Source organism: Stomoxys calcitrans, chromosome 1, assembly GCF_963082655.1.
Source record: "Stomoxys calcitrans chromosome 1, idStoCalc2.1, whole genome shotgun sequence".
In the NCBI taxonomy this organism is placed as follows: Eukaryota; Metazoa; Arthropoda; class Insecta; order Diptera; family Muscidae; genus Stomoxys; species Stomoxys calcitrans.
The window spans coordinates 101,770,577-101,842,665 of NC_081552.1; the positions used below are offsets into that span (position 1 = coordinate 101,770,577).

At 38.8% G+C, this 72,089-nt stretch overlaps 1 protein-coding gene and 1 long non-coding RNA gene across 2 annotated transcripts; both read left to right on the forward strand.

Moving 5' to 3' along the window:
- The first annotated feature begins 6,289 nt into the window (after nt 1–6,289).
- LOC106092366 (uncharacterized) lies at nt 6,290–11,055 on the forward strand. The gene is made up of 3 exons (XR_001222144.2): nt 6,290–6,501; nt 6,574–6,688; nt 9,503–11,055. It is a non-coding gene; the product is annotated as an uncharacterized LOC106092366 (long non-coding RNA).
- Nucleotides 11,056–22,290: 11,235 nt separating this feature from the next.
- Nucleotides 22,291–22,794, forward strand: LOC131996699 (uncharacterized). Its single transcript, XM_059366441.1, has one exon. The coding sequence runs from the start codon at nt 22,291–22,293 to the stop codon at nt 22,792–22,794; it is 504 nt and encodes a 167-aa protein (XP_059222424.1).
- Nucleotides 22,795–72,089: the final 49,295 nt, after the last annotated feature.

Consider the following 72,089-nt stretch of genomic DNA (forward strand, 5'->3'; position numbering starts at 1 on the left):
TTCTGGGGGATTTCAATGCACATCACTCGTCATGGCATTCTCCCCTAGGCAACGACCAGCGTGGCATAGCTTTGGCAGAGCAGATAGATAGCTCCACGTTTTGCACGGTGAATGAGGATGCCCCCACTAGGATTACGAGGAGGTGCAGCAGCTCGCCAGACATCTCAATCGCATCCCCTGATCTCCTGAGTGACGTATCCTGGCAAGCCGTCATCTCTTTGGGGTCAGACCACCTCCCCATAATCCTCACCATCGACCGACCACCCGACTTCATAACCTCTGAGCGCCGAACGTTCATCAACTATAAGAAGGCCAATTGGACTGGCTTCAGAGAGTATACCAATCGCCGCTTCAATGAACTGCCACCCCCCTCTGATGTGCTTGTGGCCGAGAGGAAATTCCGAGACATCATCAACGCAGCATCCGCTCGCTTTATACCAGCCGGTCGAATACCGCAAGTGCGACCCAATTTCCCGGCGCAAGCAGTGGTACTCGCAGACGAGCGTGATGGGATTCGTGCTATGGACCCCGCTAACCCCAGAATCAGCGAGCTGAATCTGGAAATAAACAGGGTAGTCAACGAACATAAGCGGAATTTGTGGCTGGAACACTTGGAGCAATGTAACTTAGGCACCGGTGCAGGCAAATTGTGGGCCACTGTTAAGTCTCTCTCGAACCCCGGTAGACGGGACTACAGGACCTCAGTCACTTTTGGCGAGTTAACCGTGACTGATCCGAAGAGATGCGCCAGGTTGTTCAACCGTCAATTTATCGTGCATCCCGAGAGAGACAGGGCAAGGAGGAGAGCCATTCGCCGTATTCGTGGTCTCCGAGCCGATGAACAGCCATCACAATTTACCGTGGGCGAAGTTACGAATGTCATTCGTGGCGCCAAATCTTCCAAGGCGTTGGGCCCCGACGGAATCTCTACATTGATGCTGAAGAATCTGGATTTACCTGGAGTTGAGTACCTTACCACTGTCCTTAACCTGTCATTGAACACTCTTATAGTTCCCGATGTCTGGAAAATGGGCAGAGTGATCCCGCTACTGAAGCCTGGTAAAGACCCGAGTTTGGGGGAGTCGTACAGACCGATCTCCCTTCTCTCACCAGTGGCTAAGACGCTCGAGGCATTACTCCTCCCGAGCCTCGTAGGAGAATTTCCATTCGCCGAGCATCAACACGGATTTCGGAGACTGCACAGCACAACAACAGCTTTGCATGCCATCACCACACACATTTGCCGTGGCTTCAATCAACCCAGGCCATGTGATAGGACGGTCCTCGTGGCATTGGACCTATCGAAGGCATTCGACACGGTCAGCCATGCCAAATTATTTGAGGACATCGCCAACACGTCCCTCCAGCCAGGCCTTAAACGTTGGGTCGCGAATTATCTGTGTGGCCGCCAGTCATTTGTGGAATTTAGGGATAAGAAGTCAAAACACCGTAGAGTGAAACAGGGAGTTCCCCAAGGCGGGGTGATATCTCCGGCTCTGTTTAACCTCTACCTTTCCTCCATTCCACCTCCTCCAGACGGCATAGAGATCGTATCATATGCGGACGACTGTACGATCTTGGCATCAGGCCCCCCACCCATTGATGACATCTGCGATAGGTTGAACGTCTACCTCAACGAGCTTGCCTCATATTTCGCTGCAAGAAATCTGAAGATATCCGCCACCAAATCTTCAGCCACACTGTTCACTACAAATACGCGTGAGATGAATTCTGAGCTGACTGTGATGGTCGATGGAGAATTGATTCCGACCATCAAGTGTCCCAAAATACTTGGCGTCACATTTGACAGCTCCTACACTTTCTCCCCACATGCCACAGCAATCTGCAATAAAGTCAAAAGTAGAAACAAGGTCCTCAAGTCACTCGCTGGCAGCACTTGGGGTGCAGACAAAGAAACCTTGTTGACCACGTACAAAGCAATTGGCCGGTCTGTGGTAAGTTATGCAGCGCCAGTGTGGTCACGTCAGCTTTGTGACACGCAGTGGAATAATATTCAGATCTGTCAGAATGCCGCCCTCCGAACTGCGACGGGCTGCCTCCTTAGTTCTCATGTGGACCACCTCCACCAGGAGACAAAGATCCTACCAGTGCGAAGACATAACTACATGCTGTCTAAGCAATACCTTTTGGGCTGTTATCGCAGAAATCATCCAAATCATCATCTTGTGGATAGATACCCACCGCCCAGAAGCCTTAAGGTAGATCTACATGATCTAGAGCGTGAGGTCCAGCGCTACAAGAGAGAACCTCTAGATCAAGCGGCATATCAAGCGGGTCTGAACAACATTCATGCAGACACGGTAGCAGACGCGTTAACTGGCTACCTGGTGAATGTAGTCCTTGGAGTACGACCGCCACCCATTGCACCCGAAGAAATCGACCTCCCCCGGCAAACCAGAGTGATTCTGGCTCAATTACGTTCCGGCAGATGCAGCCGCCTCAATTCCCACAGAGCTAGGATTGATGCCGACGTGCAAGATGTATGTCCCGACTGTAACCAGGGACCGCACGATACACGTCACCTGTTTAACTGCCCGGCCAGACCCACTCGACTCAGACCCAGATCCCTGTGGACGCACCCCATCTTAGTCGCGGAGTTCCTGGGTCTTGACACTCAACAGAATCAAGCAGACGAAATATAGTACACAATAAACTGCTACAACAACAACAACAACAACGAGGACGCCGAAGGCGACGACGACTACGCTTGTGACCCACTTCTGGCTATGTTCGCACAGCACCTTGCGACATAGCCAGTATGACTATACTCCCGTAGCGAAGTTAGGCCAGAGCAAGAACGGAAATGTACCCACTCCAAGCACCGGTTACACCTCACCGACACCGACCGATGATGAAGGCGGTTCTGGCAAACCGAACAGAACCAGGGTCCGGGGTTCTTTTCAATCCCGGCACGGACCAGAAGCGTACGGAGAAGGCACTCCGGGATGTGCCTCTCCCATGACGAAAAAAGACGAACACGTACACTGAGGCAGCCCTTGCCGATGAGGTTTCCATTGGGTCAATCCGGTGCGTACAACCGGCTGCCATTAGATTGTACCAGTCGTAGATTTCTGCAAAATCAACTTTCTTTTGTTTCTTTATTTCTTTGCGAAATGCCGTTGAACGAAAAGCCGTTGAAAAAAGACGAACACGTACACTGAGGCAGCCCTTGCCGATGTGGATTCCATCGGGTCAATCCGGTGCGTATTGTATTTCGTGCTAGTGTTAGAGTCCATATGTATACTCCGCATAGCTAATTTTAGCCAAATTCGACAAAACTTGGAGTTCCAAATGCAACATTGCAATGTTAAATCGGACGATCGGTTTACATTAAAGGACTTAAAAGGTGTGATTTGTGTGAACCGTTAAGTTGTCATGTTACGCTCTGCTTACGTAATTACAAGACAGTAAAAAGCGGATACCACTGTATATGATGGGCTAAAATACATGGGTCAATCGACCCATACGGTGAATGGAGACATGGCTATATGATGCTCAACAATACACCAATCAATCGTTGGAAATTACCATCTCGCATAGACATGTTGGTAATGTCCACGAACACAGTTGGATAGAACCGAAAAACTCTAGTAAAAAAATATGGCGTGTGAGAACGGGTAGAGTTATCATGTGTTGTATTAATAAGCAGCGATCAATGAAAGAAAATCGAAAAAAAAAATAAATGTGGCGTGTGAGAAAGGTTATAGATATCACTTTGTGAAATTTGGAACGGTTAGAGCTGAGGTGTTAACGAGATCGTGTGAAAAATTTCACAGCCCTAGGTTATCCGGCGCCTTTTGGTAGGTCCCTAAATTTTATTTATGGTCTGATTTTCAAAAAAAAAAAATACGAAGTAAAACGAATAGAGATATCTTAGTAAATCTTTTGAGTATTGCAAATAAAAGTGTCCTTAAAAAAATAAACATAAACTCTGCCCGATTTTTTTCCCAAAAATCCAAAAAAATTGTTGCATGGGTTTAGGGGACATATGAAGTAGAAAACGTACCCAATAAGGGGACCTGGGCTTTCGAAATTTTGAACTCGAGGGGTTTTTCCAATTTTTTAATAATTGCCTATTTCGAAGTATATAGCACCCATTTAAGTCAACATATCAATATATTCTCTTCACCAACAAAAAAGAAAAAAATAAGGTATTAAAACAAGTTTCTTCAATAAAGTCTAATCAATGAAAATACTTTTTTTGACCAAAAATGGAAAAATACACTTTTTTTTTACATTTTTCGACTTCCAAACTGTATAATATTTAACCGAGGCTGAACTAATAATTGGTGAATTGCGAATACATTTTGCACATAAACAGGTGAAGACTTCAGCTATAACCACGTTAAATTTCATGAAGATATATTTATCCGTTCGAAAATGGCAGACTTATTTCCAATTTTTTTTATTTATCTCACTGTGCGTCACTACGGGAGTATAGTTACACTGAATCACACAACATAGACAACAGTGTGTCACAAGCGTCTTCGTCGTCGCTTTTTGCGCCTCGTTGTTGGATTATATGACCCACCGACCTCTCTCGTTCGGCAATATACGCGATAGTAGTACCCCAGCCCCAATAATGCCGGGCCAGTGCCGGGAAGTGTCTCTTTTTTGCAAGTGAATTGCAATTGTCTGCGAGGCAATATCGACGTGTTAGTGATAGTGAATATAATGAATCGGAAGAACGTATTGGTTGCACCGATCCAGGAAACAAAGCTGAGCAAGACGTGCAGCCTGCACAGTTTTCACGGATACAATGCGCTACGTAAGGATCGCTTAAGGAGTGAAGGACGGGGATTGGCCTTCGTGATACACCATTCCATGCAGTATAGACCCATTTCGCCTGCGCCTGGCCCCTAGCGACCCCTAGCGAGTGCAAGAGGATAGCAGTCAGGTGCTGTACTGCCGAGATAGAGCTATACGAGGGTTGCCTTTTATACTTCGGGATTGGACAACCCTTGCGTTGCAATCTGCCAACTGACACCTCTATCGTAAAGCTTGACATTTTTGAGGTTATACGTACTCAGAACGTTTTGACATACGAGCGCTATTTACGCATAGATGACCCTAATTCAATTTTTGGCGATGAAGCTCCATCAAGGACCAGTGTTTCAAGATGAGCCAAATCCAACAAAAGTTGCTCGCTGACGAAGCACTTCCAAGCAATAGATCGCCTGTTTTTTCAGAAAAACTGAACATGTTGCAATCGTACCACTAGAACAGCGCCGAAAAGTCAATTCTGAGTGGTACACAACCATATGGATCACTCTTCACGTAGCAGCCGTTCTCTTTATACCAGCCGGCCCAATTCCCCGGCGCAGGCAGTGGTACTGGCATACGAGCGCGAATCTGAATCAGGGTAGTCAACATAAGCGGAATTTGTGGCTGGAACACTTGGAGCAATGTAATTTAGGTACCGGTTAAGGTAAGCTGTGGTCTACTGTTAAGCCACTCTCGAACCCCGGCAGACGGGATGAGAGGACCTCAGACAATTTTGGCGACGTAAATGTAACTTATCCGAAAAAGGTTGTTTAACCGTCAATTTATTGTGTATCCGGAGAGGGACAGGGCTAGGAGGAGAGTCATTTGTCGTTTCCGTGGTCTCCGAGCTGATGGACAGCCATCACAATTTATCGTGGACGAAGTTATGAATGCCATCCGTGGCTCCAAATCATCCAAGGCGTTGGGCACAGACGGAAAATCGACGTTGATGCCGAAGAATCTGGATCAACCTGGAGTTGAGTACCTTAGAACTGTCATCTTTGAAAACTTGTCCAGTCGTGGTCCAATGATTTGTGCTAGTATTCTCGTTGACCGCTTGTCGCTGGCTGGAATGATGGCGTATGCGTGGCTAGTGCTCGCCGGATGGGGTGGTTCTATGCGCAAGCGTATCACCTTAGCAGGAACAAAAAGTTTTACATGCCAGGCTTTCTATATGTAAAAGAAAAGGCATGTTTGGCGCGAACATGAAACTACTGAACTAGAAAGAAAGGAAGACTTCTCGCCAGTCGTACTGGCGAAGATTATGCCCTCCCTCTGGAGTCGGAGCTCCACCATAGCCTCTTCAATTTTGTTGCCCCGTACCTACCTCTTCATTTTAGCCCCTTCCTATTCCCTTCCCGCCAAAGGTCTACATGATCTTAATCAAAGCCCTCATCTTCATTTAACGTTACAAACATTCCAATCGCGTTTCTTTATTTCATAAAATAAGACAAGGTAAGTAAAAGTGGTATTACAAAAAAAATAAAATAAAAGCGTATCTGTAATTAGTTTTCTTAGTCATTAGTCTTAGAATTATTTCATGTCTTCTTTTGATTTCCTTCTGTTTTAGGCTTTAGACTACGCCCAAAAGGACGGCATTTTTAGGGTACTAGCCTGGAATAATAATTGTTATGGAGATCTCCTACCTGGCTAGAGAGAGCTCTATCTATTAGGGAAGGGTAGATACCATAAAATACTGTCGATGGTACAATCAAAGTAAGTATCCTATAAAAAAATACCTACCTTTTCCCAAAACTAATTTCTCTTTAATTTTTTTTTTATTTTTAGACAATCTGTACGCCCTTCTGTCCAAACGTTTGGGACAGCCGACATCTGGAGCACTGCGGTCTGCGAGTGCGTTTTGAAGGATGTCCCACGATGGTGAAGAGGCGGAAAGCCGTAGGTGAGCAAGCTGAGCAGGGTTTTGTCTTTCACTTTTAGTTTTCGCTTTAAAATTAGTTCGTAAGGTGTTTAATATTAATCAGCCCAATTCTGAAAACTCCCAGGGAATTAATTTCTGCCTCGAATAAGATCCTCCTATTCTGATTAAAGGGGTAGAGGACATTTTTGGGAGAGGGAATTTCGAATTTTCGAAAACAGCTGTTTTGTTTCAGCTGTTTGATTTTGGCCAAACATTTGACTATTATTTTCTGTAAAAAGAACATAAAAAAGAAAAAACAAGTAAAAGCGTGCTAAGTTCGGCCAGGCCGAATCTTACATACCCTCCACCATGGATCGCATTTGCCGAGTTCTTCTCCCGGCATCTCTCCTTAGGCAAAAAAGGGTATAAGAAAAGATTTGCTCTGCTATTATTATATTACTACATGTTGGAGACCTGTATAAAATGTCAGCCAATTCGAATAAGAATTGCGCCCTTTGGGGGCTCAAGAAGTAAAATAGAGAGATCGATTTATATGGGATCTGTATCGGGCTATATTCAGATCATAATAAACACGTATGTTGATGGTCATGAGAGGATTCGTAGTACATAATTTCAGGCAAATCGGATAATAATTGCGATCTCTAGAGGCTCAAGAAGTCAAGATCCCAGATCGGTTTATATGGCAGCTATATCAGCTTATGAACCGATTTGTACTATACTTGGCACAGTTGTTGGATATCATAACAAAACACGTCGTGCAAAATTTCATTCCAATCGGATAAGAATTGCGCACTCTAGAGGCTCAAGAAGTCAAGACCCAAGATCGGTTTATATGGCAGCTATATCAGGTTATGGACCGATTTGAACCATACTCGGCAACGTTGTTGGATATCATAACAAAACACGTCGTGCAAAATTTCATTCCAATCGGATAAGAATTGCGCACTCTAGAAGCTCAAGAAGTCAAGACCCAAGATCGGTTGATATGGCAGGTATATTAGGTTATGGGCCGATTTGAATTATACTTGGCATAGCTGTTGGATATCATAACAAAACACGTCGTGCAAAATTTCATTTCAATCGGATAAGAATTACGCACTCTATAGGCTCAAGAAGTCAAGACCCAAGATCGGTTTATATGGCAGCTATATCAAAACATGGACCGATATGGCCCATTTACAATACCAACCGACCTACACTAATAAGAAGTATTTGTGCAAAATTTCAAGCGGCTAGCTATACTCCTTCGGAAGTTAGCGTGCTTTCGACAGACAGACGGACGGACGGACATGGCTAGGTCGACATAAAATGTCGCGACGATCATGAATATATATACTTTATGGGGTCTCAGACGAATATTTCGAGTAGTTACAAACAGAATGACGATATTAGTATACCCCCCATCTTATGGTGGAGGGTATAATAAGCAAAAAGAAATTATAAAGGTTGCTAAAAAAGTTTACAAATATGTTTAGTGTTGCTTTTGTAAAGTTAGTTTTAAGTTTCTCATTTTAATAGTGCACAATTATGGAATACAGCTTGTTACCATATTTATGTGTTGTGACAACAACTTTCCGTCTTCATCCAACAATCGTTGGCTAAATTTGAGCGGTCTTGTGGAAAGATAAATAGATTAAGTGTGTCGTCTTGTCCCTGGTTGCATGCGGGCCACACATTCTGCATGTTGGCGTTTTCCCTTGCCAAAAGGAGTTAAGGTGGCTGAATCGTAATATATAGATTCGCTTCTTCTTCGTCGTCATAAATGCTGTGTTGGTCTATCTGATGCGCCGCTTTATCTAAAGGTCTACTTTTATGGAGCTAGAACTTGAAGATCTAATCAACATTTCCGGGCGGCGGCCGCTTTTCTTTGTGGTTGGGACGGCTGCTGGACATAGTGCTGCCGGAAAGCGACTTATGTATTTATTCTTACACCTGTGGAGTAAATGCTGCCAAATGTGGCGCCAAGTATCTTTGAATAATTGCCCACGAACATTCCATTAAGAAACAGGCAGAAGACTTCTTGCACATCATTGAGTGGCTCCCGAATCTACTTTAAGCTCAATGATAAGGTACCTCCTTTAAGTATCCGACTCGAAACGGAGAGCCAATAAAATTGAGAAACTTAAACAAATCTTCTATGATGGGTACATGACATTTAAATCGGGAGAACCTAACAAATTTGTACTTGATTTTGATGAAAAAGTGAAAAATAATTTTCATACATTTTAAATTGTTCAGAAAAACATTAAAATTCACAATTTTTTATCCTAGCTCCCATTTATTTGTTTGGGGAAATTTTTCCCATGTTTTACCGTCTCATTCTCCCTTATATATCGATTCAGAATAGCTACTTTTTTCCCTGGGAGATATTTCCCTTTTTCGAAGTTTGTTTAGAATAAGGCAAAAGGGATAAGGGAATAAACTCCCAGTAAATTGTTATTCAGAATAGGGGAAAAGGGAGTAAGGAATAAACTCCCAGGGAATTGTTATTCAGAATAGGACTGAATAGCTTCAATTCAAGTCATTGTTTTTAATAATAGTTTATAAATCAGTCTTTAATGCAGGATTATAATTCAGTTTCTATTTCTTCAAGGTAAGCTATTCTGGTAGCTTCTCAGCGTAGCTTTTTATGTAGTCTCTAAGGTTATTTAGTAATTTAGTTTTTAAGTTTTTAGTTCTAGTACTTCATTTTGTTCATCGTTCTTAAAAGTTTTAGTGTGTACATTTTTTTTGTTTAATAAAGAAGTTCGAAATTTTTTTTTTAATTCTAAAAATTCAATTTATTTTTTTATATTTTGCATCCTTTTTAAAACGAAGTGTTTTTTTCACTCTAAGGTTTCCTTTGGGTCATCATACGCTAGCTATGCAGTGATCGCAACAATACAAAACAACAACACCAACAATACACGCCATTGGCTGTACTTTGCTTATAAATTTTCTGCTTGCTAGGCTCACTTTTAGTTGTCTTCTCGGCTCACCTTCAGCTTGCTGCACGTTCAAGATCGAAAAGACATATTCTCTTTTCGGGCCAGTTGCCTGCCATGTCATTTGTCCCATCATTGCGCTCTTCCCAGCCAGAATTTCCTCTGATGGGCATGACAATGCAAAACCAACTGTCCTACTGCCATCCCAACAGGGGTTGTGGTTCATGCCTAAGCAGCTAACTACGTTCGGCAATTGTCCGCTAGATAGCGCTTCGAGGGACACTAAGGCACATGAGATAAACTCTTATAGTACCCAATGCCTGAAAGATAGGCATCCCGCTACTAAAGCCTAGGACCCGAGTAAGGAAAATCATACAGACCGATCTCCCTTCTATCACCAGTAGCCAAGATGCTTGAGGGACAACTCCTCCCGAGCCTCATTGGAGAATTTCCATTCGCCGACCATTCACCGCATACATTTGCCATGGCTTTAATCCGCTCAGGCCATGTGATAGGACGGTCCTTGTGGCATTGGACCTATCGATGGTATTCGACACGGTCAGTCATGCCAAACTATTTGAGGACATCGCCAATACGTCGCTCCAGCCAGGCCTGAAACGCTGGGTCGCGAATTATTTATATGGTCGCCAGTCATTTGTGAAATTTAAGGATTAGAAGTCGATGAACCGTGGAGTGAAACAGGGAGTTCCCCGTAAGGCGCAGTGATATCTTCGGCACTGTTTAAACCTACATATCATCCATTCCACTCCCTATAGACGGCTTAGAGATCGTATCATATGCCACCAAATTGTTTCCTACAGATAAGCGTCACGTGAATAATGAGCGGAAAAAGATAGTCCATGGAGAAACGATTTCGACCATTAGGTGTCCCAAAATACTTAATGCCACATTTGACAGCTCCAACACATTCTTCCCACATGCCGCAGCAATTTGCGATAAAGTCAAAAGTAGAAACAAGGTCCTCAAGTCACTTGCTGGCAGCACTTGGGGTGTTGACAAAGAAACCTTGTTGACCACGTACAAAGCAATTGACCGGTCTGTGGTAAGTTATGCAGCGCCAACGTGTACTGGTCAGCTCTATGCCGCGAGTTACATATGCAAACACCTTCCAACCTGATAAATTCGAATACAATTAATAAAGCCACACAGTAAACAACCCAAATACCATTTCCGGTATAAAACATTACCCAATAATTTCAATCAGACCATAAACAATTCCTTTCTTAGTTGGAATTGTCAGCATATTTTCAATCAGCCCATAAGCAATTCCTACTAATTTAAATCAGCTCATAATATTTTCTAACTGACTTTAGCCAAATAATCAAAATTGCAAGTTAATTCACCTTAGCTAAGTAAGCATTATTTTAAGAATGCAAAGCGATATTTGAAAATCAAATAAAGACAAAGGGCAGTCATGTTTTGGCTCTGATTTCGAGCAATACATTTGTTAAGTTCTTTCTTTAAAAACGCTTTGGCGACGGGGGCATATTTAGTGGCGCAATCAGTAGGATGCTCAAGGATGGATTCTGTGATACGTACCTCGTAACATTTTATCTACAATCAACAACAACGAAACCAAGAAGGAAGCAGTAAGAAGCATATTTTATCGGACTATAGAAGGACCAGCAAAGAATGTAATCATCAATATTGCAGAACCAGACAACTGGCAGTTAATTAAGGAAACGCTAAAATTAAGATTTAGACCAGACGTGGAACCCCACCAGCTTTACAGGAAAGTGGCTTATCTCAAAGTTAATTCAGTGAGTGAACTTATGATAGAAATTCAAGATATAAAATATAAATTTATATTGATTTAAGTAACATGGACAGTATAAAAGTGAATACGATTAAAGAAATGCCACAAGGAGTCTTACTAGAAAAAATTTATAAAGAGGGAAAATTAAATAATATTTTAAAAACAATGACAAATAGAAGATTTGAGATTGGTTGTATTAGACCAGAATATTGAAAAATTAGATCTACTAAACATTTAAAAAAATTTAATAGCAGTTCTTATAAAAATAAAAATCAAGGAAACAAGTACAATCAAGTGAATAGAGAATAAGGAAATAATTACAACCATAACAGACAATACAACCATAACAACTTTAACAGAAATCATAATAGTAACACCTATAATAATCATAATAATTATAACAGAAAATTTAACGGACAACCTAACAGACAGGAAATAAAAATAATTCAGCTATTAGCACAGGTAGGACACCCAGGGCCAAATTTCGGTCAATTTCGCAGGAATCCACCTTGGCAAGACCACACTGAACCAATGGAAATTGATAATATAGAAACAAATAATTCTCCAACATCCCCAAAAGCAAGTCCTGATAACGACTTATCGAAATGATAAAATTAACAATAATGAATAATGAATATGTAGCCTTGATAGATAAAGAAGCAAGTATGAGCATAATTGATGAAGTCATAAATGCCTTTAAAAAATATAAGTTGCAACGCGTAATTCAATTAAGCACCATTCATGGAACAGGATAAATAAGATATGAGGTATTTACAGACATACCAGATCAATTTAATACTGAAGAAGGACAAATTACAGGATGAAGATATAACTTTATAATAGGTATAGATTTAATCAATTCCTTTAATACAATAATTGATATGGTCGACAGTAAAATTTCGTTCAACAATCGAACAACAAACTTTATTATAAATCCATATAAGAATCTTCAGATTTGCACATTAGAAGTGTCTGACTTTGACTGGAATAGAATAATACTAGGACATTTAAATACAGAAGAATTGGAAGAAGTTATGAAAATTATAAACAAATGCAAAAATTTATTCTTTAAAGAAGGAGATAAATTAACCAGCACCATGGACATAAAAAATGAAAATAGAACAACAACACAAGGACAAATTAAAGCTAAAATGGACAGATATCCACCAGAACATGAAGAGGAAGTTAGAAGACAAACAAAGAGCAAGGTATAATCAGGAAAAGTAGTTCAAGATATGCAAGTCCATTAATTGTAGTACCAAAGAAAATCGATAACTCTGGAGAAAGAAAATACAGAATTTTAATTGACAATCGAAATCTATATGAAATAACGATTGACTATAGTTTCCCATTACGAAATATTAATTCAATTTTAGATAAACTAGGAAGAGCACAACATTTTACAACTCTTGATTTGGCAAAGAGATATCATCAAATATTAATAAGAGAAGAAGATAGGGAAAAAAGCCTTTTTAACACCTCATGGACTATATGAATTCATTAGAATGGCGTTTGGATTGAAAAATGCTCCAGCAACATTTCAACGACTGATGAATGAAACTTTACGTGATTTCATAAATAAAACTTGTGTAGTATATCTAGATGACATTCTTATATTCAGCACCTCACTTAAAGAACATGTAACGCGATAACAGATATTTTCAAAACTTTAGAAAAAGCTAATTTAAAAATTCAAATAGACAAGTGTAATTTCATGAAAAGGGAAACGGAATTTTTAGAACATATTTGAACAAAGGATGGACTGAAGCTTAATCCAAATAAAATAAAAGTCATTCAAGATTTAGAATTGCCAAGAACAGAAAAACAAATTAGGAGCTTTTTAGGATTAACTGGTTGATATCGAAAATTTTTTAAAGATTATGCAAAAGTTGCACAACCTATTACAAAATACTTGAAAAAGGGAACAAAAATTAATACTGAAGATCCAACATATATTGAAGCTTTGGAAAACTAACACTGCTGATAAGTTCACACCCAATCTTGAAATATCCAAACTTTGATAAAAAATTTACACTTACTGCGGATGCAATTGGCGCTGTGCTTTCTCAAGAAGAACACACAATTTGTTTTGTTTCAAGGACATTGAATAATCATGAAAGAAATTACTCAACAACGGATAAAGAATTCTTAGCTATATTATGGAGTGTAAACTATTTAAGACCATACCTATATGGAAGAAAATTTCAATTATTAACCGATCATCAACCAATTAAATTTTACATTCTAAATAAAAAGGAAAGGACATCTCTCCAAGACAACAAAGATGGTTGCTTAAATAAGGAGAATATGATTTTAATATAGAATTTATCAAGAAAATCAAGTAGCAGATTTTTTAAGTAGACTTGAACAAAGTAAAGACAATAATAATGAAGAAGATAAGAAAACATTAACTCATTCACATGAAGAACTAGACCAAAAAACATTTGAAAATACCATTTATGCAATAGAAGATGATAATTTAATGTTAGCAACAGTTCATTCAGACGAAGAAGACTTACAAAATCATTTTTTTTATAAAAGAGAAAATAGGTAATAAATATAAGACCCAAATAATTATTACTAATAACAAAACGGAAGAATTTAAAACATTACATAGAAAAAAGATCATTTTTGTAGTCGAATCAGACTTAAAAAATGGGAAACATATTTAGGAAGTATATAACAAAAGGAAACGTAGGCATTTATTCAGAACTATCAGATCATAATTACAATAAAGTTCAGGAAAAGTTAATGGAAATGTTTTCTAATAATACTAAGTTAAAATACTAAGTTCCGCATAAACTTGCAAAACTTATTCATCGGCGTCAACTCTTCTGGGCCAAGAAAATAAATGAACTAATGTTGGAAAACAATATGGAGCATCTTGACTACAACTCAAGTCATACTTGGATTCAAAATAGTGAGCGTTTACTAAAAAACCTGCGATCAAAATACATTGATGGCTATAGGGCGAAAGCAAATGAAACGAGAAGGTTATATGGTAAACTTGATGCATCTGTAGGTCATTTATATCTGAACAACTGTTATACCCAAGACGAAATAACGTGCATATTTAAAGCCAGAAGCAACATGATAAAACTGAATGAAACCCGCTTCCCTCAGAACTCAAATCCTCGATGTTCAATGTGTAATACAAACGAAAATGAAAGTTTGCACCACTTTTTATGTAAATGTCCCGCTTTAAGGGAATTTCGAATTCAATACTTCCAAAAGGTTTCGCTTGATAAGAATGATCTAATTTGCATTTTAAATGGTCTCAAAATAGATTGGAAATCCTTAGCTAACTTTATAAAAATCTGTGTTCAATACAGAGAACAATTGTTACACGAGTTCAACTTCTAAACTATGAAAATCTATCACAGAATTATAACATTTGAACAATAGACTAACGGGCGTAGGCCAATGTCATAAGAAATATCAATATGCAACCAAATTCAATTTATAAATTATTAAATGAATGAAATAAAGAATGCTACTACTAAGTTAAAATTTACAAAATGTATTTACAATAAGTATGTACAAAGTACAAATGTATTTTTTTCCAAAAAAGCTGAAGCAAAACAGCTGTTTTCGAGAATTCGAAATTCCCTCTCCCAAAAATTTCCTCTCCCCATTCAATCAGAATAGGAGGATTTTATTCGAGGCAGAAATTAATTCCCTGGGAGTTTATTCCCAGGCAGTTTTCAGAATTGGGCTGTAAATGAACAAATACATATAAACAATCATTTTAACTTAGCAATAGAACAAATAAAAAAAATTGTAGAAAGCGATAGAAAAGAAATTTAAATACTATAACAAAAATGGAAAATCAAGAATACCAACAACATATGTTCTTACAACAAATAACAAAAATTCAATTGGTGAAAAGCAAAATAGAACAAATACAAGATAACGTAGTTTCAGCCAAATATGTAATAGTGCACCCAAATATTCTAACAAATAATTAAATCACCAAATATAATATTGATTTTAACAAACTAAAATATTTAAAACAAGAAATAACAATTTTTAATAATACTTATTTAATATTAGGAATAAAAATTCCAAAAATGTTTACGCATGTTAAAATAAGAACAATTGTACCATTACCAAATAATGAACAAAAAGAAGAAGAAGTTTTTACATATAAAAATAAAACTATAAAATTTGAAGAAAATAAACATTTTAGACAACTAAAAACCAGCACTCACTGTGTAATAACATAAAACTGTAAACTAATAACTAGCAAAGAATTGGAAATTATATCATTAGACGAAAAAATAAAATTAATTAAGAATTCAGTAAATTTATTTGTAAACAATACATGTAATAAAAATGATACTAGTTTGAATGGAAATAACTAACTTCAACTTAATAATTGTTTAATAAAAATTAATGATTACTACTTTTCTAAATCAATTGAAAAAGTCGAAGAAAACATGAGCTTACGATATGATGACATACACAATTTTACAGAGAAGCTAACATTTGACCAATATATTTCGAATTTGAAGAATCATAATAAAATCATTTATGTATGTAATATATTTGTCATATTTACAATAATATAAATTATTTTCATATGGAGAACACAATTAAGTCACTTTAAACTAAATTTGAATAATCGAATTCAGGAGAATTCTGATCTAAAGGGGAGGGTAGTTATGCAAACACCACCAGCAATTAATAAAGCCAGACAGTAAACAACCCAAATACCATTTCCGGTATAAAACATTTCCCAATAATTTCAATTAGACCATAAACAATTCCAACTAAATAAATCTGCATATTTTCAATCAGCCCATAAACAATTCCTACTAATTTAAATCAGCTTATAATATTTTCCAACTGATTTTAGCCAAATAATCAAAATTGCAAGTTGATTCACTTTAGCTAAGTAAGCGTTATGTTAAGAATGTAAAGCGATGTTTGAAAATTAAATAAATACAAAGGACAGTCATGTTTTGACTCTGATTTCGAGCAGTACATTTGTTAAGTTCTTTTTTTAAAAACGCTTTGTCGACGGAGGCATATTTTAGTCGCGCGGTGAAATTATATTAGGTTAGGTTAGGTGAAAAAGAGGGTGCGGATATTAACCCGCCCATTCCACTATGGGCATACGCCTAAGCCAGCAATCGGCTAAATTCTAAAATGTAGCCTCAAAAAAGAAAATGTAGGTAAAAAATTCCTTGTTACTTACAACATCCTTAATTGTTTTCCATACCACGTCCCTAAGTTGGTTCATGTCTGGTATCGTGTCCCCAGCTAAGTGCCGATGTCTTTTAGCCGCGAATACCGGTCAATGACATAGGAAATGCTTCTACTTCTCATCGTCTGCCCCACATGCCCTATACATGATATCACTTGCCGCACCGATTTTACATAAGTGAGTTCGTAGTACTATGTGTCCCGTTATGATACCAATAGCTATACTGACCTCCTTCTTACTTCCTTTCAGTAATAGCCTCGTCCTCTCACGATTCGGATCTCCATAGGATTTTCGCCTACCGACTGTTTCGCTGTCCCACAGTGTTATATGCGCCTTCACTGCCAAATCGTCTGCCCTTTCATTCCCTTTTACTCCGTTATGGCCCTGCACCTAATCAATGCGGATTGTGCCATCCTCAGAGAAGGCGTTACCTTCTTACACTGCAAGACTGTTCGTGACCTTACCATCGTGGTTGTTATTGCCTTATGACCCGTTTACTATTCGTAAAGATGTTCACACTTGACGTCGTCGCGTTAGCACCACACCACGTCACGCATTCCGTGATCACCCGAATCTTCGCCTTCAGGATCGTATTATGGTCAGGCAGTTCCTGGGTTCTCAACCCCCAGGCCCACTCTGTTCTCTAGCTTTAATCCATCCGTGTAACATGATCTTCCAGATGGCAATACTAGGGTTCCACCAGTCCAATACTGTGCCGCAAAAGTGCCTCGCACTCGACCTCAAGTGTCGTCTCAGGTATCCGGTCGGAAACCTCTTCCCTTCCTTCCAGGTTTCCTATCATCGCCCCGATTATAACGTGGTGGTATAAGCTGCTCCCATCGTCAATATATTCTCCCATCGCCTTAAGTGTCATAGCCGCAGTGGCTGACTCACACTTAATCCGTATGTCAATGGGTTGGATATCTAGAATAGTCTCCAGTGCCTTAGTGAGCGTGGTCCTCATCGCTCCGCCTAGGCCAAGACAACAATTTCTCTGAACCCGTTGTATGGTCCTTATGTTGCAATTTTTATCCATAGCAGTCCACCAAAGAACTTAGGCGTAAGTAAGTATTGGTCTCATCACGCTCCTGTAGAGCCATTGGGCTATTCTCGTATTCAGGCCCCATTTCAAGGCTACAGTCCCCGTACATAGTGCCTAACATCTGTGAGCCTCCCCAGTACTCTGCTGAATGTGACACTTCCAATTAAGTTTCCTATCTGAGATCACTCTTAAGTACTTGACCTTGTTAGATATCGAAATCGTTCTATTGAGGAAACGTGGTGTGCAAAATTGGCCCACCATCGTCTTCGTCGTGAACAGGCATATTTCTTCTCTGGGTTAACATTGGTCTAGCCCAGTCATATGCCATATGGAAGACCCTTTCGGCCTTTCTGCATGTATTATATTCAGATCTGCCAGAATCCCGCGCTACGAACTTCGACGGGCTGTCTCCTCAGTTCTCATGTGGACATCCTCCATCAGGAGGTAAAGATCCTACCCATACGAAGACATATGTACATGCTGTGTAAACAATTCCTTCTGGGCTGCTATCGCGGAGGTCAATCCAAACCATCTTCTTGTGGTTTGGAAGAAGCCTCAAGGTGGATCTTCATGATCTAGCGCGAGAGGTTCAGCGCTACAAGAAAGAACCTCTAGATCAAGCAGGTCTGGACAACATTCATTCTGACACGGTAGCAGATGCAATGAAAAGCTACCGGGTGAAGGTCGTCCATGGAAAATGACCGCCTCCCATTACACCTGATGAGATTGACCTCCCCCTGCAAACCAGAGCACTACGATTCGGCAGATTCAGCCGCCTTAACTCCTACAGAGCAAGGATTGATGCTGACGTAAAAGATGTATGTCCCGATTGTGACCAGGAACCACACGTCACCTGTTAGACTGGACGCACCCCATCTTAGTCGCAAAGTTCGTGGCTCTGGATACTCAACAGAATCAAGCAGACGAAAGTTAGAACACAACACGCTGCTACAACAACAACAACATCTAAAGCAGGCTTTGCACATACGTACTACCAGTGGAGCTCGAGGAAATGACGCTCGAGGACACCGTAGAAAAGTTTGAAACAACTTTTCGGCAAGGCGGAAACACAAGTCGCTCAAAGATACAAGTGCCTGCAGTTAACAAAAGCAGATGATGAAGATTTTCGTGAATACGCCGGCAAAGTAAATCTACAATGTGAGCTATTCAAAATGAACGAATTGAAAATCAATCAATTTAAGTGTTTAGTCTTTGTGCTCAGATTGATTTCAGCAAAGGACAACGCCGTCCGAACGCCGGGCAAGAAATTCTAACTGAAAAAAAATTAATATAAATGAAGTATCAACCACCAGAAATGTACAGTTTTAAAACCTTCGGAAGTTCTTCACCCTGAAGATAAACTACTAGCCCGTTCGTTAACAAATCCAATATGAATTTCAACGTGGCACAGCACCGGAAAACTAAAAGCCTTCACAACTCAAGACAGCGCCTACGATGCAAACACCAACAAGATTAATCTACTGACCAAGTTCGAATGCAACGTGAATGCAAAATACGTCCTTAAATTGTTATATCACAGATATAGAGATATAGAAAAGCCATACATCATGGGAATCGACTGGATCCAATCTTTCAACCTTTGGGACATACCGAAATCATCCTGGCGTCATCAAATTAAATTCGACGATGACATCGCAGCTGTAAAAAGTAACTACCAGATAGTTTTCGATAATAGTTCCCTAGGTCTGAGTACGAAGACAATGGTTCATATTCAGTTGCTGCCAGATAATGTATATTCCAAAAGACCCATTCCCTATGCAGCAAGGACAGAAATCGAAGCGGAACTCCAAAGACTTGAGGCATCAGTTATAATTTCCCAAGTCAATTCATCAAGATACGCAGCACCATCTGCAAGCGTAATGTGAAAATTTGTATTTGTGCAGATTACTCTACTGTACACAATTCTATAGTAGACATTTTGTCAGACTTTCACAAATGCCTAATATTCAGTCACTTGGATTTGTCACTTGCTTATCTGCAAGTTAAAGTTGATTACGACATCAAGGAACGGCTGACTATAAACACGCATAAGAGTTTATACAAATTCAATCGTCTGACTCCTGGCATAAATCTGCTCCTGGTGCGTTTCAAAGAATTACTGATGAAATTTGTTCTGGCATCGAAGGTACCAAGGCGTTCATCGGCAAAATCATGATTGCAAGCAAGTCTTTGGCTGAGCATAAGGCTAGTTTACACCAGATATTGTAAAGAATACAAGATTTTAGATTCAGGCTCAAATTTGAAAAATGGAAATTTTTTCAAAAAGAAATAATTTGAGACATGTTATCAACATAGAAGGCACTCGAACTGATTCAAAGAAATCAGTACAATTTAAAATCTTAAGTATCCAGAAAATGTCGCTGAAGCAAGATCATTCGTATGTTGATCAACTACTACAGCAAGTTTGTCAACAACATGCGACGTCTTCGATTGATGATTGGTTTAAAAAGGATCTCGACTCCTTAGTGTCAGAAATCGTTGGATGACATCAAGTCAATTTTAACTTCGGATTTGCTTTTAACACACTACAACCAGAGTGGGTATCCAATGGGTAACCATTTATGTGGCAGCACATGCCGTTGCTATCAATATTTGATTCAAAGAAGGGAATTCCAATTTACACAGTCAACCGTTTTCAACGCTGGGCTCTTATTTTATTGGTGTATGACTTAGAAATTAAGTACACCAACATCGAGCATTTTTGTCACGCTGACGTAACATCTCAACTTATCAGGAGTCACGAAAAACCTTCAGATCAAGAAAAAAACTAGTACAAAATATGCCGTGTGACAGGTAGAGATATGTCTTTAAAATTTGATCGTGTGCAAAATTTCAAAGCCTGAGGTTGTCCAGGCGCCTGTTGGCAGGCCCCTTAAGTTGGCTACCTTTGTATTTCGAAGAATTGTTGAGGCTGCCAAATCTTCTTCAAATTTCACTTAAAACGCATCTACAATATTTTCTCTTTACAAGAAAAGAAAACATATTAATACTTTCAATAAAGACTAATTAATAAAAATGCTTTTTTGACCAAAAAATGCAAAAAATACACCTTTTTCACATTTTTTGACTTACAAACTGTATAACTTTTAACTGAATAATAAGATGTGGACATTTGTTGCTACAAAGTTGTTGCATATTTTGTCACAAATCTAAATCATGCAAGTTAATGACAAGTATTTTGCAAATATTTTGCAATTCACCAAAGCACAAATGCTTTAGTAAATTGCAAAATACGAAATCAATTTCGGCTAAAATAATTAAAACTCATATATCACCGAAACCAGTGGAGATATTGTACACCTCAAGCGGACTTTTTGTATGAAGCGCCAAAAAATTTTCGAAAAAGAGAGGTGACCCATTTGCTATCGAGGAGGACTTTCGTAGAGCTGGTTCAAATTTACCACTCACTTTCAAAGCCATAGTCAATGTAACCAACGGCGACAAAATCCAAACTGTAATGAAATACATGTACAACGGCTGGCCTGGTTGTAGCAATAATACAATACTACTGCTTCAATAATACAATACTACAATAGAAGGGATTCATTATCAATTCTCGACGGATGTATTCTGTTCAACAATCGTGTTGTAATTCCAGACAAGTAAAAAAACAAAGTTATAAGTACTGAGGACACGAAGTTCAATTCTGGCTACTTAGCATACGCGAATAATATAAAGGCAAATAAGAGCTACTGGGTCACCGGAGAAATCATAAAGAAAGTAGGAAATGTTAATTACAATGCTCTTATACAAGATGGTTGTACGGTGAACCAATAGACGCAGCATACCATTTCTCGCAGCATACAGTATTTTTGCTCATACCAGTTTTCATGCGTTCCTATGATATGCAAATACTGCCCACGCAATAACAATAACAACAACAAATGACTGCTGTTTGCTATGCAGTATTTTTATTGCCTATACAAAACATACTCATAGCAATAATTAACTGTAACAAACTTAATTATGATGTTTCTGTTGTCTACTTTGTCTGCAGCATAAGACATTCTGCTGCCCTTTAGTTTTTTTAGTCGTCGCCTAGCTGTTTTTGAATGAAGAATTTTTTCTTTGAATTGAACTTGAAGTAGAGCCACAATCGTTTGTTTTATTTAATAATTTTGGAAAGGGTCTGCAAAAAAGCTTGTAGATTGGATCATTGGTGACCCCGACGTGATATATTGTACTTGGATATCACAAAACTTTCGGTTCAATATCAAATCGGATATTTCTTTCCAAAATTATAATTTTCGTCGAGCAAAGATTTTGGTTTTTTTATGTTGATTGCTAAACCATGTCTCATAATGAGGAAGCTCCGCCAACAGATCGTCGAAGCAATGAAGCATCAAAATTTCAGCTTTATAAGAAACGGATTGGAGTCCTGCATAGGCAATTAACTGTCTTAAATATTTCGCTGACAGCAAATCTTTTGGGTGAGATGGACGAGTCTGACATTGCTGTTCCACTTGGGTATGTTGATGGGTTGTATAATACATTTGAGGAAGCCCAATTGTCTATGCTGGAATGTGATTTGGGCGACTTTGATTCTGATTTTGTCTCTAGTTTTGTCAACATATTTTTCGAAGTCAAGGCTAAACTCTCCAGAGAATCCAGGATAACAAACGAAAGCGACCAGGTTTATCACACACCTCAATGGTACGTCAGTTTTCATTGGACGAAACCACGCCACAACGCAAAATACGCTTGCCGGAATTAAAGATTCCCCAATTTAATGGATCGTACACGGACTGGCCAGGATTCATAGCAATGTTCACCACGGTAATAGACAATGATGTTGATCTCAGTAAAATTGAAAAATTTCAGCACCTTCGAGTGAGTGTAACAGGTGCAGCGTTGGACACGATTTCCTCTTTGGATCCCACTGAAGAAAACTACGATAAAGCCCTCGAACTTTTTCGCAACAGGTTTGACAACAAGCTTCTCAATTTTCAAGCTCACGTATGCGAAATTTTTAATTTAAAATGTGCCGATAAAGGTTCTGCTGTTAACCTACGCCAACTTAGTGATAAGTTAAATTCACATATGCGAGCCCTACAATCTATATGCAAGCAAGAAGAAATTGCAGACGGCTTCTTGGTTTACCTGGTGACTTCAAAATTGGATTCGAAGTCTCAATCGAAATGGGAAGAAGACTAACAAAGTAATAAACTGCCTACGTGGTTGTCCCTGTCGTCGTTTTTGGAACGTAGATGCAGAATGCTTGAAAATTTGGAAAATGCAATGGGCGTAAGTACTCCCAAGGCGAACAAAAAATGGAGCTCTTCAGGCCGCAATGCGCTTGTAGCATCTACGGTCCCTAATCCAACATGTGTTTTTTGTGACGCCCAAGGTCATTACATTACCAGTTGTGCCAGTTTTGAAAATCTGCCTCCGACTGTAAGGTTTAAGGAAGCAAAAAGGTTCCAATTGTGTTTAAACTGCCTGAAGAAAGGTCATATGTTGAAAAAGTCTAAGGCTTCTCGCTGTCGAATGTGCTCATCAACACACCACAGTATGATGCATATATTGGGTTGGTACCTAAATGTAAAAATTTCCAAAACTCTTCTAATCATCCAATTAAATTTGCCATGGTGTACTTAAGTTTCAAAATTCAGAGCTCTATCTCAATTTACAAAGAAAGTACCATATATTGGGTTGCCTAAAAAGTAATTGCGGATTTTTCATATAGTCGGCGTTGACAAATTTTTTCAACGACTTGTGACTCTGTAATTGCATTCTTTCTTCTGTCAGTTATCAGCTGTTACTTTTAGCTTGCTTTAAAAAAAAATGCGCGAAATTTTGTTTACATTTGTTTGGGTACCACATGTATTGAAAGAAATTCATTTAACAAACCGAATCAACGCTTGTGCACCTTAAACGCAATGAATTCGATCCGTTTTTAAAACGAATCATAACTGGAGATGAAAAATGGATTGTTTACAACAACGTTAGTCGAAAACGATCATGGTCCAAGCATGGTGAACCAGCTCAAACCACTTCAAAGGCTGATATCCACCAAAAGAAGATTATGCTGTCTGTTTGGTGGGATTGGAAGGGTGTGGTATATTTTGAGCTGCTTCCAAGGAACCAAACGATTTATTCGGATGTTTACTGTCAACAATTGGACAAATTGAATACAGCCATCAAGGAGAAGCGACCAGAATTGGTCAATTGTAAAGGTGCCATATTTCACCAGGACAACGCTGGACCGCACACATCTTTGGTCACTCGCCAAAAACTGAGTGAGCTTGGCTGGGAACTTTTGATGCATCCACCATATAGCCCTGACCTTGCATTATCAGACTACCATTTATTTCGATCTTTGCAGAACTCCTTAAATGGCAAAACCTTTCGGCAATGATGAGGCTATAAAATCGCACTTGGTTCAGTTTTTTGCAGATAAAGGCCAGAAGTTCTATGAGCGTGGAATGCTTAATTTGCCAGGAAGATGACAAAAGGTTATCGAACAAAATGGCAATAATATATTTGATTAAAGTTCATTCTAAGTTTTATTAAAAATGCATTTACTTTCTTTTAAAAAATCCGCAATTACTTTTTAGACAACCCAATAGAAAATGTGGCTAATGAAACATCGGAGAGTGCAGTGACTCAACAGACGGAATCAAACACTTCGCGATCTGCTCTTGTATCATCATTACCGTGTGCAACCGTCGAGTCCCATTCTAGCACGAACATTTTGTTAGCAACGGCCATCATTTTAATCAAAGGTCAACATGGTGAGCTCATACCTTATCGTGCCTTATTGGATTCAGCATCACAACTGAATTTTATTACAAGTCGTGCTGCAAATCAATTGCGACTAAAACTGAATGAGTCTGCGGTAACCGTTTTTGGCATAGGCAATGGAAACTTCGTGGCAGATACTTCAGTAGATCTTACCATCCAGTCACGTCATCGAGACTACACAACTTCATTTTCTGCTCTTGTTGTACCCACTATCACCGATTATCAACCCGTTTCTGTTGCCAACATGAATAACTCAGGCATACCCCCAAATTTAAAACTAGCTGATCCTAACTTCGATGGCCAGCGACGCATCGATATTTTAATAGGTGCTGGGCTATTTTTCGATCTCTTATGCGTTGGGAAAATTAAGCTGAGCGGCAATTATCCAATATTGCAGAAAACGTTGTTGGGCTGGGTAGCATCAGGTGGAGTTTCTAGTTCGTCAAAGGTATGTTTGTTAGCTGCAGCGTGCAAATGCGTGCAAATTCACATATGCGAGCCCTACAATCTATATGCAAGCAAGAAGAAATTGCAGACGGCTTCTTGGTTTACCTGGTGACTTCAAAATTGGATTCGAAGTCTCAATCGAAATGGGAAGAAGACTAACAAAGTAATAAACTGCCTACGTGGTTGTCCCTGTCGTCGTTTTTGGAACGTAGATGCAGAATGCTTGAAAATTTGGAAAATGCAATGGGCGTAAGTACTCCCAAGGCGAACAAAAAATGGAGCTCTTCAGGCCGCAATGCGCTTGTAGCAGCTACGGTCCCTAATCCAACATGTGTTTTTTGTGACGCCCAAGGTCATTACATTACCAGTTGTGCCAGTTTTGAAAATCTGCCTCCGACTGTAAGGTTTAAGGAAGCAAAAAGGTTCCAATTGTGTTAAAACTGCCTGAAGAAAGGTCATATGTTGAAAAAGTCTAAGGCTTCTCGCTGTCGAATGTGCTCATCAACACACCACAGTATGATGCATATATTGGGTTGGTACCTAAATGTAAAAATTTCCAAAACTCTTCTAATCATCCAATTAAATTTGCCATGGTGTACTTAAGTTTCAAAATTCAGAGCTCTATCTCAATTTACAAAGAAAGTACCATATATTGGGTTGCCTAAAAAGTAATTGCGGATTTTTCATATAGTCGGCGTTGACAAATTTTTTCAACGACTTGTGACTCTGTAATTGCATTCTTTCTTCTGTCAGTTATCAGCTGTTACTTTTAGCTTGCTTTAAAAAAAAATGCACGAAATTTTGTTTACATTTGTTTGGGTACCACATGTATTGAAAGAAATTCATTTAACAAACCGAATCAACGCTTGTGCACCTTAAACGCAATGAATTCAATCCGTTTTTAAAACGAATCATAACTGGAGATGAAAAATGGATTGTTTACAACAACGTTAGTCGAAAACGATCATGGTCCAAGCATGGTGAACCAGCTCAAACCACTTCAAAGGCTGATATCCACCAAAAGAAGATTATGCTGTCTGTTTGGTGGGATTGGAAGGGTGTGGTATATTTTGAGCTGCTTCCAAGGAACCAAACGATTTATTCGGATGTTTACTGTCAACAATTGGACAAATTGAATACAGCCATCAAGGAGAAGCGACCAGAATTGGTCAATTGTAAAGGTGCCATATTTCACCAGGACAACGCTGGACCGCACACATCTTTGGTCACTCGCCAAAAACTGAGTGAGCTTGGCTGGGAACTTTTGATGCATCCACCATATAGCCCTGACCTTGCATTATCAGACTACCATTTATTTCGATCTTTGCAGAACTCCTTAAATGGCAAAACTTTCGGCAATGATGAGGCTATAAAATCGCACTTGGTTCAGTTTTTTGCAGATAAAGGCCAGAAGTTCTATGAGCGTGGAATGCTTAATTTGCCAGGAAGATGACAAAAGGTTATCGAACAAAATGGCAATAATATATTTGATTAAAGTTCATTCTAAGTTTTATTAAAAATGCATTTACTTTCTTTTAAAAAATCCGCAATTACTTTTTAGACAACCCAATAGAAAATGTGGCTAATGAAACATCGGAGAGTGCAGTGACTCAACAGACGGAATCAAACACTTCGCGATCTGCTCTTGTATCATCATTACCGTGTGCAACCGTCGAGTCCCATTCTAGCACGAACATTTTGTTAGCAACGGCCATCATTTTAATCAAAGGTCAACATGGTGAGCTCATACCTTATCGTGCCTTATTGGATTCAGCATCACAACTGAATTTTATTACAAGTCGTGCTGCAAATCAATTGCGACTAAAACTGAATGAGTCTGCGGTAACCGTTTTTGGCATAGGCAATGGAAACTTCGTGGCAGATACTTCAGTAGATCTTACCATCCAGTCACGTCATCGAGACTACACAACTTCATTTTCTGCTCTTGTTGTACCCACTATCACCGATTATCAACCCGTTTCTGTTGCCAACATGAATAACTCAGGCATACCCCCAAATTTAAAACTAGCTGATCCTAACTTCGATGGCCAGCGACGCATCGATATTTTAATAGGTGCTGGGCTATTTTTCGATCTCTTATGCGTTGGGAAAATTAAGCTGAGCGGCAATTATCCAATATTGCAGAAAACGTTGTTGGGCTGGGTAGCATCAGGTGGAGTTTCTAGTTCGTCAAAGGTATGTTTGTTAGCTGCAGCGTGCAAATGCGTTGAAAATGAGAGTCTGACAGAAGTAGTTCAAAGTTTTTGGCAAGTAGAAAATAATTTCTTAGATATCTCTTCAAATGATGATGATTTTTGCGAGCGTCATTTTAGAGAAAACACCATTCGTCTTCAATCGGGAGAATATTCTGTGCTACTGCCTAAAAAGCAGAATTGGAATGATCTTGGAGATTCATATGAGCAGGCCCTACGTCGTTTTAAAGTGCTTGAGAGAAAACTAGACAAACAACCGGAGTTAAAGCTGCAGTATGTAAATTTTATGAAGGAGTACTCGAAGTTAAATCATATGTCTATGGTCGCATCTCTTCCGAAGCACACACAAACATACTTTCTACCTCACATTGCGTACGAAAAGAAGACAGCACAACAAAAAAGCTGCGTGTTGTGTTTGGTGGTTCAGCAAAAGCAACCACTGGTTTATCATTAAATGATATACTTTATGCTGGACCAACAATTCAACCAAAATTGTTTGACTCTCTTTTGCGTTTTCGATTTTTGAAGGTAGCTCTAAGCGGGGATATTTGCAAGATGTATCGTTGTGTGAAAATGTCTTATCCCGATGACTACCTACAATGCGTGCTGTGGAGAAACGGTACATCTGAAAAAATCCAAACATTTAAATTAGATACTGTGACATATGGCGCCAAACCCGCAGCATTTTTAGCAATTCGAGCTCTGCACCAACTTGCATACGATGAGGAAAAGTCATATCCATTTGGTGCTAAAATAGTAAGGCGTGATTTTTATGTTGATGACCTTCTGACTGGCGGTAGCTCTGTAGAAGAAGTTTTGGAGATTAAACGGCAAGTGACTGATCTCCTGAATTTGGCCAATTTCAAAATAAGAAAGTGGTGTTCAAATGTACCAGAGGTATTGAAAGGTGTTTCAGCTGTGGATTGCGAACAATTTTTAAAATTTCACGATGGGACAGATATTACCAAGACATTAAGCCTGATGTGGGTCCCGAAAGCAGATGTTTTAATTTTCACCTTTTGTCCTGCTTTTGAAAAAGGTTCTGTTACTAAGCGCACTGTTTTGTCATGCATTGCAAGGCTGTATGATCCATTAGGCTTAATAGGTCCGGTGATTTCAAAGGCGAAGGTAATAATGCAAAGTTTATGGAAACGATACCATCTTAAAAGGGGAGATGTTAGGGTAACCCTTATTGTCACACTTGAATGTGGCATCAACAAGCAGCTTGAGAATGTGGCAACGCATATAAGTGATGCGCAGAAGACCGCTCATACACACACACTGTAGTCTTTTTAGTTTTGCTCATTCTTGTACTATAAGTAGTAGCGAACACACGCAAATTAATGGAATAAAATATCTTTAGTTTTAAACTGTCTTTTATTACAACGTAAAAGCATAATACATATCTTTTTCAAATTTCACTTAAAACGCTAGATGCGTATGTAAATATGTCCTCTTCACAAAAAAAAGAGAAAATATAAGGTATTTAAGCAATTTTTTTCAATAAAGACTAATCAATGAAAATACTATTTTTGACCAAAAATGCAAAAAATACCGTTTTTCACATTTTTTGAATTCCAAACTGTATAACTTTTAACTAAATTATCAAATATTGACACTTCTGCCGCAAAGTCGTTGTAAATATTGTCACGAATCCAAATCATGCATAAAAAGGAAATCGAGCCACAAATGCCTTCGTCAATTGGTCTCGGTCAAAATTGTAGAAAAGTCGAATATCCCCCAAACCATTGGAGATATTGTAGACCTCAAGCGGACTTTTTTGTAGGGATTTTTGAGCACTGTCCAGCAAAAAAAAATGGAAATCGGATTACAAACCGGATTACAAGATTTGGCATCCGAAATAGCGTGGTGACTAACTTTAAGGGCCTTCCAAAAGCCGCCCGGACAACCTAGGGCCTCGCTAACACCTCAGATCTAACCCCTCGAAATTTCAAAGAGATATCTTTAGCCGTTCCCACACGGCATATTTTTTACAAGTTTGTTTTTGTGATTTTCTCCCGCTGTGCGGTAGGTGATAAGTAATATGGGCATATGCGAGAGAGCTAAGCAAAGAAACGATTGCATGAAGTTATAAATCTCAGCGTTGCCACTACAATAAAATTTTCCGACCAAAATTGTTCAAAAAACCACAAAGTTTCTTCACAGCCGACCAAAAATGTAAACTAAATCAAAATACTCGCAACATTCTTGTAACTGTTATTATTTATTTAATGATATACGATAATATAACCGGCCACCCCGAACTTTGGATACCACATGTATTAGTATTTGTGAACAAAATAAGTTTTTTGACCGAAATTATTCATTTTGGGGAAATAGCAAAATGGAGTAAAAATGCTCAAAACCTCAAATGAGCAGATCGACATATGTCAGCTATATTTATATATAGTCCGATATTAACCACATTCTATCGGAATATCTGGGGTACTTTTGCAATTCATTGTTCCAAATTAAGGCTGGTACTGTTTTCGTTTTTCACCGTTCAAACCTCATGTTTTTCGCGATTATTTTTTTCAAACACTACACATATATCAAAGATATTAACATTTTACCATAAGTAATAAGGGAATGTCCTACTGAATGAAATCAGCGAGTTTTTTGCTAAAATCTATTATCTAAAAAAAGTAATCGGCGAAAAATATCGCGGAAAGTGAATGAAGTACCAGCCTTTACAGCGAAGTGCGGTTGTTATGGGCTTAAGAACCTTAATCGGTAGATCGGTCTATATGGCAACTTTATTCAAATATATTCCGGTTTGGCCCAATCTCGAACTTAACTTGCGTTTGGAAACGAATATGGTTCTGTTCCAAATTTCAGTCAAATATCTTAATTCTTGACGGATGGACATAGTTAAATCGTCTTAGAATTTTACGACGATCACGAATATAGGGTCGAAATGGATATTTCCATATGTATTGAACAAAACGACTAAATGGATATACCCCCTATCCTATGACTTTGGGTATAAAAATACAATTCCGACAAAAATTTACCAAAATCGAAATGGGCCGGATGGTCGGCCAAACTAAATAATCCAAAAAGTGCAAACCCTAAAAATTGAAAGTAAACAAAATTTGATACAAAAAGCCCAGAATTGCAACGCTGTAATTCAGTGGGGCACAAAATAAAATAAGACCGTATATGTAAGATGATCTCTTAAAATTTTTATACTTCTCTCTACAAGTAAAATTTAGTTTATTCAACTAAAACTTTAACGTTTGTATACCCGACACCGAATTATGGGGGTATATTTGTTTTGTCATTCCGTTTGCAACACATCGAAGTATCCATTTGCGACCATATAATGTATATAATCCTGAACGTTGTAAAAATCTAAGGCGATCCAGCCATGTCCGTCCATCTGTTTGTTGAAATCACCCTACAGTCTTTTAAAATAGAGATATTGAGCACAGGCAGGTTAAGTTCGAAAATTGGCTATATCGCCTATTTTTTTGCACAGTAGTTCCAACAATTATATATAGCAGATTTAATTATATCTGCTCCCATATCCAAATATATCTACTTCCAGATATAGTTATGTATAGCATCAGATATAATTATATATGGCAGATCCAATCGAATCTAATTAGATCCAATTTTATCTTATCCCAGATGTATTTGGATCTGACCATATCAATTTTTTTTACACGGGTGGTCAGATTCAAATATATCTGGGATAAGATAAAGTTGGATCTAATAAGATCCAAATGGATCTGCCATATATAATTATATCTGATGCTATATATAACTATATCTGGTAGTAGATAAATTTGAATATGGGTATAGATACAATTATATCTCCTATATATAATTTTTGGAACTATTGTGCAAATAAAGAACAGTATGATCGAGCAATGTTTAATTGAATGTCATCTGTTTTATAATCTATGCTTTGTTCTTTATTAGGCTTTATTTGTTAGTGTATATTTTATGTTATGTCATTTGTTGTCGTACTGTTGGTTTTCAGTTTCTTTAAATAAAACTCACGCCACTTGTTTGTTATACTTGATTAAACGAAGTCACACTTGTTTTACTCCAATTTAATTTACAACAAAGATTATGGGCCCAGAATTGCGTAAGGGACCCATTGCTTAATCTGTTAAAAAGAGGTTATAACTTTCGAATAATAGTTAGTCTATATCAAGGTTCAATTAATTGTAAAATCGGAGCCTCAAATTAATATCTGTAGATTTGAAAATAAATTTTTAAAAATTTAGTTAAAATTTTCAATTCGACAATCTGCAACCTGAAAATAATGCATCATAGCCTGTGCAGATGCGGAATCTTCTGATTACTCAGGACTACTGGGATCTAGTGGAATCGTTCTGAATGTTTCTGCAACGGCAACAGATTGTCAAATATCGGAGTTAGAAAATTCCAATACCATACCAAAAGATAAGTACAAGAATGTAAAATGCTATAACTGTGTCCAATATGGTCTAATACGGAGCATACGGCAATGTGTGTCATAAATTGAAATCTAATTTTCTTTCAGTTAGCAAAATGACTGAGCATGGATTTACCATAAAATTTTCTAAAGATAAGGGCGAAAATTTTGATCGATTCGGGAAGTTTCAATTCCGAAATAAACGCTAATACGAACTACGCTATTTAAACGACCGAAAATAGAAAGTAATTTCTTTGGCACAAACGATTTGGATACTTGAATTTTAACGATTTAAAGAAATTGGAAGCAAATCAAATGGTTAACAGCTAAGAAGGCAATTTTGATAATTGCAACTCTTGTATTACATGCTCATTATGCTAGATGTCCCATCGTCTATTTAAACCCGTTAGAACCATTGTGACGAGTAAGCCACTAGAATTGATCCACACATATGTTTGCGGTCCAATGCGGATTGAATCTCAAGGAGGTGCCAAATGTTTTAGAGCTTTCATCGATAGCAGATATTATATTTCCATTTAATTTCTAAATCTGGTGCTCTTACCGTATTTAAGTCTTATTTGTTAGAAATGGAAAGGCAAACTGGATATGATTTGAAACGGTTAAGAAGCGATAATGGTACCGAATATTTAATGAATTTAAAAATTTCTTACGGTAAAAGCAAACCGAACAATAATGGAGGTGATTCGTTGCTTGTTGGAAGAATCCAAAATGCCCAAATATTTGTGGACAGAGGCCGTAAACATCAGTGTTTTATTAAAAATCGTTTACCAACAACAGTTTTGGTAAATTTAACGCCATTTGAACGATGGACAGGTAGAAAACCGTCTGTTTAATATTTTAAAACTTTTGGATGCAAAGCTGTGGTACTTGACAAAAAGCCAGACCTATCGAAATTAGGTGTAAAAGGAGACGCTTTTGTTTTCGTTGGATACGAGCCGCACACTAAAGGTTAAAGGTTGTATAATAACAAAAAATAAAAAAAAACAAGTAAAAGCGTGCTAAGTTCGGCCGGGCCGAATCTTATATACCCTCCACCATGGGTCGCAATTGTCGAGTTCCTTTTCCGGCATTTCTTCTTAGGCAAAAAAGGATATAAGAAAAGATTTGCTCTGCTATTAGAGCGATATCAAGATAGGGTCCGGTTTGGACCACAATTAAATTATATGTGTAAAATGTCAGCCAATTCGAATAAGAACTGAGCCCTTTGGGGTCTCAAGAAGTAAAATATAGAGATCGATTTATATGGGAGCTGTATCGACTATATACCGATTCAGACCATAATAAACACGTATGTTAATGGTCATGAAAGGATCCGTCCTACAAAATTCCAGGCAAATCGGATAATAATTGCGACCTCAAGAAGTCAAGATCCAGATAGGTTTATTTGGCAGCTATATAAGGTAATGAACCGATTTGAACTTTATTTGACACAGTTGTTGGAAGTAAGAATAAAATACGTCATTCAAAATTTCAGCCATATCGGGTAGGAATTGCGCCCTCTAAAAGCTCAAGAAGTCAAGACTCAAGATCGGTTTATATGACAGGTATATCAGGTCATGGACCGATTTGAACCATACCAGAACCAAAGCACGTCGTGCAAAATTTCATTGCAATCGGATAAGAATTGCGCACTCTAGAGGCTCAAGAAGTCAAGACCCAAGATCGGTTTATATGGCAGCTATATCAAAACATGGACCGATATGGCACATTTACAATACCAACCGACCTACACTAATAAGAAGTATTTATGCAAAATTTCAAGCGGCTAGCTTTACTCCTTCGGAAGTTAGCGTGCTTTCGACTGACAGACGGACGGACGGACGGGCATGGCTAGATCAACATAAAATTTCGCGACGATCAAGAATATATATACTTTATGGGGTCTCAGACGAATATTTCGAGCAGTTACAAACAGAATGACGAAATTAGTATACCCCCCATCTCATGGTGGAGGGTATAAAAATAAAATTAAATGTATCTCGAGATGCAAAATTTTTTGAAAATCGAAAAATTAATTGTATCTCGAATTATTGGGAGGGTTCAGATTGAGAATATTCGCAAAATCAAATAATGTATCTGCCCAATTGAAAAATATTCCCGAAGAAACGCGTGCAAACAATCAATCAATGGTATATAACGATGACGAGCCTATGACACAAATTGACCACCCTAGTAAAAAAAAGTTGATATGGTCAGATCCAATAAAATCTGGCATCATATGTAACTGGATTCAAAAAACGGTAATATATAATTGGTTGCAATTGTATCAAATTAGATCTAATTGGATACAATTAGATACAATTGTCCCAATTTGTCCCAGATACAAATAGATGCAATGATATATAATAATATCTAATCGGATCTAAAATTAAAAAAAATTCTGTTAGCTAGAAAAAAAATTGATATGGTCAGATCCAAATATATGTGGGATAAGATATAGATGGATTTAATTAGATCTAAATGGATCTGCCATATCCAATTATATATAATTATATCTGATGCTGTTTTTAAATATATCTGGTAGTAAATACAATTGGATATGGGACCATTATATCTGCTATATGTAATGTAATTATATCTGCTATATGTAATGTAAATATTACAAATATTTTTAATTACATGTGCACATTCCTCCAATTTAAGGTTGTTCATTGTTTCCCGTCCAAAGTTTTTTGTTCCATCTACGCTTTTTGCTAAAAATTCATTATGAGATTCAAATGGAAGCACAGATGTTGCCCATAAAGGACCCTAGCGCCTGATGTATACGCATACAGATGTGTTCGAAACAGTTCTCTAACAAAGCCTAGAGAAATAACCTTTTTTGATGACTTCTGGGCATGTATCTTACAAAGATACTGGCATCTATTTACAGGGTGATCCTGGGATAGCTTTTAACGGATTTTGTGCAAGGCATTACACATAGCCCCTCCGCATTTGGCAGTCCGTCCTCTGTAACATATTTCCAATGTCTCCCCATAAATGTTCTATGGGATTGAGGTCAGGAGACTGAGCAGGTCACGGCTTAACCTGAACCTCATTGACCTGAAACCATCCCTTGGCAATTTACAAGTATGTTTCTGATCGATATCTTGTTATATGACCAATTTCAGAAGCATTTTCCAGTCTATTATGCTAGATTATTACTTACTCCAAGCTTGTAACATATCCATTATATCCCTTAATTATCCCATTGTGTACCGTTGTATAAAAAGCTCTAACGTAGAGGTTTACTTCATCGAAATCGTATGAAAAATGCTCATTTTATGGACTTAATACGCTATTCTATAAGATCGGTCTATATGGTAGCCTTATCCAAAAATGGCCCTACCTGGACCACATTTGACAAAGGAGTGTAGGGGTCTACCAAAACTCATTGTTTTAACTTTCGTCGAAATCGGATGAAAAAAGGGTTTTTATGGGCTCAATACTCTATACATGAATAATATGTTGGGTGGGAGTGCAACCCAAACACAAAGAGTAAGAGTACTAAAATTCATAACTACTTTGTAAGAGTAGCCAAAAATAAGGAGTATCGACGGTGCTGTTAGTTCTAAAAATAAACTATTGTATTTTTTTCCTTTACGTTTTGCCGCCAGCGGGATTTGAACATCTGTGCTCTCGCGCTACCAACTCAGCCTACCTCTTGTTTATAAAGGTAAACAAATACAATTGTCTATTTTTAGAACCAAAAGCATCGACTTTTGCTGGCGTCGATACTCCGTATTTTTTACCTTTGGAAAGAAGTTATGAATTTGAGTTTACTCTTACTCTTTGTGTATGGGTTGCACTCACACCCAAATATCGTTCATGTGTATAGTATTGAGCCCATAAAAGGAGCATTTTTTTCGATTTCGATGAAATTTGGATCAGTGAGTTTTGGTAGACCCTCAAACCTTTTTGTTGAATGTGGTCCAGATCAGACCGTATTTGGATATAGCTGCCATATAGACCGATCCCCCGAAACAGAGTATTGAGTCCTTAAAAGGAGCATTTTTCATCCGGTTTCAATGAAATATTAAAAATATTTGTAATATTTTTCATTCTGTAACCATATTACATTTAACAAATAAAACTCCCATATATCACATATTACCATTTGTTAACACCAACAATCACATAATGATCAAATTAAAAAAAAAAAACATATCACGTTTGTTTAAAAGACCAACAACAAAATATTGAGTGCACTATCTGTCAAAATCAGTGATTAGTGCAACTCTGATTTTGAGTATGATACTAGTTCGCGCCATTTTTCGTTGCTTGTGTATGTTATGGTTCTTAACTATAATACACACACCCAACTAAAACTCGTTGACAGATAGTGCACTTCGCGAGAAAAAATAATTAAGCCATTCTGTACGACGAACCGATGAGGGACTAGACTAAAGCCCCTCGTCGGTTCCAATCAACCCAATCAAAGGGTCCAGAGTCAGCGTCAAGTTGTTTTACATGCATTTTGTATGGGAAAGCAAAAAACCGCCGCGGGTAGAGTAGAAATAGAATCCATTCTATTTTGGCAGAGTCGCTCTCAAAGTTCTCTTCTCTCAGCACATTTCTCTCTGAAAATCTTGCCACATTTTCATGAAATTTCGTTACGTTGCCAACCATTTTCGGAGAATTTTATTAAAAATATGGTAACTTAATATGAAAAAATTAACATGCTTACAAAATTGCCGATGTATGTTTTAAATTAATAAAAAAAAAACAGTAAGGAAAGGCAAAAGTCGGGCGGAGCTGACTATGTAATACCCTACACCTACCCTACAATTATAAATTCGGGCAATATATAAATGTATATGTATATGAGAGCTATATCTAAAACTGAGCCGACTATAAAACATATCGTTTGAAAATTGTTGTTACTACGGCCACATAAGTGCAAATCTGGCGGTAAATATGTATGGGTGTTACATCCAAATCTGAACCGATTTTGATGAAATCTCGCACATATGTTAAGATCAGTAACAAAACTATCCGTGCCAAATTTTGTGCAGAACGTTTACAAATTGTTTTTATTACAGCCTTATAAGTGTAAATAGGGCGATGCATATATATTGGAGCTATATCCAAGTCTGGACCGATTCGGATGAAATTTTCTTCTCCCAAATACCTTTATTTGAGCCCCATATTGTGGTAAATAATTGTTGTTTGTGGGGTGTTTAAGGGAAGGGGTAGACCCCAATACCTTTCATTTGAGCCCCACATTGACGTGGTTGGTAAATATGCCCGATTTAGGGGTATTTTATGGAGTGGGGTGGCCCCTAAACACTTATCCCTGAAAATATATCAGCATCGTGCTCTACTCTCAAATATCATTTATTTGTAGCCCATATTGCCATTGGCCTTAAAATTTGATATCAAATTCGTTTTCTAATCTCAAATACCTTTCATTAAAACACCTTATTGGAAAAGTCAGCAAATATGCCCAGTTTAGGGTATGGGCCCTAAAAACTATCAATATCGAGATCCACTCCCTTTAAGACCCAAAATTGTCATGGTGAGCAAATACGTCCTATTTGGGCGTTGTTATGGGGGTGGGACGTCCCCTAGGGAGTTGGTCTCGAATGCTGATACAGATTCGTGGTCTACTTCCAAATTCCTTTCATTTCATTCATTTCCATAGTAGGCAAACATGATCGGTTTCGGGGATGTTTTGTGGGATGGTGACTTGGCCCTGGTGTTCTACTCTAAAATACTTCTTATTACAGCCTCATATTGGAATGGTCAGCAAATACGTCCTATATGGGTAGTGTTATGGGGGTGGGGTGGCCCCACATACACTTTTTCCCCAATAATGTTGTCAGATTCGTGCTTTACTACCAAAGACCTTTCATTTGAGCCCAAATTGCAATTGTAGTAAATTTGGGGGTTGTTTTTGGAAGGGGCGGCCCTCTATACACTTTTATTTGAGCCCCATATTGCCATGATGAGTAAATAAGTCCTGTTTGGGGGGTGTTTTGCGGAAGAGGTGCACCCCCAGTCTTGGTCCCACATTGCCAAGGTTGGTAAATATATCCGATTTAGGGGTGTTTTGGGGATTGGGGTGGTCCCCCAAAAACTTATTCCGACGATTGGATAGCAGATACGTTTTCTACTCTTAAATACCTTTTATTGGAATCCCATATTGTCATGATTGGTCTATATATATATATATATATATATATATATATATATATATATATATATATATATATATATATATATATATATATATATATATATATATATATATATATATATATATATATATTTTTTTTTTTTTTTTAGGATACTTAAAGAGAGCACACAAAATTTTGCTTAAATCGCACCACCCATCACCGAGATCTGACGTTTCTGAAAATTAGGGTAAGGGAGAGAGTCCGCCCCCAGCTGTTTTTGACTCTATAAGGAATACACAATCAAACCGACAAACAAACACATATTGATTTTTTAAATATAAGATATGCAAATTCTTTTAAGTGTTAAATTGCAATACAGTTTAAATTTTTAAAATTTCGTATACTTCGAAGTTATTCAAAAGTGTAAAAACTGTAATCTTTACCACCAGTCTCGCTGTTTCTCTTTCGACACTCAAATTTGACTCCAGGCTCCACGTCTCTTATTTGGATTCACCGCTAGCGATTTTTGATGAGTTTGACTATTGACTCTTTGGTTGGGTTAAGGCTCATACATTTGCAAAAACTGTGCATACTAATCGACGAAACCCACACATTTATTTACACACATTACTTTTAGTGCTTTCTTGAACATAGATATTGTTTGCTACTTGCACTAATTAAAAATTAAATTAATTAAATAAATTAATGCCATTATAACTAAATCTGTAAGAATGACCGCGAATCTATCCATTTCGCTGTGCACCACGGTGGTCATGCGAATTGACAATCTTCAGGAAAACAAGTAAAAGCGTGCTAAGTTCGGCCGGGCCGAATCTTATATACCCTCCACGATGAATCGCATTTGTCGAGTTCTTTTCCCGGCATCTCTTCTTAGGCAAAAAAGGATATAAGAAAAGATTTACTCTGCTATTAGAACGATATCAAGTTATGGTCCGGTTTGGACCACAATTAAATTATATGTTGGAGACCTGTGTAAAATGTCAGCCAATTTGAATAAGAATTGAGCCCTTTGGGGGCTCAAGAAGTAAAATAGAGAGATCGATTTATATGGGAGCTGTATCGGGCTATAGACCGATTCAGACCATAATAAACGTGTATGTTGATGGTCATGAGAGAATACGTCGTACAAAATTTCAGGCAAATCGGATAATAATTGCGACCTATAGAGACTCAAGAAGTCAAAATCCCAGATCGGTTTATATGACAGCTATATCAGGTTATGAACCCATTTGAACCCCATTTGGCACAGTTGTTGGATATCACAACAAAATACGTTGTGCCAAAATTCATTCAAATCGGATAAGAATTGCGCCCTCTAGAGGCTCAAGAAGTCAATACCCAAGATCGGTTTATATGACAGCTATATCAGGTTATGGACCGATTTAAACTATACTTGGCACAGTTGTTGGATATCATAACAAAACACGTCGTGCAAAATTTCATTCCAATCGGATAATAATTGCGACCTCTAGAGGCTCAAGAAGTCAAGATCCCAGATCGGTTTATATGGCAGCTATATCAGGTTATTAACCCATTTGAATCATACTTGGCACAGCTGTTCATAGCAAAACACGTCGTGCAAAATTTCATTCTATTCGGATAAGAATTGCGCACTCTAGAGGCTCAAGAAGTCAAGACCCAAGATCGGTTTATATGGCAGCTATATCAAAACATGGACCGATATGGCCCATTTACAATACCAACCAACCTACACTAATAAAAAGTATTTGTGCAAAATTTCAAGCGGCTAGCTTTACTCCTTCGGAAGTTAGCGTGCTTTCGACAGACAGACGGACGGACGGACGGACGGACATGGCTAGATCGACATAAAATGTCGCGACGATCAAGAATATATATACTTTATGGGGTCTCAGACGAATATTTCGAGTAGTTACAAACAGAATGACGAAATTAGTATACCCCCCATCTTATGGTGGAGGGTATAAAAAGCCAACGCCAAATTCAGGGTTAAAAATAAAAAGGCTAAGTCCGTTTATTTCTACGGGGGACTCTCCATTATCGTCTATTTGGACAAAAATCATCAAGTTTTCAAATAAAAAGTAAAAAGCCATTAAGTTCGGCCGGGCCGAACTTTTGATACCCACCACCTCGGGTATATATGAAAACCCCCTTTCGACACAATCCGGTGAAAATTGGATAACTTATGCACCCAAATTCGACACGGATATTGGTTGGTCTAATAAATATAAGTCACTGTTGAATTTTATATTTCAAATTTCAACAAAATCGGGTAAAAAATAAAGCTTTTATGGGCTTCAGATCCTTTATCGGCGGATCGGTATATACGACAGTTATATATAAATATAGTCCGATATGGACCATATTTGGCACCCCGATTGGATGTCGGGAGGCCTGAAACTACTCACTGTTTCAAATTTCAGCGAAATCGGATGAAAAATAAAGCATTTATTGGCATTAGATGCTTTATCGGAAAATCGGTCTATATAGCAGCTATATCCTAATATGGTCCGATTTGGCCCGTTCAAGAACTTAACCAGCGTGCGTCAAAAAGACGTATCTCAATTTTTGAAGGCTGTAGAATGATTACAACAGACGGAGGGACAGACACACGGACATCGTTAAATCGTCTTAGAATTTTACGACGATCCGATATCTATACGCACGGACATCGTTAAATCGTCTTAGAATTTTACGACGATCCGATATCTATATACTTTGTAGGGTCGGAAATTGATATTTCAATGTGTTGCAAACGGAAAGACTACATGAATATACCCCCGATCCTACGGTGGTGGGTATGAAAATATGAAACACTCTATCACAGCTATTGAAACCAACAGCCGAGTCCTCACTAATGCAATTAAAGTTAGGGAAAACCACCGCTGAACATTTTTTCTGATGGTCTCGCCAGGATTCGAACCCAGGCGTTCAGCGTCACAGGCGGACATGCTAACCTGTGCGTTACGGTGTCCTCCAAGTCATAGAAAAACACCACCTCCAAAATTTCAGGCAAGTCGAGTGATAATTGCGTTTTCCAGAGGCTCAAGAAGTCCAACAAGGAGATCGGTTTATATGGCAACTATATCAGGTTATAATATACCGATTTAAACCATACTTGAAACAATAGTTGGAAGTTGCACCAAAACGACATATGCAAAATTTCATCCATATTGGATAAGAATTGCGCCCTTCAGAAGCCCAAGAAATCTAATCGGGAGATCGGTTTATATGGCGGCTATATCAGGATATGGACTGATTTAGACCATACTTGACACAGTTGTTGGAAGTCAAAATAAAACACTTCGTGCAAAATTTCAGCCAAATCGGATGAGAATTGTGCCTTTTATATGCTCAAGAAGTCTAATCGGGAGATCGGTTTATATGGCGGCTATATCAGGTTATGGACTGATTTAGACCATACTTGACACAGTTGTTGGAAGTCAAAATAAAACATTTCGTGCAAAATTTCAGCCAAATCGGATAAGAATTGCGCCCTCTAGAAGCTCAAGAAGTCAATTTGGCCATTTACATTTACCGACCTACACAAATAAGAAGTATTTGGGCAAAATTTCAAGCGCCTAGCTTTACTCCTTGGAAATTTAGCGTGATTTCGACAGACGGACGAACGAACGTGGCTAGATCGACTTCAAATGTCATGACAATCAAGTATATATATACTTTATGGGGTCTTAAACGCATATTTCGAGGTGTTACAAACGGAATGATGAAATCAGTATACCCCCCATCCTATGGTGGAGGGTATAAAAATTATCCAAACATGGGCTTGGATAAACTGCTCATTTTATACAATTTGGTTTTCCACACTGGTAAAACCCTTTTTCATGGAAATCTGCTATAGCTGTTCCAATACCAAAGCCTGAAAAGAATTAGGCCTCTTTCTCGGGTTAACGGCCAATATCATTGCTTCCATGTACCTTCAAGCTATTGTAACGAATTATAGCCAACCGTATGTCATGGTTCCTGAGCACAAAAAAGTTGATTTCCAAAACCCACGTTGCTTTTAAATCGAATATGGGATGAACTGACGTACTAATCCACATAGACTAGCGATTTCGTTCAATAACCATCCATTTTTCATGGCCATTGACTTCGATAAAGCATTTGATCGCATAGGACAGCACGTTGTTTTGAAAGCTCTACAGAATTGGGGAATTGGATTCAAAATGATCAATTTTATCAAATCCTTTCTTGCTAATCGCACCTTCAGAGTGCGTATGAATAACACCCTTTCCAGCCAATTTCTAATCAACAATGGAATTTCACAAGAATCGCCTACTGACATAGGTATTGTTTCAAATAGCGTTTAATGAAATTATCACCACTCTGATTGAGATATCTGCTTCGGCTTCTTGAGGTGTCGAAAAACGTTGACCTCTTATTTTATTTAGGTACGGGAATAAAAAAAGTAATTTGAAGAACTATACGAAGGATACCTCATCAAGTCGATGTTTCGAGTGTTCAAAATGCATCTGTTTGAGTCGATGTGTGAGAGCTCGCATTGTCGTGGTGAAGAGTGATCCCTCTTTGGCGGTTGGTTTTCCTGATTTCTTGGAAGACAATTGGCAAACAAATGGTTGTGTACCACTCAGAATTGACGGTTCTGTATTGTTCTAGTGGTACGAATGCGACTTGTCCAGTCTTTCCGAATAAACAGGCGATCATTTGGTTGGAAGTGCTTCATGCGCGAGCAACTTTTGTTGGACTTGGCTCATCTTGAAACACCCATACAGTCGACTGCTGTTTACTTTCGGGCTCATACGCATAAATCCACGATTCATCACCTGTCACGATGGCATAGTGTTTCGAAGCACCGCGATCCAATCGACACGAGCCTTTTTTGAGCGATTGACAAATTGTGTGTATCCAACGCGAACAAATTTTTTGACAGTCAAATGTTCTTGCAATACCAGCATACATTTAATGCTGGTTCCACTAATGCCTAAGTTTGTCTCAATCTCACGATAGGCCACATGACGATCTTGCATTATCAGTTGGCGCACAGCATCAATGGTTTTTAGAACAACAATTGATTTTGGAAGACCTTCACGAAATTCGTCTTGGAGTGAACTACGACCTCGGTTGAATTCCCATACCATCGATAAACACTGGTCCTTGATGGAGCTTCATCGCCAAAAATTTAATTAAGTTCATCGATGTACTGTTGTTGAGTTAATCCGCGTGGAAAGTTGTAAAAAAATCGCACGAAAATGTTCATGAATTAATTCCATTTTTTTGGGCGAGATGAATCTTTTAAGTTACTTTAAACAGCACAAATAGCACTTGTATGTGAAAACGTTTTGAGTACGCATAACCTCAAAATCGTCAAGCTTTACGATAGAGATGTCAGTTTGCAGATTGAAACACAAGGGTTGTCCAATCCCGAAATATAACAGGCAATTCTCGTAAGCGATATCAATCACTGAGCTAAAAGCTTAGGTGCCAAGATATTCTTGAGAAAATCGTCAGTTTCTCATGTATATAGAAAACATCACTACATGCCGAGGGAACTTGTTATAAATTACATCGTACTTCCTCAGGTAACCCAACTCAGAATCCTGGACGTAAGTAGTGTTCGAGAGAAATTACTGCTGGAAACAGCAAATAATGAATCTAAAAACAGACCTTATAGGAAGGTCGAATATAATCAAGTTTTTGGCTGGGAAAAGCTATACACACATTAGTACGCTGGTAATGTATCTAGTCAAAACGCTTGTTCATAGCAAAATTGACTATGGCCTTATTCTATTTAGAAACAGTCCCAATTCAACACTGAAACATATTAAGTCGGTCTATCACAACTCCATAAGAGCAAGTACTTATGCGTACAGAACCACGCCAATAAATATTCTCCTCATAGAATCTGGCCTGCCCTCTTTAGAAGACAGGATACTAGAAGTCAAGAGCGGATAGAGTTTTGTCTCTTAGTGAATCTATTGTTGATGTTGAATCTTACCATAGTTATGATAAACAAGAGAGTAAGCAGGATACCATAAACCTTATATGACTGTTTCCACAGCAACATTTTAGGTATAAAACAAAAACTCCCGAAATTTAAAACGTCTTTTCCCTCTTGTATGTTTTCTGATGATTGCTGTAAAATGTCTCTTGCAATGCTCCTTAAAGAACAAATGAAATATATCTGCAGACCACCATAGCGCAGAGGTTAGCATGTCCGCCTATGAAGCTGAACCCCTGGGTTCGAATCCTGTCGAGACCGTCAGAAAGAAATGTTCAGCGATGGTTTTCCCCTCCTAATGCGAGCAACATTTGTGAGGTACTATGCCATGTAAAACTTCTCTACAAAGGGGTGTCGCACTGCGGCACGCCGTTCGGACTCGGCTATAAAAAGGAGATCCCTTATCATTGAGCTTAAAACTTGAATCGGACTGCACTCATTGATATGTGAGAAGTTTGCCCCTGTTCCTTAGTGGAATGTTCATGGGCGAAATTCGCAATTCGCACCAGCAACATTGTAACATTTTGTCAGTACAGATTAACAACTGGTAATTTTAAAAAAATGCAAACTTTACTGCTTATACTGCTGTCAACAATGACGGCAAAACTCTCGGGATGAAGTTATTAAACAACTATTCTTTGATTTTTACTGTTGAAGCTGCCATTAGACCTGACGATTCAATATAATTTTTTATAATTTTTCCAGCCAGTTTATCTGTACTTCCAACTTTTGTTGGAATTCAATTAACAAAATTCGCGACACGTTAACACAGAGGGCGCCCCGGTAGACGAGTTGGTAGAGTGCTTGTATTACCAGTGCAGGGGTCGTGGGTTCGATTACCGCAAGAAGCCTTGGTCTGTCGCTACTGTGGTATCAGAATGGACTTAAAATTGTCTAAGTGAGTCTGTAAAGGACTGCCACTCTTACCTAACCTAACCTAACAGGGAACAGTAAAATATTGAAACTGTGTTGAATACCTGGACATGTCGGTATAAAAGAAAACGTAGTTGCCGACCTCGACATAAAACAATTATTGAATGTTAAGCAGAATCAAAATTTCGTAAGTGTCACGAGAGAGTACCAGCACCAACATTACACTCAAATAAAAGCTGAATATGTAAGACTTATTTATCCAGCAAATATAGACAAAGGAAAAATTCGTATTTTTTTTCTCGTTTGCGCATGGGTCACACAATTAGTACCCACCAACACCTGATAAACAGCAATATTACAAATTTATGCCGAAAATGCAGGAGTACCCTCACTGTGAAACATGTACTCCAATACTGCCGCAGCTTATCTCCTCAAGAAAAAACAAAGGAACAGATATCTTGAAACATCCAAGCGAAGACAATATCAACAGAGTTTTTGACTTCATTCCCAATTAAACGTGATTATCTAGGATTATACAATAATAGTAATTAAATGTTTAGCTGATGGTCTCAGTTGCCAATACTATTTTTTTTTTCTTCCTGCTAATCTTATATTTTACTATGAGTTCATTGTAATTTAAATAAATAAATAGATCTAATTTGATACAATTAGATCCAATATTATATAACCATTTTTCGGATCCAATTATGTCTGGATATAATTGGATCTGACCATATACATTTTTTTTTACTCGGGATGATTACAATTGAAATCAAAAAGTTTTGAACGTCGGTGCACTTGTTCACTCGTTGCTGTCTTAATATCAACTGAAACGAGCATGAGTGTACATGTGAATAGGGTATGGATTTTCATTTTGTGCACCACTGTTATATATACACTTTTCCAAAATAAAACAAGTATGGAAGGTCAAAAGTTGTGAGCTATTTCGAGTTTCTGAACCGAATTTGATAGAATTCGGTGGAAGTTTTCAAATGAGGTATTAAACAATCCGTATCAAATTTCCAGCAAATGTGTTCAAAATCGGAATAACTACGACTCTTTATGTGAAAATAGGGCGATGTATATATGTACATGGTAAATATAAATCAGACGCGATTTTTAAAAAATTTAACAAAAATGTCAAATGTCAACAACAATACTTATGTCACAACCGTGACAAGTGGTTGAAAATCACCACATTACTCAAAATCGGACGAACATATATATGAGAGCTATGACCCACATATTTTCGAAATCGAAAAATTGCCAAAATACTTATAAACCCCATGCAACTATAATTGATTAATATTAAAAAAATATATAAATTTTAAGCAAAAAAATCAAATAATCAACCAAAAAACCAGCTATTGCCGCATATTCTTATAATTTGCATCATGTATTTAAAAGTTCTTAATTTTCATATTTTATTTGAGCTAAAATAAGAAAAGTTTTTAACAACAACACCAACAACAATGGTTCGTATGCCAATTGTATGCGTGGTAATAATTCGCTATATGAATGATCTCTTCGATATTTTTATATCAACATTGGAAGACTTGAAAATATGTAATTCTAAGTTTGAACAAATGCAAGTCGTAATGTCAATGGTAAAATAGGCATATGAATTATAATTCATTTGGCTTCTTAAATTTATTTCATTGGGATACGTTTTAGAAAATGAAAACATAAGCATTGCGTCTCTAAATGAAACGTACCTAAACAACTCTCATAAAATCTTTTTCAAAAATTACATTCTGTATCTGATTGACAGAATGAACTCTTCAGGTGGCGGGGTTGCTTTGGATGTTCGTAGGAGCCTTCACCATAAGATCTTACCGATTTGTGCAACGGAGAAGATTGAAAATATATCAAAAATTACATTCTGTATCTGATTGACAGAATGAACTCTTCAGGTGGCGGGGTTGCTTTGGATGTTCGTAGGAGCCTTCACCATAAGATCTTACCGATTTGTGCAACGGAGAAGATTGAAAATATATCTTAACAACAGATCAATTGTGGTTAGCTATATACTATACTCTCCAAAATACTCAGCAAATTTTTTAAATGATATCGTTAAGCTGAGGTCAATCAACAGGGAGTTGATTGTTCTAGTGGATTTCAACGCTAAACATACGTCATGGAATTCTCACTCTAACAACACAATCGGTAGAATCCTTTTCAACTTGCATCACAGGCCCAATTTTTTCATTTTGCATCCTGATTCACCTACTTTTTATCCATACCAACATAACAGAAGACCATGAACTCTTGATTTGATTACATCAAATTCCAACCTCGATACCTCATTAAGGGTCCTTGATTATGAAATACCTTCGGACCATCGGCCAATTCTTTGCTCTATTAAACAATCACTATCCAGAACAACAGATTCGAGTTTCTTTAATTAGAAGATCACCAACTGGGACGTTTTTAACACATTCTTGAAAAACAGAATTGAGGTCTGTAATGAATTTTATAGCAACAAAGCCGCAGTTGACAAAGAAATTGGGAATCTTACTTCATTAGTTTTAGAAGCCCGCAATATTTTAACACCTAAGATAAATCGCTCTCATAATTATAACATGCCTGATGACATACTTACTTTACTTTAAATGGCTATGACAGAATATTTGTTCCACTAGCCGAACATAGAACAGCTTTCCAAGCGCCTCGATCTTCTGCGATCATTCTAAAATCTCTGACACCAAGATGCGAGGTGTCCCCCACCACTTGATCTTTCCATGGGGTTTTTGGTCTTCCCGGTTTGAGTGTACCACCGTGTTTGCCTTCAAAAGACTTCTTTGCTGGAGCTTCTTCATCCATTCTGACAACATGACCTAGCCAAGGCAGCCGTTGTATTTTGATGCGTGTAACTATGCTATCGTCGTCATACAGCTCATACAGTTCGTGGTTCATACGTCGTATATATTCTCCATTATCGCAAACTGGCCCACATATTTAACGAAGAATCTTTCCCTCAAATTCTCCAAGCACTGCCTCATCTGTTTTCACAAGTACCCATGCTTCAGAACCATATAACAGCACGGGTAGCATTAGTGTCTTGTATAGTGTAATTTTCGTCTGAGAGAGAGGTGGCCTTGTTTCTTAACTGCTTACTTAGTCCAAAGTAGCATCTGTTTGCCAGTATTATTCTTCGCTTAATCTCAAAACTGGTGTCATTCGTTTCGGTTACGGCGGCGCCGAGATAGGTAAAGTTACTGACTATCTCAAACTTTATTCGATTCTTTCAAAGACTGCAGTTACTACTTCCGGTGACCGATCTATGATATCGATGTCGTCGGCATAGGCGAGTAGCATGTGCTCTCTTGTGATTAGTGTGCCATATCTATTCACATCTGCATTTCGTATAATCTTCTCCAACAGGGTATTTATGAGATCACACGATAGGCTGTTTCCTTGTCTGAAACCTAGTTTGATATTAAATGGTTCGGAGAGATTCTTTCTTATTCTTACTGAAGAACGCGTATCAGGAAGTGTCATCCTACAGTCTTATTAATTTTGCAGGGATACCAAACTCAGACATGGCTTGAAATACCTTCGAACGTAATGGAGTATCGAAGTCGGCTTTGTAGTCAACAAAGAGATGGTAGGTGTTGATTTGTCCCTCTCGGGTCTTTTCCAGGTTTTGGCGCAGTGTTGATACCTGGTCCAGGGTGGATTTGCCAGGTTTAAAGCCGCATTAATAATCAATTATCTCATTGACTTTAGGTTTTAATATTTCACACAGTACGCTCGAGAGTATCTTGTAAGCGATGGGGAGGACATAAGTCTCCTCTGTAGTTGGCACATTCCGTCTTATCTCCTTTCTTGTGTACGGGACATAGTACGCTGAGGTTCCAATCATTGGGTATGCGTTCTTCTAGCCGGATTGCGCAGATAAGCTGATGCATACGCTTTAACAGCGTGTCGCTTCCGGTCTTAAATCGTTCAGCGGGTAACCCGTCGGCTCCTGCAGCCTTCGGACATAATTACGTTTATTAGGGCAAGGAGGTCATACAAAAGGAAAAGTCAAAGAGCATATAACTGTACAGAATTTACTCATTATGAACAGCGTGTGATATTGGTCAGTAAAATCATGGACAAGAAAATTAAAGAGGAATCAAATCTGATTCCGAACATGAAACCAGGCGATAAATCTTTTTGGAAGATAAGCAGGACCCTCCGTGGTAAGAGAAAACGGGACATTGCTTTTAAGCGCCTCTCTTTAAATGATTTAAAGGTGATCGTAGCTATTTTTAACAGCTGTCTTCATCTTAATTACTTTCCTCAAATATTTAAAGTTGCAAAATTAATAGCAATTCCAAAACCCAATAAACCATCTTCTGACCCGTCCAGTTACATACCAATTAGCCTCCTCAGCAACTTGTCCAAGTTGTATGAAAAGGCCATTCATAGCAGACTGTATGAACTTGCTTCTAAAAATTCCTTAATTTGCCCAGAGCAATTTGGCTTCCGGAAAGAGCATAGCTCGGTTCACCAGATCCGTAGAATTAAAAACATTATCGAAAGCAATAAGCGCATCAGATGTCCAACGGGTCTTGTATTATTAGACCTTGAAAAAGCTTTTGACACAATGGCGTAACCCACAAGCTTTTGAAATTTGGGGTTTCAAGGTACCTGTGTAAAATTATTGCAGATTTCTTAGAATCAAGATCGTTTATTGTAACCGTCAATAACGCCCATTCTATCCCAAAAGCTTTGGATATAGGTTTGCCGCAAGGGTCTGTGCTGTCCCTATTGCTATTTTCTATATACACGTCTGATTTTGAGGCTCCATCTTTCGTAAAAACGGCTTATTACGCTGATGACACAGCGTTAATCGAAATCATCGAGTAAGCTAACAAAAGCTCTACTTCAAAAATGCAACAAGTATTTTGGGAAACGGAAGATTATGATTAATCCAGACAAAACTCAAGCAATCATATTTCCATTCAACATGTCGCCCAAAAGACTACCAACTGGCAGACTTAGTTTTGGTAACAAAAGGATTACGGTCGCATACAGTGTTAAGTATTTGGGAGTCTCGCTCACTTTTAAAAATCACATTGAAGAAACGTGTAAGAAAACATTGAAAACTATTGGAGCATTATGGTCTTTAATGCACAAGAAGTCGATCATTAATAATGCCAATAAAAATCTGTTTAAAAATATAATAAGACCCTCACTTACTTACGGATGCCCAGTTTAGTACAAAGCTGCGAAGTCCCATCTGAAGAAATTGCAAATTTTGCAAACAAATGGAGGTACTCTACAGCGTTACTTCGTGAAGAAACAGGCTACGAAAAGTTGGACATATTTATGAAAAATATTTCAACAAACTTCAAATTCGACCTATCAACTGATAAGGTCATGTAACGCAATTTATTAATTAAACAAGTTTTTTCTCTTAATTTATCGCATGGAAATCGTATTCTTACCTTGATAATAATTTGTATAATAATCATGTGTATGTTTATTAGCTTCCAAATGTTTGATTTTTTTGTTTTCATATAAAGTTTTTCCACTTATTTTTTCCTTTAAAAGTATTATCTTAATTGTACTTCTCATTCAACAACAATCTCTCATTGCCAACAGTTGTGCTTTAAAAAAACTCTCGCATAGTTACACGTATCCTCTCTTTTTACTCAAGTTTATTTGAAAAATTTCGTTATAAATTTTTTTTCTGGTATTGTGATACATTCAGCAATAAGCGTGCATATCTGATCGTTTTCCATCATGGCATCCTCCTCGGGAGGAAATTATTACGAGATTCTTGGCAATAACCCGTCTCCTAAGCGGAAGCGGACTTATAACCGCCTTAATTTAAATGATAATCGGATTTTTCCCAACTTAAATGCTAAACTTACTATTGCCAATCAAAAACCTATACAACCGAAATACGTCGACTTAAAAAGCAAAATTGCTGATAAACCTATAAGAAGCCACAACATATTCCAAGTGTCCAAAGCCCTGGAAGGAATTTCAAGCGAACTTCCACAGGACCTCAGTTTCCTTAGGGATGGTAATCTACTGGTGCCAACAAAACACGAAAATCAGGCAAATCGCTTTCTTAAAGCAATAACTCTCTCTGGTGTCTGTCCTATAGAGTGCTTCTTACACCCCACCCTTTAAACCGTTAAAAGCGTCGTCTTCTCCCAAGACCTAAAATAACTCACCGTGGAAGAAATAATTGATGGACTTAAACATGAAGGCGTAATTGGATGCAGGAAGGTATCCCGTTTCCAAGGTGGTTATAAACACCTCCATGCATATTCTGTATTTCAACCTTTATCAATTTGCATCAGAGGTAAAAGCCGGCAAGGTATTTAATTGCAAAGTGGAACCATACATAACAACCCCAATGCAATGCAAACGTTGCTTTAAACTTGGTCACACAAAAAAGCACTGTAGGAATGCGCTTGAAATGTACGAAATATGTTCAACTTCTCTACATGAACCTGAACATCGCAATCATGAACATCGGTCCAACAACAAAAACTGTCCAGTAATCAAACAGAGACAAGAGATCTTAAAAATAAAAACAATTGAAAAAATAACATATAATGAAAACTACTTCTATCCAACCAAATAACTGTCAATAAACAAAAAACTACCTTAGCTTCAACAAACCATAACTCAAATCATGAACAGACTACAACAAAAACATACTCAGATAAATACAACACAAACAATGCATCACCAAAAAAATCTCTCAACCAACCGACCATCAGCAATAATCTATCATATCAACAACAAGCCCCAGCATATCTTCTAACTTCTACACTCTTACTACCAACACAAACAAAAGCCCATCAAAAGCGCTTAGCAGAACCACAACATTATCCTCTCTTTAAAATAAGGAGCTAACAAATCCATCTCTTGAGCAATATATTGGGTTGCCCAAAAAGTAATTGCGGGTTTTTCATATAGTCGGCGTTGACAAATTTTTTCAACGGCTTGTGACTCTGTAATTGCATTCTTTCTTCTGTCAGTTATCAGCTGTTACTTTTAGCTTGTTTTAGAAAAAAAGTATATTTGATTAAAGTTCTTTCTAAGTTTTATTACAAATGCATTTACTTTCTTTTAAAAAATCCGCAATTACTTTTTGGGCAACCCAATACATAATTCTGCAAGCAAGAGAAAAGACACACCAAAATCACCCAAAGAAGAGAAGAAATTGATTCACCCATAAACATGGAAGATTAAATATGTGTCTATGTTCCTATATGTATCCACATACATATTTGAGAATTAAATGCATCTTAATGATAGCTAGATGTCTACTTTCAGAGTTATGCAATGGAATATAAATGGTCTTGTCAATAATTACTTAGATCTTCAATTTTTAATAAAGGAGCATAAACCCCACTTGATCTCGTTGCAAGAGACGCGTACTCCTTATAAATTCCAGCCAATACCGCCAGATAATTATATTGTTTTCTCTGCTAATCTCCCCTCTAATACGGGTTCCAAAAATGGAATTGCAATATTCCTTAAAAATCACATTCCACATAAGCGTATCCAAAACTCTTCAAAACTACTTAATATATCAATAAATATTAAATTAACTATTATAACTATTAACATAAATGATATCTCCGATCTAGTTGCCAACATCCAAACTCCAGTTCTTCTCGTCGGCGACGTTAATAGCTGGAATACTTTATGGGGATCTTCCAAAAATAACTCCCGAGGCCTAATATTCGAAGACGCTCTGCACCTTTATAACCTTTATGTTCTAAATGATGGGAAACCTACGCATTTCTCAACTTTTAATACCTTCACTAATGTTGACATAACATACTGTTCGCCTTCGCTTCTATCTCTAGCATCCAGCAAAACGCTTGAGGACCTCCACTACCAACATTATTACCAGTTCCAATTGGTCAAACCATAAAGTTATTCCCCAACTGAACCTTAAGAAGGCTAACTGGTCATCATACGGGGCTTCAGTTGACGAGAAATTATATAATGTTTCTACACTAGCAAATCCAAATAAAGTTAATGCCACCTTCACGAAAGCCATTAGGTCCGCCGCAAATAAGTGCATTCCAACTTCCTGGCCACAGAGACGACACTTTGTTCCATGGTAGAATATCGAACTCCATTACCTGAGAAAGGAAAACAATTAAAAACTACAGACAATTTCGGAAAAAACCAACAATGGAAAATCTAATTTTATATAAAAAATCAAATGCTAAATTCAGATATGTGAGCAAAAAATTAAAAATTAATTGTTGTATTAACTTTTCTAAAACCATCAGCAGGGATTCACCTTTATCAGTGGTCTGGAAATCCAACAGGAACACCTCTCATACATTCACAGCGATTGAAACTAATAACTCAATACTCAACGATCTTGTAGACATAGCCAACTACTTTGTTAGTCGTTGGTCTAGTGACTCGTCGGATAATAATTTTTCACCAGAATTTTGCCATGGTCAGAATCAACTACTTTCTAATTTCAGCATTAAAGCGTGCAACAAACAAGCTACAATAATTTACACCGACATATGCATGGCTGAATTGTCGTTAGCTTTAAATAAAGTAAAAGGGCATACCCCTGGGTAAGATCGATCATACCATACACTTAAAAAAAATCTTATTTTTTAACGAAATCCACGATTATTATACCCTTGCCTAAGCCAGGGAAAAGTAAGGCCGACTTTTTCGGATATAGACCTATTTCACTGTTACCTTGACTCTCAAAAGTTCTAGAGCGTATGATTGCTAGCCGATAATCATGGTTTTTAAGCTCCCGCAAATAAATTGCGTTAAATCAAGTTTCTTTCAAAACAAATCAGGGTTGTGAGGATGTCCTAATTCATATTGACTGCCTTATTACCAAAGCACTTTCTGCCAAAAACCACGCATCCATCTTAGCTATTGATTTTGAAAAAGCATTCGACCGCATTGGCATTCACATTATTCTGTAATCTCTACAAGCATGGTGAGTTGGACACAAGATAATGAACTTCATCAAATCTTTCTTAACTGGACGAAGCTATCGCGTAAGAATATAACGGAATACCGCAGGGTTCACCTCTTTTCGTGGTCCCTTTTCATTTTTCAAATTGCCTTCAATCAAATAAGTACAATAATCTCCAGGGTTAATAACTTATATAACTGTCTCTATGCGGATGACTTATATATTTTAATCCCTACCAAAGACAACAACGTCACCAACAATTTGTTTTCGGGCATAGTATCCGATATTTTTAACTGGGCCAAACTTTCGGGCGCCATAATATCATCCAATAAGCCCTCGATACTGCACATTTGCAGGAAACACAACTGCAGGCCTGGTGATCTGTCAGTCCACAACATTAACTTTCCAATCGTAAACAAACTTTTAATTCTAGGCATTATATTTGAAAAAAATTATCGATGGAAGGAGCAATTGGTAAAACTGAAAAAGAATCTTATACTTCGATGCAATATCATAAGGTATTTGGCTACCAAAAGGCATATTCATACATACACCTTGACTTACCTTTTAAAAATGCTAGTACTGGGCAAAATTGATTACGGTCTGTTTTTGTTTGGAAACAGTCTAAAATCTTCCCTGCGTCAAATAAACTCCCTATATAATAACTGTATTCGAAGCAGCATCTACGCCTTTCGTACGACTCCCATCAAAACCCTACTTATAGAGTCTGGGCTACCGTCTTTGGAGGAAAAGTTTTTAGATTCTAAAAATAGAATTTTGCCAAAGATTTTGTTTTTTAACGATAGCATTACTGAAGTTTCCAAAGTTCTAACAGCAAAAAGGAAACCAAGATTAACGTCAGTTATACACGACCGTGTTAAAAATAATGTGTTAAACTTCAGTGAGAAGCTACCCAAATACCGATTAAAATATCCTGTTTGGATGTATCCGGAACACAGCTGTAATCTATCTCTTGCGGACTTTGTCAAGAACAATACTGCGAATGAAACATTTACCCAGCTGGTCATCAATTAATATGATTCGCGACAATCTAATTGAATATAAAAATAAAATCTTCATTTTCTAGGTACCCAGGCATGTTGATCTAACCGGGAACTTAAATGCAGCCTCCGCGGCTAAATATGGGTGCTCTGCACCCCTGATAACAGATACATTAATTGAAAGAATAGATTTGAAAAGGACCATTACTGTGGAACTTCAACATTATCATTACAGTGTAATAAATTCTAGCAACGAAACGCCAGTTTACCCCACAAATATTGATAAGAAAAAAATCGGATTTTTAGCCGTCTTAGGATGGGCCATACCAATGCAACGCATCGACACCTGCTAGATAAAAACTAAAGTCACTCTTGTCCGAAATGTGGTAATCCTCCATCTGTAAAACACTTCATAAAAACATGCGTTTCTCTTACTCAATATCAACGTACAATTCCTCATAACAAAGGCCTGGAGATCCTTCGGAAGACATCCATTGAAAACATCAACATAGTATTCAATTTTAGAACGCAATCTGATTTAAATATCTGAGTTAAAATTATATGTAACTGTTTAAGCTGATGGCCATAGTAGCCAATGCTTTTTCTTTTCTGTGTTTGAGCATAAATATATGTATTATATGTTGGAACTAATAAATAAATAATTGTACTTCTGTAAATAAATAACTTTGGCCCTAAGTCTTACATGTTGTAATATCCAAAAAGATAGGATCTCATTAAAACTCGATTGTAGAATTGTAATGGTTGTTAACCAATAAAGATGAATTTGAAATGGAAAACATTGAGGTGTTAGAACTAAAAGAAGTACAACGTTATTCTTCAAAATCAAAAATTTTAAATGTAAATTTTGAAAATTTTTTATAAAAATATTTCGCCGGACAATATCCGATTGTATGAATTATTTCAAAGCCGAATAAATGTAACGCAAAACGTGTGAACGAACGGGAAGGCACGCCGCAAATAGTGTAGGCTGCAAATATGTTTAAGGCCTGATTATGCTCTCGTAAACATAACGTAAATGTAGGAAAACGTGTCACATGGCTTGGTTTGTGGTTTGTTTTGTTTTATGAAAACACATGCAAACAATTACCGAACGTCTGTCGGCCGTAACCGGAAAGTAGAATTCAATAAAAACTAAATTTTACGTTCTGTTCTCGTGTTAACTGATAAAATTTTAAGTTTGAAGACATTTCAAAACTAAAAAATTATGCCGTTCTCCTAATCTATGATTTCTCTGTGGAATTTATTATAATTTATTGTTAATAATTAAGGTTGAATAGGTAGCCCACCATGAAAAAGTGACCAGTCTGACTTGTTGTGAAAAATAAATGAAAAAGTGGGAAATATGTGATAAGAAGAAATTACATGTTAGCAATATGTCGGGAAACTGGGGTCTATTCACTACGCCACGCACTTCAACCCCCGGCCTTGAGGACCGCCATATACACATACTGATTTCGATCCGACACGGGATAATTATAAGCACCACATCAGTTGAAATCGTCATTACGAGAAGCTCAGCTGAGATTTACATTCGCAGACAGTTAGCAGTATTGAGTGGAGAGTCTCAGACGGCTCTTGTTTAAGTACTGAGTGCCTGTAATACTCGATATGCCAAGGCGATCAATTGGGGCATTTAAATAACCACTGGCCATAACGTCTCTCCGGCGATCGGTCCTATGGACCGCAAAGGGCTTGCTTACATTTGGAGCTTGACTGGATTTCTTTTGCGAATTTATTTTGCGTCTATCGTTTGGCACACAGCTCTGCCTAAAATGTAGTGTGTGTCGTAGAACAGACCCACTCAGTCCCTGTCTCCTGAAAGCCTCCTCAGTCTGCCCACCGCATCCATAGTGTCCAGAAGGGAACATTGGCCGTATTCTGTATCTCCGTTCGCCTCAGGGCGGTGAATGTCGACCCATCTCCTTGTTGTTAAATCCCCTCTCAATGTAGAAGAACGCCGCCATCTCGTACTCATTCAGTTGGAGAGGCATCTCATCTTCTCGCATCACTCCGTGGAGGGCCGTCTTCTGCGACCTGCCCTTGAGTTGTGTCTGAAGTTCTCCAACTCCAGTCCCACGTCACCGTCAAGGATTTTTTTTAAATTGTTTTATTTAAAATGTCAAATGCTAAGTTTTGTAATAAGCATAGCATTTACGAGAGCATAACCAGGCATTTAGAGTAGCAGTTGGGCGCTCCGCTGCGCCTTCTTTAACTCTCTAATATCTTTTTAGAGTGGGGACACCTCGCCCTGAATGCGGATATCGAATTCGTGCCATTGTAACCTATGACGCTGAACGCGTTCGAATCCTGGCGAGAACATCCGACAAAATGGTGTTTATCCCCTCTTAATGTTGGCGACATTAAGAGGGGATAAACAGAGCGTGCCGCACTGCGGGACGCCGTTTGGCCTCGGCTATAGAAATGTCCCTTATCATTGAATTTAAACTTGAGTCGGAAAGCACTTATTGATGAGTTAGAATTTGCGACTTCTCGATTGCTGGTGGTAATGTTCTTCCTTAGCGTAATGTTCTCATTAGGGGACGGATGGCATCTCAGACATTTCGACTCAAATATGGATATCAAATTCGTGCTGCACTTCCAAATCCCTTAAATTTGAGCCCCATATTGCCATTGCCGGTAAATACAAACCGTTTGGAGGGTGTTTTGGCGCTGGGGCTGCCACCTGCACTTTGCACTGAAAATAGAGATCAAATTCGCTCTTTATTCCCAACGAAAATGAAGTTCAGTTAAAGGGGTGCTTAAGGGCGTACCCCAAAACTCATGGCTCAAAAATTGGATACCAAATTCGTTTTCTAATCTCAAATACCTTTCATTTTAGTCCCATATTGTCATAATGGGTCAAATAACCCATTTGACGTATCTTAGGGAGGAAAAGCGCCACCTTGACTTGAACGAACGAACTTGACGAAAAGTCGGGTATATAAGTATAATGTGGGAGCAATATCCAATTATGAACCAATTTCAATGGACCTCGGGGAGCAAATATGTTCAAACTGTAATTACGGTGGACAAATGACAACATTATTGCAAATTACCCAAAATCTGACAAAATCTATATCTAATTCTGAACCGATTTTGAGCAAAGATTGGTCAAACAATGCGCTTGCAGTGGCTCTTGGAGTGAAGATATGGCGATATACATATATGAAAGCTATATCTAAATCTGGGCCGATTTCTATGAAATTCACCAGTAATATCGAAAGTCATAAGATCCTTTCTGCAAAATTTCGAGAGAATCGGTTAAAAAATGAGCACTTTCTTGCAATATTTTCCAAAATCGGACGAACATATATATGGGAGCTATACCTAAATCTGAACCAATTTCGATGAAACTTTTGAGATACTGTGGCAGTCGTCGAAAAAAGCGTTTTGCAAAATCTGGCATTAAATGCGCTTGATGTCTAAACCGATTTCCATGAAATTCATGTATTTAATGTCGAGAGTCAACAGGAAATCCTTCCTGCCAAATTTCGAGAGAATAGGTTAACAAATGACCATTTTATTGCATTATTACTGAAAATCGGACGAACATATATCTAAATCTGAACCGATTTCGAGCAATTTCTCAGATACTGTGACAGTTGTTGTTGTAGCAGTTTATTGTGTACTATCTTTCGTCTGCTTGATTCTGTTGAGTGTCAAGACCCAGGAACTCCGCGACTAAGATGGGGTGCGTCCACAGGGATCTGGGTCTGAGTCGAGTGGGTCTGGCCGGGCAGTTAAACAGGTGACGTGTATCGTGCGGTCCCTGGTTACAGTCGGGACATACATCTTGCACGTCGGCATCAATCCTAGCTCTGTGAGAATTGAGGCGGCTGCATCTGCCGGAACGTAATTGAGCCAGAATCACTCTGGTTTGCCGGGGGAGGTCGATTTCTTCGGGTGCAATGGGTGGCGGTCGTTCTCCAAGGACTACATTCACCCGGTAGCCAGTTAACGCGTCTGCTACCGTGTCTGCATGAATGTTGTTCAGACCCGCTTGATATGCCGCTTGATCTAGAGGTTCTCTCTTGTAGCGCTGGACCTCACGCTCTAGATCATGTAGATCTACCTTAAGGCTTCTGGGCGGTGGGTATCTATCCACAAGATGATGATTTGGATGATTTCTGCGATAACAGCCCAAAAGGTATTGCTTAGACAGCATGTAGTTATGTCTTCGCACTGGTAGGATCTTTGTCTCCTGGTGGAGGTGGTCCACATGAGAACTAAGGAGGCAGCTCGTCGCAGTTCGGAGGGCGGCATTCTGACAGATCTGAATATTATTCCACTGCGTGTCACAAAGCTGACGTGACCACACTGGCGCTGCATAACTTACCACAGACCGGCCAATTGCTTTGTACGTGGTCAACAAGGTTTCTTTGTCTGCACCCCAAGTACTGCCAGCGAGTGACTTGAGGACCTTGTTTATACTTTTGACTTTATTGCAGATTGCTGTGGCATGTGGGGAGAAAGTGTAGGAGCTGTCAAATGTGACGCCAAGTATTTTGGGACACTTGATGGTCGGAATCAATTCTCCATCGACCATCACAGTCAGCTCAGAATTCACCTCACGCGTATTTGTAGTGAACAGTGTGGCTGAAGATTTGGTGGCGGATATCTTCAGATTTCTTGCAGCGAAATATGAGGCAAGCTCGTTGAGGTAGACGTTCAACCTATCGCAGATGTCATCAATGGGTGGGGGGCCTGATGCCAAGATCGTACAGTCGTCCGCATATGATACGATCTCTATGCCGTCTGGAGGAGGTGGGATGGAGGATAGGTAGAGGTTAAACAGAGCCGGAGATATCACCCCGCCTTGGGGAACTCCCTGTTTCACTCTACGGTGTTTTGACTTCTTATCCCTAAATTCCACAAATGACTGGCGGCCACACAGATAATTCGCGACCCAACGTTTAAGGCCTGGCTGGAGGGACGTGTTGGCGATGTCCTCAAATAATTTGGCATGGCTGACCGTGTCGAATGCCTTCGATAGGTCCAATGCCACGAGGACCGTCCTATCACATGGCCTGGGTTGATTGAAGCCACGGCAAATGTGTGTGGTGATGGCATGCAAAGCTGTTGTTGTGCTGTGCAGTCTCCGAAATCCGTGTTGATGCTCGGCGAATGGAAATTCTCCTACGAGGCTCGGGAGGAGTAATGCCTCAAGCGTCTTAGCCACTGGTGAGAGAAGGGAGATCGGTCTGTACGACTCCCCCAAACTCGGGTCTTTACCAGGCTTCAGTAGCGGGATCACTCTGCCCATTTTCCAGACATCGGGAACTATAAGAGTGTTCAATGACAGGTTAAGGACAGTGGTAAGGTACTCAACTCCAGGTAAATCCAGATTCTTCAGCATCAATGTAGAGATTCCGTCGGGGCCCAACGCCTTGGAAGATTTGGCGCCACGGATGACATTCGTAACTTCGCCCACGGTAAATTGTGATGGCTGTTCATCGGCTCGGAGACCACGAATACGGCGAATGGCTCTCCTCCTTGCCCTGTCTCTCTCGGGATGCACGATAAATTGACGGTTGAACAACCTGGCGCATCTCTTCGGATCAGTCACGGTTATCTCGCCAAAAGTGACTGAGGTCCTGTCGTCCCGTCTACCGGGGTTCGAGAGAGACTTAACAGTGGCCCACAATTTGCCTGCACCGGTGCCTAAGTTACATTGCTCCAAGTGTTCCAGCCACAAATTCCGCTTATGTTCGTTGACTACCCTGTTTATTTCCAGATTCAGCTCGCTGATTCTGGGGTTAGCGGGGTCCATAGCACGAATCCCATCACGCTCGTCTGCGAGTACCACTGCTTGCGCCGGGAAATTGGGTCGCACTTGCGGTATTCCACCGGCTGGTATAAAGCGAGCGGATGCTGCGTTGATGATGTCTCGGAATTTCCTCTCGGCCACAAGCACATCAGAGGGGGGTGGCAGTTCATTGAAGCGGCGATTGGTATACTCTCTGAAGCCAGTCCAATTGGCCTTCTTGTAGTTGATGAACGTCCGGCGCTCAGAGGTTATGAAGTCGGGTGGTCGGTCGATGGTGAGGATTATGGGGAGGTGGTCTGACCCCAAAGAGATGACGGCTTGCCAGGATACGTCACTCAGGAGATCAGGGGATGCGATTGAGATGTCTGGCGAGCTGCTGCACCTCCTCGTAATCCTAGTGGGGGCATCCTCATTCACCGTGCAAAACGTGGAGCTATCTATCTGCTCTGCCAAAGCTATGCCACGCTGGTCGTTGCCTAGGAGAGAATGCCATGACGAGTGATGTGCATTGAAATCCCCCAGAACCAGACGACTATGGCCAGATAGCAACCCACTTATGTCGGGGCTGTAGGCCTGGCCATTAATCGGGACACAGCTGCCAACCGGCGGTATATACACGTTGTATATCTCTATCTCGGCAGTACCAGACCTGACTGCTACCCCCATACATTCCATGTATGGGTCACTAGCGTCAATCGCAGGCGAGATAGGTCTATACTGCACGGAATGGTGTATAACGAAGGCCAATCCCCCACCTCCATTCCTTGAGCGATCCTTACGTAGCACATTGTAGCCGTGACAACTGTGCAAGCTGCAGGTGTTAGTCAGCTTTGTCTCCTGGATCGCTGCGACCGATATGCTCTTCCGACTCATAAAATCTACAATCTCATCAATCTTGCCTCGCAGTCCATTGCAGTTTAACTGCAGGAACGATACATTTCCCGACACTGGCCTGGCAATAGTAGGGCTAGGGTGCTGTCTTTGCATAAATTGCCGTACGGGTGAGGTCGGGGGGGTCACATAGTCCGACGACGAGGACGCCGAAGGCGACGACGGCGACGCTTGTGACCCACTGCTGGCTATGTTCGCACAGCACCTAGCGACATAGCCAGTATGACTATACTCCCGTAGCGAAGTTAGGCCAGAGCAAGAACGGAAATGTACCCACTCCAAGCACCTGTTACACCTCACCGACACTGACCGATGATGAAGGCGGTTCTGGCAAACGGAACAGAACCAGGGTCCGGGGTTCTTTTCAATCCCGGCACGGACCAAAAGCATACGGAGAAGGCACTCCGGCATGTGCCTCTCCCATGACGAAAAAAGACGAACACGTACACTGAGGCGGCAGCCCTTGCCGATGAAGATTCCATCGGGTCAATCCGGTGCGTACAACCGGCTGCCATGGGATTGTACTGTGACAGTCGTCGAGGAAAGCGTTGTACGAAGTTTTGGGAAGTTTGGTCAATAAATGCGCTTGCAGTGGCTCTAGACAGCTAAATCGAAACAGAAAGTGATTCTGATTTGATCGGTATACTTATCAATGAGTTTAGCTCTCTTCTTTTGGGTGTTACAAACAAATTCACTAAGTTATAATACCCTGTACCACAGTAGTGGTGTAGGGTATAATTATATAGCCTATGTTTTCTTCCAGACCACCCTTCACAAAATACGACAATTTTGGAGAAATCGGTTCTGCCGTTTTTCAGTTTATACGGAACAAACAAACCGAGTCCTGTATATCCGTGATTGGCTAATGTGCCCATTTTGGTCGTTTTTGTGGGGTTGGAGTGACCCCCTATACTTTGACATGAATTTGTATGCCAGATTCGTTATCTATTCCCGCATACTTTTCATTTGATTTGATACCCATATTGTCCTTATGGGTCCACTTTTTATTTTGGGTGGTGTTTTTAGAGTACCGGTGGAGGGTCCGCCCCCTTCCGTTATCAATAAATTATAAAGCCTATTCCTACATCCTGACCATAGTCGTAATCTACTCCCGAATACCTTTCATTTGAGTTCCTATTGTCATGATCGTCAAATAAACCTATTTTAAGGGGTTTTGGGGCTGGGGCAGCCCCCAGGTACTCTACTCTTGAATACCTTTCATTTGAATCATATATTGTCCCGATCGGTCCACTTTAATTTTTGGGTAGTACTTTTGGGGTAAGGGGGAGGGTCCGCCCCGCTCCCGATATCAAAAAATCATATAGCCTATGTTTCCTTCCAGACCAACCTACACAATCTGTTAACATTTCGAGGTAATCGGTTCAGCCGTTTTTGAGTCTATACGGAACAAACAAAAACACATACAAACAAACACAAATTGAATTTCATATATAAGATAGCTGAACCCGGCCCGCTTCGCTGCCCTTCCTTTTATACCATATGAGTTATAACTTTCTTTTCAATTACATTTCTTTGCATTCTCTAACTTACGTATATATTTTGCGGCCATGTTTTTAAGAACTTTTAGACTAATGTAAAAGCTTATCCCAGGGTAGAAGGGTTAAAAAATTAAAAACATTTATTCGAAGGACAGACAACTTGTCAAAACAGTAGTGAAAAGAATTTCCACTTTTGTCGGCCAATCTACTGTCACAGTTGCGCATGGGTAAGCATCTTCGGTTTACCCGTGGCATATATACAGAAAAATTTTTCAGCACTGGATATTCCTTCAAAAATAGTTGCGATAATTGTGAATAAAAATATCCATTTAAAAATTCAGTACAAAAACTTACGGCCTAGACCACAACATTTGTTTCTTCTTTTTATACCCTCCATCATAAACTAATTTCGTCATTCCGTTTGTAAAACATCGAAATATTCATCTGAGACCCAACAAAATATATATGTATATTTTTAATCGTTTTAACATTCTAAGTCGATTTAGCCATGTCCGTCCGTCCATCTGTCGAAAGCACACTGACTTTTGAAATTTTGCACTTATACTTCCTATTAGGTCAGACGGGATTGTAAATGGGTCATATTGGTCTATGTTTTGATATAGCTGCCATATAAACCGATCTTGGATTTGTCCTCCTGAGCCCCTAAACGCCGCAATTCTTATCCGATTTGTCTCAAATTTTGTATAAGATATTTTGTTATGATTCCAACATCTGTGCTAAGTATGGTTCAAATCGACTTAAAACTTGATAAACCGATCTCCTAATTTGACTCTTTGAACCTCTAGAGGTCGCAATTCTTGTGCAATTTGGCTAAACACTACTTTACCGACTTCTCCTAGGACCTTCCACATACGTGCCAAATATGGTCTGAATGGGTCCATACCCTGATATAGCTCCCACATGAACCGATCTCCCGAATTTAATTCTTAAGCCACTATAGGGCTCAATTCTTATCCAATTTTGGCTGACATTTTGCACAATGTCTTCTACTTTGGTCTCAATCATGCTCCGAATCGGTTGATAACCTGAAATAGCTCCAATAGCTTTGCAATTTTTATCCATTATCCTTTATTTGACTATAAAGAGATTTCGAGCAAAAAAATGACAAATGAGATCCATGGTAGAGATTCGACCCGGCCGAACTTTTCATGCTTTTACTTGTTGTCACTCGATTCGTTCGCCAAGTCATTGAAATCAGCTATTTTCCTTTTATAAAATATGATGTTTTTAATGACTTGGCCAACGAATCGAGTGACAAAACGAAAAAATGTGTGCTTATCGGCACGCCACTTGAGCTCGACTATAAAAAGGATCCTTCTTGTCTTTGAGCTAAATTTTCAATCAAACCTGCTCCTCTGCGCATTCGCTTTCAAAACGAAGAAAAATATCAACTCTGTTACGTAACCTACTCTCTAATAGCTCTGATTCTGTGCACGTTCGTTGAGTTTTCCCCTCTAAAAGTTGAACACAAACTTGCATATTCGCACTCTACTAAATAATTTCTTACCTATGGCAAAGATAGCCACTTAAACTATCTGAAACACCTATTGTTAAGGCCCGTCTAAGGATGGGAAATTTAAAAAAAAAATACAACAAACAACCGCAACGAAATTCCTATACTTTATTTTTCTTTATTTTAAGGACCGGTAGGTTGCCATAACAAAGATAAATGCTGCATGATAATTTTTTACCATTTTGCCCTCTCTCTTTTCGTGTTGGAGTCTCCATTCAGTTGATCCATTTGCAAACCGCTAATATATGGCGCTTATTTAAATGTTAGTGCTGCCATAGATAAGGGATAGATTTAGACTGTAATACCCAAAATGTTAATAAAATAACTAAAAGTTCATCGTTCCATGTCGCCCCGGATCCTTGCGCAGTCATTTGAGAAGAATTGAGAATTTTTAATTTCTCCCATCTGTTAGATTCTCAGCGGTAAAGAACTTATTTGCCGATATTTATATTTGGTGCGGTTGCAACAGTTCTTAGTAATTAAACCATGTAAAGCTTTTGAACATGAAATTGTTGCCCAGCAGCACGTTGTTTGGAGTTGTCTAGGAAAAGAAGGCTCCTTCTCGATGAGCTAAAAATGGCGGCCACCTTGACGTTAAGGTTTGCAACTGATCCTATCACACTGAACGTCTTAACTTTAGGGGTATGGCGACAGTGTCCTGTTAGGTCATTATAATTGATCAACTGTTTTGGGGGGAAGTGGTCCGCTAGATATATGAGCAGAATTAAGATATCATATTCGCAGTCCACAACCTTATACTTTTAATTTAACCTCATACTGTCATAATTGGTGTATACAGCCGTTTGGTGGGGGCGTCTATAGGAGAATTGTGCACCTCACTCCATCTGCCACTTGAGCTTAAATTTGAACGACACACTCCACTTAAAAATATCTATCACGTGATGCCCCATTGTTTTAATGGCTCAAATAAACTATTGGAGGCGACTTTAGGAGGTAAAGCACCACCTAGATTCTTGGAATAATAATTCTTGCTATGATCGAATAATATTCCCATTTGGGGGTGGGGCGACCCCCAATTACTTGGACCTCATTTTTATGTCATATTCGTAGTCTAGTCCCGAATACCTTTCATTTGAGTCCCATTTTGGTATTTAAGTCCAATATATTTGTTTGGGGGAGTTTTTGGGGTTGTACGACCCCTCGCATACTTGATTCCAATTTTTAATACCATATTCGTATTCTACTCCCCAATGCCTTTCATTTGATACCATTTGATTTTAAGTGGTGTTTCGGGGAAACGGGGGAGGGTCCGCCCGCTTCCAATATCAACAAACTAAAAAGCCTTTTTTCCTTCCTGACCATTTTTGTAATCTACTCACGAATACCTTTCATTCGAGTTCCATATTGTCATTATCGTCCAATAAACCTCTTTTAGGGGGTTTTAGGGTCGGGGCGGCCACCCAGTTATTTGGATCCAATTTTATACCCTCCACCATAGGATGGGTGTATACTAATTTCGTCATTCTATTTGTAACACCTCGAAATATGCATCGGAGACCCCATAAAGTATATATATTCATGATCGTCATGTCATTTTAAGTCGATTTAGCCATGTTCGTCCGTCCGTCTATCTGTCGAAAGCACGCTTACTTTCGAAGGAGAAAAGCTAGCCGCTTGAAACTTTGCACAAGTACTTTTTATTGGTGTAGGTCGGTTGGGATTGTAAATGGACCAAATCGGTCCATGTTTTGATAAGCTGCCATATAAACCGATCTTGGGCTTTAACTTCTTCAGCCTCTAGAGGGCGCAATTATCATCCGATTTGACTGCCAACAACAGTGCTAAGTAGGGTTGAAATCGGTCTACAACCCGACTTGGCAGATATTTTGTACCACGGCTTCTCCCATGACCTTCAATATACGTGTCCAATATGGCCTGAATCGATCTATTGATTGATATGGCTCCCATACAACCCGATCTTCCGATTTTGCGTCTTGAGCCACCCACAAGGCGCATTCCTTTTCCGAATGGGCTGAAATATTACATAATGACTACTTTGGTCTTCAACATTCAATTCAGTTATAGTCTGAATCGGACTATAACATGATATATCTCCAATAGCATAACAATTCTTATCCATTACTCTTTGTTTGCCTAAAAAGAGATACCTCGCAAAAAACTCGACAATTGCGATCCATGGTAGAGGGTATATATGATTCAGCCCGGCCGAACTTAGCACGCTCTTACTTATTATATAAAATTCGTAGTCTACTCTTGAATATCTTTTATTTAAGTCCAATAGTGTCCCGATCGGTTCACTTTTATTTTGGGGTCGTACTTTTAGGGTAAGGGGGAGGGTCCGTCCCCTTCCGATATCAATAAATTATATAGCCTTTGGCTCCTTCCGGACCACTTCCCACAATCTGTGAAAATTTCAAAGAAATCGGTTCAGCCGTTTTTGAGTCTATACGGAACAAAAAAAAAATGCTAACAAACAAATAATCATAAAACAAACAAAAACAAATTCATTTTTATATATATAGAAAGATAGAAGAAATAGATAGATTGGATCTGCCTATATCTGGGACCAATTCGAGATACAATTGTATCTAATTGTATCTGGTTGTATCCAATTCGATCTAATTTTATACAATTAGATGCAATTATAAAGGGTGATTTTTTAAGAGCTACAGGAAAGTTAAAGAAACACATCAAATTCAGAAAAATGCATGAAATCTTTATTTGAATCGATAGTACGGTTCATATTTATTTATGTTTGAAGATTATTTCATGCAAATGTTAACCGTGACTGCGCCTCAAATGGCCCACTTAGTCCAATTTTGGCATACCCTTTCCAATATTTCGGACGGTATCTCACGAAGAAATGCTTCAATATTGTCTTCCAATGCATCAATTGAAGCGGGATTGTCTGTATAGACATGAGTTTTGACGTAGCCCCACAAAAAAAGTCTAAAGGCTTTAAATTACACGATCTAGGCGGCCAATTGACGGGTCTCTAACGTGAAATAATAATAATGTTCACCGAACATGCCTCTCAATAAGTCTATTGTTAAGCCTGCTGTGCGGCATGTGGCACCGGCTTGTTGAAACCACGTGTCATGCAAGTCAAGCTTTTGCATTTTGGGCAAAAAAGTTGGATATCATCTGACGGTAGCGCTAACAATTCACAGTTACTTAACGATTCGCATCATATTTGAAGAAGTACGGTCCAATGATGCCACCAGCCTATAAACCGCACCAAGCTGTGACATTGCATTAGTAGCTCAGACAATGCTTCTGGCTGATCTTCAATCCAAAATCGACAATTCTGCTTATTTACGTACCCATTGAGCCAAAAATGAGCTTCGTCGTAAAGTGGAAGAAGCGTGCGATGAACTTTCTTAACAGAGCATCCATTTTGATAATAAAATTCAATAATTTGCAAGCGTTGTTCGTTTGTAAGACGATTCATGGTTAAATTATATACCAAACTGAAGATGTTTGACAATGAAACAAAACACGAAACGTGCGTGATCTGCTTAAAGCTGTGCTGTCAAAAGATAATAGCTAAAAAATCATCCTTTATATAACCATATATATTGTATTTGTTAGACAATAATTGGATCTGACTATACCAACTTTTTGTACTCGGGGGGTTTAATTTTTTTGAGTGCATTATTTTAAAGGTTTTTATGATGTTTTGAAGGACAAAGAAAGGTAACTAAGAAACTTAATTCGCAACATTAAGGCATGTATAGCTATTTCATTTTACAACAACAGAATTTTATTAAATGTTCTTTGTTATTGTTGCAAATAGGTAGTTACGATTTATCGGAACTAAAATATTAGAAATATAATTCCGTAATTGTCTATAAGACAATTCAATCGTATATAAAGATTTAATCACGTATCGACCATCTTTGTAGTTATCACGGTCGGTTTTAGATAGTACACTCTTGCACAACTACTGAAGAGAACAACCTGCTCACTTTTTCATACATTACAGAACGCAACAACAATATCTTTGATTTAACTGCACAATTAACAACATCTGAAATCATCTGTTTTGGTCTAGCCTCTTTCCATATTTCGCACATGCCTTCATGGATAGTTTCGATTTTGTAGGAAACCAGTTCCAGCAACTGATGCAATAAATAACACTTACCTCCGAATCTGAGAAACAAGTTTATATGCGAATGTATTGTATTTTCTTTTTACGTCCCCCATATCATTTTCAGCACAATTAATACAGTTAAGATCGAAACTTATTTAACATTCGCAGTGCAATAACCATGGTCCGATTTGGCCCAAATTTCAGTGAAATCTTATATATAAAAATCAATTTGTGTTTGTTTGTATGTTTGTGTGTTCCTTATAGAATCAGAAACGGTTGAACCGATTTTCTTGAAATTTTCACAGATGGTGCATAATGACCCCGTGGTGAAAATAGGGTACTACATTTTTTGATATTTGAAGGGGGCGGACCCTCCCCCTTACCCAAATTTTCAGAAACGCCAGATCTCGGAGATGGGTGGTGCGATTTAAGCGAAATTTTGTGTGCTCTTATATAGTACCCTAAAAATAAAAATTTCGTATCCACATTTCGGATGGGGTACCTAGGGGGGCCGCCCCACCCTAAAACCTACCAAACATATATTTAGACCAATCACGACAATGTGGGACTCAAATGAAAGGTATTTAGGATAAGAAAACGTATCTGATATCCAATTGTCGGACCAAGTGCTAGGGGGACCACTCCAAGCCCCAAAACACCCCTAAATCGGACATATTTACCGACCATGGCAATATGGGACTCAAATGAAAGGTATTTGCGAGTAAAATACGAATCTGATATCCAAATGTGGGAGCACGTTTCTGGGGGTCCACCCCTTTCCCAAAACACCCCCAAACAGGACTTATTTACTGACCATGGGAATATGGGGCTTATTAAAGGTATTTGAATGGACAATACGAATCTGATATCCAAATATGGGACCAAGTGTTTGGTGGGCCGCCTCTCACCAAAAACATCCCCCAAAGGGGACACATTTACGACCATAGCAATATGGGGCTCAAATGATAGGTCTTTGGGAGTAAAGAACGAATTTGATATCAATATTCGGGAAAAGTGTCTATGGGGCCACCCCACCCCCACAACACCATCCAAATAGGAAGTAGTTGCTGACTATTGCAATATGGGGCTCAAATAGGAGGATTTTTAGAGTAGAACTCGAATCCGATATATATTTTCAAGGCCAACTAACTCAATAGCCGGTCATGTTTGCTGACTATGGAAATATGGGGCTCAAATTAAAGGTATTTGGGAGTAGACCACGTATCTGCTATCAACATTAGGGGCCAAGTATCTAGGGGATGTCCCACCACCATAACAACCCCAAATAGGACGTATTTGCTCACCAAGACAATTTGGGTCTTAAAGAGAGTGGAACTAAATATTTATAGTTTTTAGGGCCAAAACCCCAAACCGGACATATTTGCTGACTTTAGCAATAAGGAGTTTAAATGAGATTAGAAAACGAATTTGATATTCAATTTTGAGGCCAATGGTAATATGGGGTTCAAATAAATGATATATAGTTAAATGAGAATAGAGCACATTGCTGGTATGTTTTCCGGGCTTAGTGTTTGGGGGACCACCCCAATCCCCAAAACACCTCTAAATCGGGCATATTTACCGACCATGTCAATTTGGAGCTTAAATGAAAGGTATTGGGGGGTAGAGCATGAATTGATACCCATTTTCGGGACCAATTTTCTGGGGTAGGTCCCCATATAGATCATATGGGATTCAGATAAACCACTTATTGTTAAACTGTTAGTCAAGTTTGCATGGTATTTTATCTTTAATTGTCGAAAATAAACATTGCAAGCTGGGTCAGCTAGTTGGGCATAAAGTAAGCTTTTATGATCCTAAGACCTTAAATCGGTAACCCGGTCTATACATGTTAGCTTTATTCAAACAGGTCTGGTCTGATCTATTTTTGGCATGAATGTCAAATTTCAGCGAAACCGGCTAACAAATGTTTTTTTTTTTATAAAAGCGTGCGAAGTCAGCCGGGTCGAATCTTGAGTACCCACCAACATGGATTCTGCTAAAAATTTTCCCTTATTACTTAGCATGTATTTGTATTTGAATTATTAAATTGATTGAGGCCTCTATGGTCTAAAGAAGTCATATCGGTGTATAGATTGTTTAGGGGTCTATATCTATTTATGAACCTATCGGGATAGGATAGCGTGCGAAGTTTGCCTAGGCCAAATCTTGTGTACCCACACCATGGATTTACTCAGCTTGTGTTTGAATTATTTTGTAACAATCAAATCGGGCATTGATTGAGGATTATATGGTCTAAAGAAGTCATATCGCGGTAGTATTCCTTGTGAGTATTGGAGGATACAAGTGTACTTCACGCACAAAATTTCAGCCAAATCGGGCAAAAACTAAGACTTCCAGAAGCTCAAGAACTTAAATCCAGGGATCGGTTTGTATGTGGCCTATATCTATTTATGCATCCAAATGGATGAAATTTGGTGTATGTGTAGAAAGCATTAGTGAACTTCACGTACCGAATTTCAACCAAATGGGATGGAAATTGAGGCTACTAGGGGCTCAAGAAATCAAATCGTGAGATCAGTTTATATGTGTTCTCTTTCAGTTTATATACTTATTCGGATTATACTTGGCACGGATATTGGTCAGAAAAAAAAGTCCTTATGCTAATCTTCAGTCAAGTCGGAGTAAACTTGAGGCTTCTAGGGGTTCAGGTAGTCAAATACGGTGATCGGTTTGTATGGGGGCTAGGTTAGGTTTAAAAGAGGGTGCCGATATTAATCCGCCCCATGCAATTTTGGACATATACTCAAGCCAGTTAACGGCTTGTTATGCGCTCTAAATACTTAAAAGTAACCTCGAATAAGAAAATACAAGCCAGAAATTCTGTGCTTATCGTTTTCCATTCCATGCACCTAAGTTGGTTCATGTCTGGCATAATGTTCCTCCCTGAGTGTTGGTGTCTGTTAGCCACGAAAGCCGGACAATGACTCATGAAATGCTTCCACGTCGCATCATCTTCCCCACATGCCTCACACATGCTATCACTTACCGCACCGATTTTGCATAAGTGAGCTTGTAGTCCTATGTGTCCCGTTATGATACCGAAAGCTATACTGACCTCCTTCTTACTTCATTTCAGTAATAGCCTCGTCTTCTCACGATCCGGATTTCCCCATAGGATTTTCGTCGTTCGACCTTTTCGTTAGTCGCCCACGCCCTTAACTCGGACTGCTTCGACCCAAAAGGTTTCGGGTTAACCAAACGGAAAAAATAAACTAAGTTAGACCGATTAAATATGGCATTGAATCATAAAAAAACTTTTCAAACAAGGTGTTAACTGCTTTAATAATTTTTGACATAGAAATTCGATTTTCTTTTGTATCACAGCAAGTGATTGATAAACTAAGCATACGTTGAATATGTTTTTAATTGTACGAAATAATTTGTTATTTTGTAGTACAAATTGTGGATTGATCAAGATTATATTGTGTTCCCTTTCACATATATGTAATGCGAAAAAAGTGAAAATGAGTCAAATATATGTCTCGCTTCTATCATTACAAAAACAGAGTAGCGTGGCTAGACAAAAAAAAAATCAAAAAAAAATAGAATATTGCTTTTTATCTCCATAAAGTTTAATTTATTTAACAAGTAAAAGCGTGATAAGTTCGGCCGGGCCGAATCTTTTATACCCTCCACCATGGATCGCATTTGTCGAGTTCTTTTCCCGGCATCTCTTCTTAGGCAAAAAAGGATATAAGAAAAATTTGCTCTGCTATTAGAGCGATATCAAGATATGGTCCGGTTTGGACCACAATTATATTATATGTTGGAGACCTGTGTAAAATGTCAGAATTACGCCCTTTAGGCGCTCAAGAAGTAAAATAGAGCGATCGATTTATATGGGAGCTGTTTCGGGCTATAGACCGACTCAGACCATAATAAACACGTATGTTGATGGCCATGAGAGGATCCATCGTACAAAAT

What these genes read in the sequence shown, in the direction of transcription:
- LOC131996699 (XM_059366441.1), top strand. Translation starts at nt 22,291, where the DNA reads ATGGTACGTCAGTTTTCATTGGACGAAACCACGCCACAACGCAAAATA.